The 70,940-nt window shown below is 44.0% G+C and overlaps 1 protein-coding gene across 5 annotated transcripts; it reads left to right on the forward strand.

Annotated features, from left to right (window-relative positions):
• Positions 1–6,379: 6,379 nt before the first annotated feature.
• Positions 6,380–59,537, forward strand: SMAD2 (SMAD family member 2). 5 transcript variants are annotated; one of them, XM_014960804.1, is made up of 12 exons: positions 6,380–6,432; positions 17,874–18,166; positions 42,447–42,536; positions 43,730–43,923; positions 44,440–44,574; positions 48,234–48,308; positions 49,578–49,631; positions 50,661–50,768; positions 50,920–51,132; positions 52,990–53,127; positions 53,274–53,418; positions 57,549–59,537. In XM_014960804.1, exons 2-12 carry the CDS (start codon positions 17,931–17,933, stop codon positions 57,670–57,672), a joined length of 1,512 nt encoding a protein of 503 aa, XP_014816290.1. In that variant the 5' UTR covers positions 6,380–6,432; positions 17,874–17,930; the 3' UTR covers positions 57,673–59,537. The 5 variants fall into 5 exon arrangements, with proteins under 5 accessions (XP_014816290.1, XP_014816293.1, XP_014816292.1 ...); XM_014960805.1 differs by lacking the exon at positions 6,380–6,432 and adding an exon at positions 6,609–6,627; XM_014960807.1 differs by lacking the exon at positions 50,661–50,768.
• The last annotated feature ends 11,403 nt before the right edge of the window (positions 59,538–70,940 follow it).

Here is a 70,940-nt window from a genome sequence, read left to right on the forward strand (position 1 = left end):
GGATGGTTCGGGTTGGAAGGGACCTTAAAGACCATCCAGCTCCATCCCCCTGCCCTGGGCAGGGACACCTCCCACCACACCAGGTTGCTCCAAGCCCCCTCCAACCTGGCCTTGAACCCCTCCAGGGATGGGGCAGCCACAGCTTCTCTGGGCAACCTGGGCCAGGCTCTCACCACCCTCACACCAAAGAAGTTCTTCCCCACATCTCATCTTAATCTTCCCTCTTTCAGTGTCAAACCCTTCCCTCTCCTCCTATGGCTCCCCTCCCTGATCCAGAGTCCCTCCCCAGCTTTCCTGGAGCCCCTTGAGGGACTGGAAGGGGCTCTAAGGTCTCCCCGGAGCCTTCTCTTCTCCAGGCTGAACCCCCCCAACTCTCTCAGCCTGTCCTCACAGCAGAGGGGCTCCAGCCCTCCCAGCATTTTCCTGGCCTCCTCTGGACCTGCTCCAGCAGGTCCATGTCCTTCCTGTGCTGGTCCTGCAAAACCATCTCGGAGGCTCTGCACTCTGCTGAACTGCAACCTCCCCCACCAGCCAAGCGTAATTAGAAGCTGTTTTGAGTTCCAGCAGCCTAAGCCGTTCCCGTTTCTTGGCAGAGGCTGGCCACACCTGCAGCTAGGCATAAAACCAAGGCTTTGAAGACAGGAGACTGGTACGAAATGGAGCTCACTGAGCTTACGTAGAACATCTGTGATTGCATCTGAGCTACCAAGCTCCCGAGATGGATCCAGGCCTTCTGGATTTTCCTGTAGCGAGATCTCACTGCCCAATGGCATGAAAGCTCCCCATTCCGTTTCAGGGCAAAGTCAAGCAAGTTAAGGCAGCAAAAGAATTCAAAATTCGAGTGTTTGACTGTGCCCAAAGTTGTCTCTCTCAACTCACTCTGCTTTCGGTTACTCAGGGCAACTGGGTTTATGTGCAAATCAGCACCAGGAATTGGGATAAGTTAGGGTAGTTAAACCACTTACTCTTCAGAATTATACGGCGTAAATGAGGAATGTGAGCTGATACATAGATCTTCTCGTTGCGCTGTGAGTTTCTTAACAGGAGATCTCACTTCTAGGGATTACTGTCTCACTCCATTCCACCTGATAAATGTAATGTACGTCAAACACCAACCAGTTTTTGCTACGATGCGCCAGAAAGGCACATCTTTGCTTTTAGCGTATTATTTTGAATATTAGTTATTTAAGTCCACTTGGACAAGGGTATAAGACAGACATAGCAGGCTTAACATCAAGGGCTCTCTCTTTTTTTTTTTTATCTTTTTTTGGCATTGTGGGACTGTTTCCTTATTACATTTTTTTTCGCTTTGCTTTGAAATCTTTTAACAGCCCCATCTGAAACGATAGTGATTTATGTAATACTGGAAACACACTTCTGCATTTTAGAAGAGGTAGTGAACAGGTTTGAGTTTCAACATTTCAGAGCAATTTCATTACCGAGAAGATAAATAGAAGCGCAGAAACATGAAATGACTTTTCACGTATTTTGCTGTTACTCCCAGCTTTAAGTCATAGGGTGTTTTTTTTTAAAGTTTGAGGAGTACTTGGCCCTTTGCACATATTTAATCTCCTACACAGTGGTGTGACTGAGTACAAGTTTCTCTTCATTCTGGAGATTTTCATGCCTTGTGCAATAGCTTCCTGTTAATTTATGATGTCAAAGCTCTGCTCTAGTCACCTTAATGTTAAGTTGTCTTAAAAATCAACTGACATGCCCCTCCTTATCTGATGGGAATGGCACGGTATGGCGTCCTCTTTAACCCTCTCCATGCAGCCACAGGAAGCGACAGAGTGTGAAGCTGCTGTTACAAACTTTGCGTGGTATCAGGAGAAGAGGTTTCAGCCCATATTTAACCCTCTGAGGCCGAGGGAGACGCGATCTCAACCCTAGAGGAGTTTTTGCTCGTGCTGCCATGGCCATTTTTGTCACATATTATCTTCTGCCTTAAATATGCTGGCTGAACTTTTTGTATCGCAACTCTCTTCAAAGCTCTGCCTTTTTTTTTTTTTTTTTTCTCCAGTTTAAGAGATCATTTTGACATACTGGTAATAATTACCTCAACACAAAAGCTCTGCCTCCAAGCCCCACCTTCCTAGCACCACACTTCACTGCTCCTCTCCACCTTCACACCCTGACATCTGACAGTGTCGGGTCATTTAGAAATCCTGGCTGCCTTTGAAGTTATCTGATACCGGTGTTATATTTCTTTTACCTCTGAGGGGATTGGGTGACAGCCTTTGGGAAGTCAACATGTATCCTCCGTGCAGCCGGCTACGGTCTCATCATGTTTTCTTTAGATCTTAGATTATTCCCCTTCTTAGCAGACAGGTGACTGTGAAGCACTGCTAGGCTGTTTCTGTCCCTCTGTATGAGACCGCTGTTAGTGAGGAATGTCAGTCCCTCTTGCCACGTGGTAATGTCCCTCACGAGAGAGGCTGATGCTCTTTCACTTCAGGTTCAACTCCAAATGGAACCAGGGACCATCTGCACCCCTAATGTCCAAAACGTGCTGAGCTACACGGTTTAGCTAATAGTACCCAGCTCTGGGATTGAGTTTTGCTGCTGCTTTGTTTTTACCAAAGCAGGTGCTATTTCTGCAGTTGCAGGAGTGTGGCTGGAAGCCCCTTCTGGAGTGGTGTTTAAGTTGCAGAAGCACATCTTGCCTGGCTTCTCCACGGCAACCACGCTTCCCAGGTAACTTCTGGGCTCTGCGATTCGCAGCCGCGATGCCACCTTCTTCCATTTGATTTGTTCCTCCTGCTGCTTGCCACTTCCTTTCCTAAAGAAAGGAGGTTTATGCAAACGTTGGGTAGTGGGGTTTGTTTGTCACAGTCCCCCAGTATAAGCTTGTCAACCCTCTTGACCTATTTCAACCAAACCTAACATAGACGCAGAGCTTTTGGAAATAACAATGCCTGTCAAGTTTCACGGCAAACAGTATTAGAACAGGAAAAAAAAACAAACAAAAAACAACCTTCTAAGTGATCTACTGGGCCGAAGGGCAGAGAAAACTCGGCCCTTATCAGTGCTGTTTGGCTTCTTTGGCAGCAGAGGAATGGTGGGCAGCCATCCAGGCAGTGCACATGTAGCCTTCAACCAGCCAGAGTGTGTGCTGCTCCGTGCCCGGCCAGCCAGCCAGTAAAAGTAGGTTTGGGACACAGAAGGCAGCTTTGGATATATCAGAAGTCAGCCTCGGGGAGAGAAGAGGAGAGGGGGCTGTGGATTTATTGCAGAGGAGAGGCGATGGGAATGCTTGACACAAATCCATAGAAAAACTGAGCTTAATTAACTCGCTGTTCATTGCGGGGGGGGGGGGGAAAAACAAAATAATCTCTCTGAATGCAGTGAAACCTTCATAAAGCAAGTGCTGTGCTGGCTGAATGGCCTGTTATCTGTTTCCAGATGCAACATGCCTGGAACACCTCCTTATCTTTCAAAAACATGATGGTAATCTGTCAGCAGTTCTGCATTGTCTGCAGCGGGTATCTTCTCCCTTTTACGTTAGCATTTATTTCACAACCGGCTTCAACCTCGAACTGATGGAACTGGGTAAAAAAACACCAAAACAAAAAAGAAGAAAAAAAAAAAAACCAAGGAAATCCAAGGAGAGACGAGGCAAGAGGGAGACTCCTGTGAGCCCGCATCTATCATTCTGTCAGTGGGGCGAAACGATAGGAGAGGAGGTGCCTCACCTGGCTCCTGAGAAATACCCAGCCTGCTGAGATGGGACAGGTGCCCAACAGGCTGAATCACAACTCAGGAACTGGTGCTTCAGCCTGGAAGAGGAGCACGTCTCCAGGCAGCCAGCTGTCACCTTGGTGGCAGATGGGACCTCAGGTCTGAGAGAAGCGGCCTGCAGCTGAGATAGGTGGGGTAGGAGTAAGGAAAAGTATCAAAAAGTGGAAGCAAAAAACCCCAGAGCACCTCCAACAGATTTACAGCACAGCAGGAACCAGCCTTTTCACTCCCCCCCCCCCCCCCCCCCCCAAAAAAAAAAAACCAACCCCACCATTAAAGTCCCATCTTGTGGCTTCCCACTCATGCTTCAGGGAACCCATGGAGCATCACCTCGAGGATCTCTGCAGACAAAGCAGCAATGGGTCTCGCAGGCTGATGCTTCCCCAGTCACCTGTTTGCAGGCAATGGGCTCTAATTGGCCTGTGGTGAGCTGGGGCGTTTGCTCAGGTGCAGGAATCGGGTTATATTACAGCATTACCACACCACAGGCCCTCATAGCCGTGAAGGATCTACCGAAGGCAGCCACTTAAAAAAAAAACACCAAACCCCAAAACCAAACCAAGAACAACATGAGGGGAAAAATGTTTTTAAGAGCCACTGACAATGAAGGGGGGCAGCCCTGGCACCGTGAGGGGACGCTGGCAGCCCCGTGTGGTGGTGTGCTCTCCCTGGTTTGCCCCCCCCCACTCCCTATCGGCTCCTGCCCGGCCTTGGCCATCATGGCCATCACAACAGCAGTGATAACTTGTACCCGGTTTCTGGGGCATGGCTGGCAACATAGTCAAAATACTGTCTGGAATGGCGACCTAGAAATTTTTTGTTGCCATGAAAATATGACTAGAGGTCAATTACCTTACAGTATAAATAGTGGACAGCCCAAGAGCCCCTTTGAGCATTCCTGTACTGCAGCGGGTTGCACTCCAGGATCTCCCCTTTGGTGAGGACGCTCGCTGAAGGCTCTACTCCTCGAAGTTGAGAGATTCCTTGCCGCAACAAATTCCCGGTTCTACTCCTCGAAGTTGAGGGAATCCTTGCCGCAACTGAGTTTCGGTAAGTGACTAATAGCGTGCTAAGCTTTGAAATTTTACCTAAGTAATGTAAAGGATTAATTGTGCATAATTAATCCTTTAGACATAAACCGTTGACCAAGTCTGGGACTAGGATTGGATCCAGCCGCACCTAGACTCCTCTCTGAGAAGGAGTTTAGAAAGCAAGGGGGTCCTTTCTGAACCTCATGACTCAACGGGAGGGTCTCCCTGACAGTTCTGTCTGACCCTGTCCTCTGTGCAGTAACTAATAGAGTGTACCCTGACATCGAATCTCGTAAAACACTATCGCATTTACCACTGGTTTTATTGCACTTACTAGTGGTTTTGTTAAATCACTGTTTCACCTTAATACATATTTCTCTGCTTCACTCTAACTAGTGAAGTTAATCACTCCGTCCACGACACCCCGAGGCTGGGCAGGATGCAGGGTGGCCTTGTCTCAGCGACGCACCTGAGGGGCCGTTGGGATGGCAGCCTGTCCCATAGCCTGAAGCCGTACCTGATGGCAGGAGATGAGGCCTCGAGAGGCTTAAATCTGTTCTGGGCTGAGGTGAGGGGACAGGGAGCAGGGCCCTGCCGCCCTCAGGCCGTGGCTGTGGGGATGGAGGGGCATCGTGTAGAGGGGATTGTAGGTTCAGGCTGGATATTAGGAAAATTTTTTTCACTGAAAGGGTTCTCAGCCATTGGAATGGGCTGCCCAGGGAGGGGGTTGAGGCACCATCCCTGGAGGTGTTCAAAAGATGGGTTGATGTAGTGCTGGGAGGTATGGTTTAGTGCTGATGCTCCTTTTTTGTTGTGCGGGTGTCTATTTTTGTCAGTTAGGTTGACAGTTGGACAAGATGATCTTTAAGGTCCCTTCCAACCTAGAAGATTCTGTGATTCTGTGGCCCTCAGGGGCTGCCACAGCTCCCACCCCACACCACCCCTCTGAGGGGAGAGGATTCACCTTCCCTCCTCCATGGAGCATTTTAACTTCCTTTTCACTGAATTTCACTGAATTTTTAGAGTTGGAAGGGACCATAGAGATCATCTAGTCCTTTTTATTCCTTATTTATTGGCCGCTCGAGGGCAGGCGGTCCCTGAGGGAATGAACGCCTGGCGGGAAGCAGCGCACTACTTTTTCTCAGCTCCCACCCGCGTCCCGCGCGGAAGGTTACGGGACGACTCTCACCCCCAGCACTCGCGCCGCCAGTGCGGCTGCGCCCCTGCGGCTCATCCAAACCCCCGCTCCGCATCGCGTCCCCGATCAACCGCCCATAGCGGGGAGCCTCCGGAGAGGAGTGACAGCCGGCACAGCCAATGAACGGTGCCGCCCCGCCCCCGCCGCGCGCGGCACGCAGCCCCGCCTACCCTCCGCCGCGCGTCTCGCCCCTTATTTTTTTATTTTTTTTTTTTCCGCTGCCGGCACCCGATTGGCGCCTCTATCCGCCAATCGGCGGCTGGGTCCGGGCGGCCGCGCCAGCTGCCCAATCCGCCCCCGCTTTTTCTCAACCGACGGGCGGCGCAGCCAACGCGCAGCCCTTCTCCTCCCACCGGCGGGGGCGGGGCGCGGCGTCAGCCAATGGGCGCGGGGAGGGCGGGCACGCAGGGGGGAAGGCAGCGCTGAGGGAGGAGGGCGGCAGCGCAGCTCGCCGAGGAAGAGGTTGGTCCCGGGGCGGTTTCGGCGGGCGGCCCGGCCGCGCCGCCGAGGGGAACGGGACGGGAGGGCAACCGGGCGGCCGCTCGGCGGGAAGAGAGGTGCCTCACCGGGCCGTGCGGTGGGGAACGGAGGGGGCCGGGCCTGGTGGCCTCCCCACGCCCTCCTTCCCCCCTTTGTTGTGGTGGGACGCGGCCGGCGGTGAGGGCCCCGGCGGCGGGACGGGGTTTGGGGAGGCCACTCTCCGGGCTCTGTGAGGGGAAGGGGGAAGGGAGGTGGGGGGGAAGGTCGCTGTCACCCTCCCCTTCCCCCCTCCCTTCCCCCCCAGCCGTGCCGCCCACACGCCGGAATAGCCCCCCCAGGCGGGGCGGTGGAGGGTGGGAAGGGCCGGCTTGTGCCTCCCTGTGTGTGTCTGAGGTGGGGGGGACGGGGGGGGAGTAAAGTTCTGCTTCTCCTTCCTCGCACTATCCCCCCGCCCCCCCCTCCTCTTCTCTGGCTGGTCTTTTTTTCTTGCAGAGATCAGGTGTGAAAAACTCCCTGCCGGGGTGGTGGAGAAAGTTAGGAGCAAGTTGCAAAGGAGTTTTCTATCCCTGGAGGGGTTTAAGGCCAGGTTGGAGGGGGCTTGGAGCAACCTGGGCTGGTGGGAGGTGTCCCTGCCCATGACAGGGGCTTGGAACTCGATGGTCTGTAAAGTTCCTTTCAACCCAAACCATTCTGTGAAGTGTTTAGGTTTGCAGACTTCACTTCTGCCACTGCCGATTCTTCTCTTCCTTTCCTCATTCAGAGCCATGGATGTGAGATGCACGCTGCCTCCATGAGACACGTACATGTGAGATTAGTGTCTTTCTTCACATCGTTTGTTTCAGTGCTGTAGCTATCTGTGCACTGGAAGATGTAAACAGATATAATCTGATAACTGTTTCATCTACCTAGATAAGCACATGGGAGAAGTTGTGTTGCGATAAATGCAAATAGCTGGTGTTACTGCAGAGTTGTAGAGTTCCTATTTGAATTTTTTTTTTTTTGTGGGGAGTGCAGGGGAAGAGAAAAAGTGTGACACAGTATGGTCTTTTAGTCTTCACTCTGGGGAAAAAAGGGAAAAAATGTGGGTGAGTGAAGAGCCCATGTGATAGTCTTGGAGAGCTGTTGAATCAAACAGCTGGGATTCAGGCTGCAGCCTAGCCTTATGTCTTTTTGGTTGTCCGTCATGGTTTTTGACTAAAAAAAAAAAAACAAACAACTCGCGTGTTGTGCTCTTTTCAAATACTTTACAAAGAAGTGGCTAGCATTAAGAAAAAGTTTTGCTTACAGGATCTAACAAACAAGTGTTTCTGAAAATGCTGGTAGCGAATGCTGCAACTTGTGTATATTGTGTGTAGAGCTCATGTTATCATAGTTCATGGTTACAAACGAGCCAGATTCCATCTGTAGCAAGAAGTTTATAATGACAGCTTATTAGGAGACCGCACATAACAGCAGGTTTGTCTGTTCTTAAGTGTTCCTCTCTTAGCCTGGAGAGCTGTACTTCCAAACTGATTCATGACATTATTTCTGTGGGGGCTGGACGCTGTAGTGAGAGACTGATTAGTCCTTGCTCTGTTCTCCAGCATGGAAAAAAAAAAAGCCTCTTGTTGTTAAGGGATTCTATTGGCAGAATAAGGTTGCTGTTTAGACTTTCCTGTGCTTTATCTCAGTGTTGGAGCTTGCATGATGCACGAATAGATTTATTTTTGTGTGTGTGTTCTGAGGCGTAGCTTTAAAACTTGAACATTTACAAACTCTAGTGAAGTAGAGAGGAATGACAACGTAAATAAAAGGGAGGTTTTTTTAAGTCCCTTCCCCCCATTTGTTTAGCACTATCATGATGAAAGATAGCATTAGTTACAAATGCCTTTAAAAAGAGGAAGGGGAGGATCTCATTTAAGATGGTTTAAACTTAACTCAAAGATGAGTCTAAGCACATATTTAACAGTACATTGGACCGTTTACTAGAGTAACCTGGTAGTTGATTGTTGTTCTGCAGTTGTTCTGCAGGCTACACCGACAGTCACTGAGATGAACAAAAGTATTTGAAGATCGAGTTCTCTTCATGGAAGAAGCTGATTGTGTGTAATACAGTCTTGGAGAAGAATTTGTCAACTTTCCTGAGGTTCTGTGTGGTGATAAAGAGGAGAGCACAATTGAGAAAATGAAGTTAAAAAGATGGGATTCTTAACTAATCTCCTCTTTTCCTCCACCCAGAAGCTAGTTTCACAAACCAAATCAGTTTGAATTACACACTGAATATCCAAATGAAAGGCCCTCCTGGATCCTCCTCCATCTTCCTGTTCCACCTGATCTTTCAGAAGTGTTCAGCACCAGTTGATATAATTGAGTTTATTGGAGCTCAAAAAAAAAAAAATCTCTGCTACTGAGAGCAACTTTAAAAAACAAAACTTGTTTTCATCTTTCTAATCCCTTTCCCACAAAAGTACTGGGAGAACAGGCTTTGTAGTAGGTTCTGGCTAACAATGAATCTGAGCTGTGCTTGAGACTGAAGAGAATTCTTAAGTTTTGTTTGTATAAAGAACTGTACGCAAAGTTTTAATTATTACAAAAAGTATTCTAGAGTTTTCAAATGTGTTCAAAGCTGCCTTAATGATTGTGCATGTAAATGCCCTGTAATTGAAAGCATCCATTTATGGGCCTGACTTGCTAAGTGAGCTGTAAATTCTGCTTTTCAGATTGGATTTAATGACTTTTATCATAAAGCCACAAACTGGTTGTGAACTGTGCCGAGAGGCAAACAATACCTAAGCTTACTTTGCCAAAATATTTGTAATTGTTGATTTGTTAAACTGAATTGCTGCAGGTCATGCGATGGGATTAGTTTTTTTTTTTCTCTAATGGAATGGAGAGCACAGGCAGCCCTGTGTTCCATACTCTCTGGGCTAGAAGAAATTGGCTACTGCAGAAAACCTCCCTAAGCATTGCTCTCCCCTTCCAGTAGAGAAACTGCGTTACAGACTGTAATACTTCATTCCAGATGACATTTGATTATGATTAAATGTGTTTGACAGCTATAGTGTGAAGTAAGACCAAGAAGAGACTGTGAGAGAGCAGCTCCTGGGTGTTTTATCAGTTCAGTCTGGAGCTTGAGCTTAATTTAATTATGCTGGAGCAACACCAGCTTAACATAAGACACTCTCTGATGCATAGTGAACTCTGCTTGAGAAGAGGGTGGCCTGCTTGAAGAACATTGGTGTTAGGCCTGTTTTGAAAGTGAACTTGCATTAACTAATTGTTAAATGCAACTATTTATGCTTTAACAAAGTGGAGAAACTGGTAAGCTATATAGAAAAAACAGTGAAACAGGTCCTAATAATCAGTTCTGTGAATATTCTGGTCAAATTCAGTCCAGGAGTATTTATTTTTTAAAATAATGAAACACTTGCCTGTCACACCTGGAAAACTAGTCAAAACAAATGAGGTGAGAAGAGCTTAAACTGCTGTGGTTTGGAGTGCTTATTCTGTGCTTTTGCGGGGCTATTAAGGTCTTCTGGTTTTAAGGAAAAGTACTCTTGAGGTTGTTAATAATACGAAGTATGCTGAAGAAGTTTGCTGCTTTTCAGAGACAGGTGGATTGGCCAACTGCAGTTGTGGTCATTTTCCTCTTTTGTAATTCTAGGAGAGTTGCTAAAATACATTGGTCCTATTAGTTTAATCAAAGGTCAGTAAAATTAACATTTCCTCTTTCTAATGTCTCCAGATGCTTGCTGTTTTAGTATACTATGAATGCATGTGTTAATACAGTGTGCTAATTATCTAATAGCATTATAGCTTTTCATTATTGCATTTGTCTGTAATTTGCAGTAGTCCTTAGTAACGGAAGAAACATTGAGCTTCTGAAGCTTTCATGGCATCATGATAGTGCTTATTTTAGTTCTGTGGATGAGAAACATGAGTTTTCTCATTTGATTCATAGTCAAACTTCATAAATGAGTGAGAGGAAAATAGTCTACTTTCAAAGTAGGTGGGTAATTCTGTTTTCAATGAGCCGTATAAAGATAATACAGTTACGCAGAGTTTCAAGATGCATTGCAATACTAGACCTTAATAAATATTAATGTGTAAACTGATTCTGTATATAGGCACGTTGCAAAATCCTCACTCTAAGGCTGACCCAGAGGAAGAATTTTCTTTGCTCCTGCCTTGAACTTCTTCAGCTGGTGTCAAAGCTGCACTGGGGCCTTGGCTTTACTTCTTGGAGCTTTTGGTCTGCACGCTGGCCAGATGGAGACCTGGGCCAGATGGAGCCCCTTGGGAGGGAGATCTTCAGAGCCACTCCCCACTGCTGGCCTAATTGGCTGGAAAGCTGAACTGGGGGCTGGATCTGAGGGCGTTGCTCAGCAGGGCTGGATTCCCCTTCCCCCAGCTTTCCACCCCCCACCTCCCCCAAAGCAAAAAACCCCCAGACACCCCAAAACCACTAAGGGAATACTCGACGCCGTCCTACTCTGACCTGAATATGAGGAGAGAAGGATGTGGGCACTGTTGCAGTTTCTCCTGTTCTTCAGAAAAGTATGTATGTGGCAAGTGGGTTTGAGCTTCACCAGTATGACAAAACTGTGTGTCATGAGTATGCATTTGTAGCGGAAAAAGAAAAAGAATTGGCCCTTCTGGAATCTCGACAGGCAGTTTTTGGAGGGATTGTGGGTGCAATAGAAGTGAAATACCTTGTCTTGTGTGTTCCACGGAGTGCTTTAACTAGAGTGTATTCTGCCTGAAAGGGAAAGGACTGGCTTTGATTTTAGTTTCAACTTCATACACAGTTCAGGTTTCCTGTGAGTTGAGCTCATTAACACTGGGGAGAACTTTCTCAGATTCCGCTTACAATAAACTGTCTGTCTCCTTGTTGTTTGGAATAACACAGCCTAAAGGATCCAGAAGCAGATCATAAATTAGTTTTGTTTTGCTTCTGCTCAATGCAAGATGAAATACTTGTTTTATCATTTCTCTAAGTCTTAATGACTTTGGATTAATATAGAAGACATATGCAGTACTGCATAAGCTATGCCTTTTTAAACTTCAGCTCTCAATATTGTTCAGCCCAACATAAGGTCTTGATAACTGTCTTAAATAGACTGTGCTTCAATTAATGTTACCTTATTCTGAAGCCACTAATGTATCCCAGGGATGCATGTGAAGGGAAAAGGTGAATATTCCCTCCTCCTCTAAAAGATCTGAAACGTTGTGTGCTTGGTGAAATTGATACAGAATCTTGCCCGAATTCCAGGATTAATGAAAAAAAAAATTGCCTTTTAAAAAAAAAATCACAAAAATGGAGCTAAAATAGGGAGGAAATGAACTTGTAGAGCATCTCTCAAATGCCACAAATTATTTTCCTCGATCTTCTTTCCTCAGGAGCTTAACTTCTGTCCTCTTTGTTCCAGATGAGCTCTTGCAAATTAAATTCCTCTAAACCAGAATACTTCTAGTAAAACCAGGAGAGATCAGATTTCTTTATTTCAAGTTTAAGATGAATAAGCAGACTGATATGAAATATGTTGCATAAGGCTTTAGAATAATTAGCCAGAAATCACTTGATATTTTTGGTAGCACGAGTGTGTTTATAGTATGTTCCAGACACTCAGGAAAGGAAAATTTCCCTTGAAGATTTTAGTCTGCCCTTAAGGTTTTCTTCATCTTTTATGCTTAGTTATTGCTGGGATCATAGGCTTAGTATTTAATACTTGTTCCAGAGAACCACAGTAGAATGGAATAATAGCAGACATGACTCAAACTGGGACTTTAAAAGTGCCAACTATGACACTGTTTGACCAACTATAGAAACATGTGTGCATCAGGAGGCAGAGATACAGTACGGGGGCAGAGATGAAACAAATACCACCAAAGTTAGGCAATTTGTAAATTTTCCAGTATTAATCTGTTGGGAATAATGGCACGTGCTCCCTGTGTTCCAGGAATCTAAAGAAATGCTCGTACCTCTCCTGGCAGAAGAGCGAGTACTCCTTGGGTATCCAAAGCTGCAGTTTTAAGGCGCATTCCAGGGAACATGGAAAGTGATAAGATAATTTTCTGCTCTGCCTGTCGCTGCTGCCTTGATGCCAGTAATTCAGCTCTAGTTGAGCTCAGAAAGGGGTATTGAAAATCTCCCTGCAGTTACTCACAGAGTCCCAGTATGTTGGTGTGTTGTAGCAGGAATAGGGTGTGGAAAGGTGAAGATCAGATTTGGACTGTGATTTTGGGCCTTGGTAGAAGAGAGTGAGCAAAGGAGAGGCAGTGCGAAAAAATAAGCAATGGCAAAGCACATTTAAGGTCTGTAAAAGCAAGGGTCATAAATGAATATTCAGTTTTTGGAGATGGTTGGCTATAGGCGACAAAGAAATCACAAAAACTGTATCACAAGGAAGAAGGGATGTTACATATTTAGCATGTATTTAATCTGCGGCCATTTTAGCAGTGTGGAAATGTTTCTTGCAGCATTGGCAAAGACAGTTTAATGGGTCCGTTTATAAAAAACGTATAAACATATATAAAATGCTTTTTTATATGTTTTTGCGGGTAAAGAAAGTGTACAAAGAAAAAGAAGAGAGGAATTCTTTTAGCAAGAGGCTACTGTCAACAGTGACAGTGTATGAGAAGATGACTTCTTTAGGAATAAAGATTATGTTACTGTGTCAGTTTGAAGGCAAAAGTTACAGGTGATGAGTTGAAATGGGATTTGCTGCTGAAAATCGAGCTGCAACAGTGACTCCTAAACCCATCAGTATAAACATGCTGTCTGAGGCTGTCTGGGTGGATACAGTTAGGACACAATGCAAATTAGGGCTCTTCATTTTTATTTGAGCTCTTGCTAGATGTTCAGCAATAGACACGTGCTGTCTGCCTCCTGTATACAAATTCCTCATGAGGTGTGGATTTCTGGTTTTGTACTTTTAATTACATTGTTGAGAGCTTTAGGGTAATATGACCAAAAAGATAACCATAGACTGATAAAACTTTTTCTGGGGTCTTTAGATCACTCCTTGTGCAATGTCTTCAAGTACTTGTAATTTAATTGTAGTAAAGCTCTTTTAAAGCTTGGCATCTGTCCAGAGGAGCTTCCCTAACTATATGAGCTGTGTTCAGATACTTTCTTTGTGACAAAAGGCTGATAGCCCTCTATTTGAGGGAAGGGATGTGATTGAAATGTATAGAATCATGAAGCTTTTGGGTGAGAGGAGTACAAACAGTTCTTCAGCAAAGCTTGCAGTGGTAGAACAAGGGCCACTTTCTGATGCTAAGAAGAGATCAGATTAAAACTGCTAAAAGTGCTTCTTGAGGCAGTGGGCTGTTAAACTCTGGTACTGTCTGCCACGAGAGGATGTGGAGGCATGTCAAAAAGTGATTAGATGAGTTAGTGGACATCAGGTCCATAAATGGCTGCTAAAAGGAATAGGTTGAGTTGTGGCCTTTAATTTCCTCTGTAGCAGTTTAAGATGCTGAAGTATTACAAGGAGAATAGCTGCATAAAAGAGCCATGCTCATGTGCTTTCCTTGAGTAGCATGTGTTATTAGGGATATTTCTTCTTGATTTATTTATTGCTCTTTCCTTGCATAATTTGCATTTATCAAAATTGCTCAGAATTCAACCAGTGCCTCCTCCAGGCTGGGAGCGGAGTGTCACTTTTGCATAATTAAAACTGGCTGAAATATTCTCTTCTGAGTACTCCTTGCAGTTGGCTAAAGTATTAAGCTGAATGAAGTCCTGTCCTACTTGTGTCACATTCTCTCTGCTCAGCCTTTGAAAGATCCGGGGCCACTACTGGAATAATTTAGTGAAATTCTTATTGATACTCCTGGCAAATCCCTGACATGGCAAAACAATGGCTAGAAGGAAGAAGTTAGTTTAAGCCTCCCAGAGTCTTAGTCTGCAGCTGGGGTGCATGTTGTGTGGGTTTTTTAAATAGCTGCTAAGCTGCAATAATCATTTTAATAAAGGGCTCTTTAAGCATGTCCCTTTGTATTTATTTTTTTTTCTTTTTAAAGCTAATTTTCTTAGGGGTAGAAAATCAACTTGTACTGCAGAACCTGGATGGGCAAACATCTGTAAGGGAACTGGTTAAAACTAAGTATTATATCTGGAAACTTCTAGTTAGTTAGGTCTGAGGTGACAGTTTTTTGGAAGTGGGAAAAGAACCATTTATTTATTTATTTGCCTCTTGAGTATGCCAGAATAGTATGAGAATTCAAATATAAAGAAAAGCTGTAGTGAATGGGGTTTCTAAAGTCTTTCCTGCTGTAAGACTTAAATCACTCAATGTGCATTTGAAGCAGAAAGGCAAATCTTAGTTTAAAACAAAAATAAAAATATCAGAATACAGAATATGACATATAGGTCACTGTTATCTTAAGGGAGAGAATAGTGCAAGATGGGACACCTCATCACAAGGGGTATTGTAAAGCTGAAAAATAAGATAAAAGCATTAAGAATGTTTAGAGGGCCTGGAAGAATAGAGAATTTACCTTGATGGTAAATGAGACCCTACTGAAGTGTGTGTTTTGTAAGGCTGACAATCAAAGGAGTATTCTGAGGCATAGAAAGGTGTCAAATTTGAAGTTAAAGAACAGGAAATGCTTATATTATGTGTTAGTGAGCTTCATAAATGGGAGAAGAATTGGTGTGTGGATCAGCAATGATGCTGGTACTTTGTTGCCTACATCTGTCAACATTGAATTTAAGGTTCAGATACTACACCAACAATTGCTAGTGTTTAAAATGGGATATTTGCAGCAAAATTGGCTATTCTCTTTACTTTGGTCTTTTTGAATTTTTTGCATAGGCCTCTGAAGGATCTAATGTTGGCCTTGCTCAAAACTTGAAGTCTTTTAGAAAGTTCTTGATTGACTCCTGTTCTCTGTCTCAGAAGGTAGTGCGAGCATTTCTTAAAACAGTGGAGGCCATGGAAGCCTCCTGTTTTATCTCTGGAGCTACTCTGTCTACTCCATAAGGGCTCTAATCTGTTTCACTCCCAAAATAAATTACCTAAATTAGAATATTTGCCCAGGTACATGCTTTTACATGATGTTGACATCAGCTCAAGCACTTAGAGTACCGTGTGTGAGCCACTGCAACTTGTTAACCTGAAAGAGAACTAACTCAGCAAAAAAAACCCCAAACTTGATAGGTTTTAACTTGGTTATCTAGCTGAGCCTTTGTGGAAAGGTATTAGTGGTAGTGGCACAGGAAAGAAAGGAAGGAGACCTGGGCTTCCTGTGACAGGAAGCTCTTGTGTTGGCTGGGGTCCCTATGAAGCTGTACCCTGACTGTCCTATTCAGTGTTTAATTTGAAAAATGTTGGATATTGAGTTTATTTTTCTTGTGTTTGCTGCAGTGCAATGTTTTTGCAGTCTGCAAAATCTGCAGTCTGAAATACTGGGGACAATTCTGTAATAATTTAACATTATTGAAAGAATGGAAGTTCTCTTCACGTTATAGTGTTGTGTGGAAACGGATGCTTTGACTTTTTACCAAGGCCTCCCCTGACAGGACAAGGGGCAGCGGTTTAAACTGAAAGACACTAGATTTAGATTGGATATAAGGAATAAATTCTTTCCTGTGAGGGCGGTGAGGCACTGGAACAGGTTGCCCAGAGAAGCTGTGGCTGCCCCATCCCTGGGGGGGTTCAAGGCCAGGTTGGAGGGGGCTTGGAGCAACCTGGTCTGGTGGGAGGTGTCCCTGCCCATGGCAGGAGGGTGGGACTGGATGGTCTTTAAGGTCCCTTCCAACCCGAACCATTCTGTGATTCTTTCATTTAGGAATATTTTGAATCACTTGCATAAAGTTACCAACGTCAGTCTTGAGTCCTTGTTAATTGGAGCCTCTGTCTCCTTCTCCCCAGAAAACTACAATTCTTGCTTCAGTCATATTTTTAGGTGCTCTCAGAAGCTGGTTTATGGAGGTATAATTTAGTTGAAACTGAAATGTCATTCCTACTGAATGTTCTGTTTTGTGGAAATTGAAAAGTTATGATTTAAAGTTACCTGTAGAATATAATTTAGTATTTGTTGACTTGTTGGTCCTCGCTGAAACCACAAAGACATGACAAGGCATAAATTAGCCATGAATAGTATAGCCTGAAGTATCCCAAATCAACTGTGCTGTTTTGCAGATGGGAAATTTCAGTAAGATGAAGTTGGTATATTTTGGATAGAAGTGAGGAGTGTACCTGTATGGGATGGAGAGGTGTGTAAGCTGCCTTTGAAAGCTCAGATTGAGTAGCCTGAAGGTAGCGTTAGCTCTTAGCTAAAACAAGGTATTTTCCAAGATTTACAAGTTAGTTCAGTCAGCTGAAATAAGGTAACTTTTTGCAGTTCAAATACCTATTTGCTGCCTGGAAATAAAGTTGTTTTTGACTTCAGTGCCATACTTCCAGCCACAAGACCATTATGTCCTCAAGCAATTTCTAACAGCTGTCTGTCTGGAAAAAACATCGTTGATTTGGGGCTTATTTTTTAATACCTAAAAGTAGAGTAATAGAACCTGTAAAAACAAGGTGTGTGTGTTGTTGGTTTTTTTTCCTAAATGGTTATCGTTTCTCTTTTAAATGATTTGAAGTGAAAATTGCAGTGAATGCTAAACTTAGCCCAAATTTCAGCATCCCTTTTAATCTTTCATTTTATCTAAAGATGCTGATCAGGTAGTTGATGCTGAAAGAAAGGTTATCAAAATCGAAACCAGACAGTTCTACTCGGCTGTCTGCAAACTAGGATTTTAAATATCCTTTAATGAATTTTGGAAGACTTCATGATTTTAAGTACTGCCAGTTGAGAAGATTCCTTATTTGTAGGCCATTGAACTAGAAAGATGGGAACAAGCTTATTACCAAACTTAGGAGCAAATTTCAAATCTGTATCCCCAGTGGAACAAAATTGGTAGTTATTTAAAACATGACAAACAAAATGAGAAAAGGCTTGTGAAATGGCTGAGTGTTGGAAGACTTCTGTCAAGCCGTAATGACTAAATGACATTCCAAACACAATTTTGCTTGCTAAATTAATTTGGAGATGGGCACAACATGCATATATGTGTGTGCAATTTGTCAATCACTTGTGGAAAATTTTAATAAACGACTAAAACCAGCCATGTTTTAGTGCAAAGCAAGACTTATGTTAAGTTCTATGTTTTCTAGAGTTGGCTTCAGCCAGGAAAGACTGGAGGAAAAATTAAATGTCTAATCCAATGGTAACTTTAATGTGTGTTATCTGTTAAAAACTATGAAGCAAACTTGCATTTTAATTTTATTGATGAAGGACCTAACGATAATGGAGACTACTGAACTAATATCTATCTTGTTTTGGGATGCAGTGTCCTGTGGCATTTGGTAATGAAAGGTCCTAAGCAAAGTGTTTGTGTCATGTGAAACCTCAGTGCTAATGTGTCTGTTTTGGTTTGTTTTTTTTAGGGCTCAGACCGGAATCTCTAATTTATTACTTGCTGAGTGTTCTGTCCGGTGAAAGTCATGTCGTCCATCTTGCCCTTCACTCCACCAGTTGTGAAGAGACTTCTGGGGTGGAAAAAATGTGCTGGTAGCTCTGGAGGGGCTGGTGGTGGTGAGCAGAACGGTCAGGAGGAAAAGTGGTGTGAAAAAGCAGTGAAAAGCTTGGTCAAGAAGCTAAAGAAAACAGGACAGCTGGATGAGCTTGAGAAGGCAATTACCACTCAAAATTGCAATACGAAATGTGTGACAATACCAAGGTAAGTGCTGTTGTGTTGGAAATTGTTGCTACCACGTAAGAAATGACTAAATGGATGTTTAAATTGCCCTGTGAACAAATGACTAAAAAAATCAGTTGCATGCTTTTGATTCCTTAAAAATTCTTTAAAACCTATTTTGGTTTTGTATGGTGCTTGCTTACAACTGAATCACATGCTTTGTTAAGTCATAATTGCTAATAATAACTTTACATTTCAATTTTCATTACTATGTAGATTCTGATTCGTATGTGTTCTGTTGGTGGCTAGCGCAGCTCTTAGTTTGTAGCACTGCCTTACGCTTTTATTTAATAACCCTGTCTATAATTGGAGGGGCATACTTGAACCTTTACTTCCGCTTTAAAAGAAAAAAAAAAAAAAAGACTAGTTTTTCCTTGGTCAACACTTCAGTCATCTAATTATTTTCAATTGTATTAGGTAGTTTCATTTAAGTTGTACAAGCTGGATCCAGTCTCCCTTTTGAAGGGAAATTTTATCTTTGGAGGCAGGTTGTCTGAAGACCTGTTTCTTTACTGTAATTATTATTTGTTAATGAAAGTGCTTTTTATTTGATAACTTGGAGTATTTCTAGAATTACTCTTGCACTTCTGATGCATATATAAATTTAGGTGAACGACTTGCATTCTACCCCTTTGACTTTCTCAATTTAATTCATAGCAACTGCTGTGCGAGAGGCAAGGGTTATGTTTGTAAGTATATGCATATATATATAAATTGCAGTGTGTTCTCAATTTGTGTTGTACAGAGCTCTCACTAAGGTGCCTGTGTAAGCTCATTATGTGAGACGCAAGTGTCAAATCACTTCACAGGTGTGTTTTTCTATGAAAACCTTAGAAGATCTCTGGTGGCACAGGAGTATTCTGGGCACTTAGCCCCTCAAAGCTTAAAATAACTTGTCAGGGAGAGGAACTGCATCTGGTTCATGACCTTAATTTTAATTAGTGCATTCATCCCAGCTACTTTTAAGCTTTGTATTAATCATAGCACAAAATAGATTTGACTGGTGTCAGTAATGATTTCCATATATTGAATGTGTTGTTATCTGATAATTGTTTTAGTATTCTCTTTAAGATTTGATGCAGCTTTCTGGGAAAAGCATGGGTACGCTCTCAATTAATGACTATTTTAATTGTGTTCTCTCTTTTCTGTTCACATTTTGTTTCTAATGCTGCCCTCTGCTTGTATTTTCTTCCCTAGAGCAATCCCCAAATTCTCTGGGTTTCCTTTCTGCTTTCTTCCTTTAGCCAGATGGAAAACAATCAGAAATAAAATATTGGAGCTTTCTTGTCTTTCTGTATTTCAGTAGACTAATACTGGAACCTGTAGGGATAAGTATTTCTTGACTTGACATGAGATGACTGCATGTGTTTAGCAAGTCTTCACCATGACAAAGACAAAAATGCTTAATTGGAGGCGTTTCATATGACAGAAGCTAAATATTGGACACAGATTCACTTCACATAAAATGCGTATCTAACTTTTTAGAGCTCTTAAACTTCCTAGAGCTCTCCTACAGAGATAAATAGTGCTACTTCAGAAGAATAGTTGTCTAAATTTAATTTTGAATATAAGGTTAGAAGATACGAACAATGTGCCAGTTTATCATTGTTGGCTGAGTCTACCAGTTGTCTGTATTTGAGTATCTCCTCCTGCTTGTGTGACCTTTTGTGTTAAAGTAGATATAGTAAATAATTCTTTAAAACAATATAGAAGCTCTGTGAGGCCCTGTACAGTGTCTCTGTTGTGAATGGTGGTTCTTGCTGGACTGTGATGTGCTGTTCTCATCCATCCTCTGGTCAGCTGTAAAAAGGACTGGACCAAGGTTTTACTTTTCTTGACTACCTTAGGAGTAAGCTGGTAGCAGGAGAGTTCTTCAGGTGGCGTTGGCTATTGTACAAGGTTTAAAATTAAACTAAGAAATGGCTTTGCTATTAAGGGGTGAGATGATGTCAGGGTTGCCGGCAGCACTATACAGAATTCTTGAGTTTCATAGTTGGCTTTTGTACTGTTGATATTATTTCACTTTGACAGCAGCAGTCTGGGTTCCCAAGAAAGAACAAATGTCAACTCTGTACTGTAATGACTTTTGGAGATTCTTGTTCTTGGATTTAGTAAGTTAATGAAACTGCTGCTTGAGACTCACTTTACTGAATGTCTTAGAGATCTGCAGATCAGCAGGGATAAATAATAAAGTGCTGAATTTGAAACTTTTTTTTTTTCTTCCTAGTCAGCAGGAAGTTTGAGGTGCTGAGCTGCTGAGCTGCAGTTCTGATGTGACAGCTGGGCTAACTTTCCAAAGGTTCTTCTGCGTGGGGAGGGGTTTTGTGTTTCATTTTGTGTGGTTGTTGGGGTTTTTTAAACTATCTTCAGGTTTAAATCAGTGTAGATACTGACAAGTGTTGTGGGATGCTTGTGTTTGCAACTGTTGCATTATTCCCTCAACAGAAGTTTCAGTTGTGGTTTCACAAGTTTCTGGTCCCCTTGGAGATTTCCAGAAAGTTTGCTACAGTACTTCACTCTAGTATAATTTTCCATCACTGAAGCCCAAAGCAACTGAACACCTACAAGCTTTTCTCAAAGCTGAGAGCAGCTTGGACAAAAATGGAATTAAATGCCTCTTCAGAAATCTGCATATACTTTGTTGTTGATAATCCTGCTGCGATTAGGATTGTCCTGTTTCAGTGCTGTTTGTTAAGGTGACTGTGTGCTGAATGAGGCTGATATCGTGTGTGCCACGCAAAAGCTGCTCGTGTGGTAATTAACACAACTTCTTACGCAGACTAATAGAAGTTCCGAGAAAGCAGAAGCAAACAGATGGAGTGGGTGTTGGCATTGCACAGCAGGGATGCTTAGCTCTTCATAAGTGGGTCAGTAATCTAGAGCAGAGGCTAAATAAGTACAGAGGTCCTTTTGACACTAGCCCTCTAAGTAATTTGCAGTTATCTTGCTGAGGCCTCTCAGCAAGCCAGTGGGATTCTAATCGCATAATCCCTGTGTATCCTGAAACTAAATGTTGGCATGTGAGTTTACTTTTCTAAAATACAGAATGAATTCCATAGAATTCAAGATCCTGTCTTTATGCTCTCCCTTGCAGTTCTGACGCAAATGGAGCACAAGAAGCAGTCAGTGAAGAATCAGAGCATGAGCATCCATTTGTATAAGTTGTCTTCTAATGGAGCACTTTTTTCCATATTAGTATGTATTGTTCTGTTGAAATAAGCCAATAGGGATGGCTGAAATCCCAGCCTTTAACAAACCAAACCATGCCATGTCATGAATAGTCAACTGGCATATTCATAGTCTGCCTTCATTATGCAAAAAGTCATTTCGGTGTTGACAGTACAGAGTATTGGAACCCAAAATAGGGAAACACAAATTACTAGTTTCCAGTTTTCCAGTATTTTGGTGTGCTCAGCCATGTGGTTTTTCTGTCTTTAAAAAAAATACAGATAGGCTTAATGCTTTCTTCTTGCTTTTAAATAAGACTTACCAAAATGCAGCTTCTTTTGTAAAATGCCTGATAATGTACAATTAGTAAGAGTTTAGTTGTGACAGTCTTGTGATAGTGTTGACCTGGGCTGTTTTAGCTCCTATATTTTTAAAAATAAAAAAAAAAAGAAAAGCTAGGGGAAGTAGAGCATTGAGTTTAGAGTTCTTTTCGATGTCTTATGTTCCACAAGTTGGAACATAGGAGTTGCCACTCAAATATGACAAAACTTCTTCATGGTGAGGGTGACAGAGCCCTGGAACAGGCTGCCCAGGGAGGGTGTGGAGTCCCCTTCTCTGGAGATTTTCAAGACCCACCTGGATGCAGTCCTGAGTCACATGCTCGGACAAGCTCTAGGCAATCCTGCTTCAGCAGGGAAATTGGACTAGATAATCTCTATGGTCCTTTCCAACTCTAAAAGTTCAGTGAAGTTTCTCTAGAGTATTCTTATCTGAAAATGCAGAACTGTGTTCTCCCTGCTGGCATTTTCCTCGTTCTACTGCTGACACGGTCTGCATGATGCAGTGCTGAACTGAGGCATATCACAGACTGGCAGGGGTTGGAAGGGGCCTTCAGAGATCTTCTAGTCCAACCCCCTCCCACAGCAGGGTCATCCAGAGCAGGTTGGAGGGGAACACATCCAGACAGGTTTCCAATATCTCCAGAGAAAAGGACTGCACTTAATTTCTCTGGGCAGCCTCTCCCAGGGCTCTGCCACCCTCAAAGGAAAGAAGTTGTTCCTCATTTTGAGATGGAATTTACGGTGTTCCAGTTTGTGCTTGTTGCCTGTCACTGGGCACCACTGAGAAGAGCCTGGCCCCATCCTCTTGCCACCCACCCTTTAGATATTGCTCAGCATTGATGAGGTCCCCTCTCAGTCTTCTCTTCTCCATGTTGAACAGACCCAGGCCTCAGCCTTTCCTTATCAGAGAGATGCTCCAGTCCCTTGATCATCTTTGTAGCCTCTGCTGGACTCTCTCCAGTAGTTCCCTGTCCTTCTTGAACTCGGGGGCCCAGAACTGGACCCAGTGCTCCCAAGTGTGGCCTCCCCAGGGCAGAGTAGAGGGGGAGGATGACCTCCCTTGATCTGCTGGCCATGCTCTTTTATCATGCACCTCAGGAGACCACTGACCTTCTTAGCCACAAGTGCACTTTGCTGGTTCCTGGGCAACTTGTTGTCCACCAGCACTCGCAGGCCACTCTCTGCAGAGCTGCTTTCCAGCAGGTCAGCCCCTAACTCAGTGTATAGGTGTATCTATTTTTTTCTTCCCATATATGCAGGAGGATAATAGAAGATGTCTCAGCATCTCTAGTTTGCATTTGTTTTAGCTTTGCATAGTGAATGGGTACCGTGCCCTGACAAAGGTTATTTGTAGTTGGGATGAAGAGGGCAACTAAAAGATGCATCTGTAACTGTATACCCCTGTTGTCTCTTTCCAGATGTTTGTCTACTCATCTCAGTTCTGTAGAAGGGTTTGATGCAGTGTCAGATAACTTCCTGACTGATAACTTAAACTTGCTTCTTGAACAGATAAAATTTTTGGTGACGCTAATAGTAGTGGTTGGATTACACCTATTACGTAAACTTGTGTTTGATACTATGTGTGAAACGGTACTTAATGCTTGAACCCATTGAAAAGTGGTGTTTTCTTGCTAAACAGTTCAATATGTATGTCGAAAATGTAGTCTTATCTGTGCCCTCTGCCCTTCTTGCTTAACACAAGCGTATCATCCCCGTGCTGTGTTTCCTGGTTTTCAGAAGTTTATTTCTGCTTTGTTTTCGACAGTGTCCCAATTCTGACTTAAGTGAGAGACGTAGTGAGAGGACCTCAAATCCTGCTTTTTTTTGAAGAATTTAGTTGACTTGTGCAATTTACAGTCAACAGTTAGACTTCTGAAGCACCTGGCTTGTGCTTCAAGTATGAGATGAATTCTGCATATATTTTTTTTTACCATCCAGAGTCAAAGCAGAAGCACTACAATGGGTTCCATGCTTTGAGGACTCTGGAAGGTTGTGGGAGTGTTAAGAATGCAAAGCAGACAACTGTAAGTGAAGTGGTTGATTGACATTGAAATTAGGAGTTTCTTACTGACCAACTGGCATTTCTTGGAGCTTTTTATGATGAAATAGTAATATTTTGAAGCCCTACCTGTTGCATACCTTTCACATCAGCCAAGACTGAAGGTTGGTAACTCTTTAAACTGCTGTCATGGAACCAATCACACCCTCGTTTTCCTGAGGAAATAGTGTAGTGGTGAACCTTAAGTATTGCATTCAAAATACCTTTTTAATTTTTTTTTTTTTTTTTCATAAGAGTGTAAAAATGTAGTAGTATTTATTGACTGCTTCTGAAGGCTGTAATGTTTTGGAGTTTTTTTGTGAAGCAAAATTCTACATATGCAGGAGTTTGACGTTAAGGCTGCCCTTGATCCTAAAGTGACTAATGCTATTGACACTTGCTTTCTCTTCTTTTATATGCTTACAACGTACAGGAAATAAATCCAGCACATCTTACTTTTGTTGTATTTCCCATGTATTCTGTAAGGATTCATATACTTTACACTACAGAATCAGTGAAAGTTCATCAAACGCATGAAGGCAAGACTGTTTGACATGACTAAAATTCTCTAAAGAAGCTATGAATTTCTAGATTATGCTAGTGTTATTACTTTGCTTGCCCTGCAATTTAACAGGAGGAGTAAACTAGGCAAAGACCTGTTTAAAGATGGGACAACTGGCTTGAAACTGCTGCTTGAGGGCAAACAAATCTTTAAAAGTGATGACATCTTGGTGCCTTTTTCTTGCCATAACTGAGTAAAAAGTAATTCCTACTTCAGGTGCAAAGGGCACAGTTTTTCTTGAATATAACCTATGCTGTGTAAGCATGTTTTTTTTTTTAATTCTTTGGGATTATTTGTCAGGAAAGTGATCGTGTAGCTGCATGCAGTAACCTAGTTTTAGGGATGCTTTTGATCAGCCCTAGAGCAGAGTTGTCAAGCTAATGTGGCTTCTGGAATAGATTGTTTTCAAGCTTTAAGATCTTTCCCCAAAATAGGTTACTTCAGAGGAAAGCAATAAAGAAATCCCTTTGTTCCTTCTCAGGTTAAAGCCATAGGAGGTGGGTGATTTCAACAACTATGCTGCAGGGGGAAGGTTCCTCTGGAAGCTGGTTTAGGAGAGTTCCCAACATCTGCTGCTAAGCCACAAACGAGGTAGCTCTGAGGACAAAAGCAGGCAGTTGGATTGGCACAGTAGATCCTAAGATAACATCCAGACAGAGGTGAAGTCTGTTTTCCCAGAAATGGAGCTTGGCACTGTCTGTTAGTTTGTAGCAGAGCTGGGGTAATTCACTATATAAGCTGGGGATGGACATGGATTCTTAACCATAGCTCAGGAGTTGAGAACTGCTGCATGTAAAGAATGTCCTTGGACCATACACCGTATTTCAGTCTGGATGCATTCAGTTAGATGTAAATTGGTCCTGTAAATGTTTGAAGGCTATAGCTGAACATCTTAAGCTTTTGAAAATAGGAACAGATATTCTGATATACTGTCTTAAATACTCCAAAGCACTGTTTTTATTGCTGAGATTAATGGAAAAGTGTGCTTGTAAATTGTTCGTTGGTAAAATGGCTCCTTTTCCTTATGACAGGATTATTGAGGATGAAGCAGAGCCCCCTCTGCTTCTCTCTTGTTGGAATGTCAATAAAAATAACACTCCAGAACACAGGCAAGGAGATCTTTCCTGGCAAGAGATGGCTGAGATTTTGCAGAGTGTTGGCAAAGATTAGTTTCAAAATCCACAGATCCTCCTTGTGATAGCTGGTGCTGTGAAGACTTTGGATGCTTTCACTGGAAGGGTGTAGCAGGAGGATCAAATTGCCCTTGCTCTTCTCAGTCCCATAATTGTGGTGGGATTTGAATGTTGTCTCTACATTCTCTGGAAAAGACTCAAGGAAGTTCTTGGTGCTTTCTGAACGTGTGGCACCAGGCTCTGGCCTCCGCGGGACAGTGAGGACAGGATGCTGGTGAGCTTTGTGGTGGCTTCCTGTTGTGTGTGACATCTCCACATCTCAGAGCTGTCCCCCCCGTGTACGTACTCCTCCAGCAGCTTGCTGTGTAGCTTCCTGGCTTCCTTGTAGTAAATGATGGTGTGCAGTCCCAGTGTTGGGCAGCTGCTTGCAGGTGAGTGGAGTCCACCTGAACATAAAATGTGAAAGGATGATCCTGCAAGAGAAACATTCTGTTGTGCAGAAAGGGGTGAGTTCGAAGCAGCTGACTTTGGGGGTGTTCTTCTATCATTTTTAGTGTCTTTTAATCCGTGTTGAGAGTTTTTTTATGATTTACCATGGCAGCTTTCAACTGGTCCATGTTCTGTAGTGCTATATTGTGCAGAGAGAGAACAAGAGTGCTCTGAGAGATTGCAGTAACTTCCTTGGGGGTCTTTCTCAGAGCTGGAGTGGCAGAAGCTGGCACCTGGTTTTCCAACATTATCTCCTGCCCCAAAATAAATGGTTCCAGACCTTAGTTTCCAGATGTTCAGGATGGTGGTCGTGTAGACAGAAGGATGCTGTCCCTAATTACGTATACGTAAAATGACATACTTCAATTCTAGGATGTAGAACAGCTGTAGATGCTGCATGGACATATAATGGGAAATGAAAATTCACATCAAGTTTGACTTCATATCTCTATAAAACTTAATTTCTAAACTTGAGGTAAGCAATCAGTAAGACAGAGTTGGTGACACCACCTTTATCTCTTTGAAATGTACTCTTACACATTTCTGATCTAGCTGAAGGTGTCCCTGCTCACTGGCAGGGAGTGTTGGACTCCTTTTAAAGGTGCCTTCCAACCCAAAGTATTTGATTTCCTTTAGTTACAAAATTGTCTTAAAAATTATAGCCTCAAGTTAAATTCTGCTTGCTTTCTCCTGTTTGATTCATAGCATTGCTGTATTTGCTATGTAGGGTAGCATGCAGGATTAATTTGAGCCTAAGAGAATGCTTTTTTTTTCTAATAACATATTTTCTCTCTACCAACACTCTTACTTGAATGGCCACTTAGCAGCAAGACCTTATTCCTGCCCTCTGTATGCAGCATAATGGTAGGGCTCTGTGTATTCCAGCAGTCAGGGCCTTGCTCTAGCAAAAACTTAATTTTTCAAGTCTTCTAATACAACGTTAATTGAAATCAGAGTATTGACTGTATTCAAATATAATTGAGTGAGGTTTTGTTAAAAATACTAAACCATAATTATTAACTTGGTTTGTTGCACAGCTGTGACAGATGCCAAGGACTGAATTGGCATAACTAAGGTTAAGCTTTAGTGTAGACATAACTCAGGTTGCAGCATCTTAGAATATTGATGTCATCCTGAAGAAGGAAGTATTTTACAGTATTAAATAAATAAACTTAGGGCTGCCAGTATTTAGCTCTGGCAATTCAGGAAGCCACATGACTTACCCACAGAATTTGTTACAGAGTTGGTGTGCCAAGCGGAAGGTAGTGGCGTGCCATTTGAGGTAGGTCAATGTGTGAAAATATAAATGTGCAAGGTAATTAGCCAATAGCAAAAAGCTGTGTAGTTCAAAGGAGCTTGTCTCTTGAGTCAGGAGAAAAAATTGTTTCATTTTGGGGACCATATTGTATACTAACTGGATCACTGGAAAAAGGCTTGGGGGTTGTGGATTCTCTGTTGCATTTACCGAGGGTAACCTTTACGTTTTTAATTTGCTGTCCTTTTTCAGTCTATAAATTGATTTGTAAGGTGTATGATTATGCCACCTCTTCACCTTGCTGATACAAGATGAATTATTTTGTTAGAGGATGCAAATTTAAGGCATAGTTCTCAATGGAGTATCAGTGAAATGGCAAGCAGATTTGGGGGTGAACAGTTGTTGGAATTTGTGGAAATTCTTTAGCTTCAATTTACTGTTGATTCTCATTAGGATTGCCTTAATGGTAAGAAGCAGGAAGAGTCAGAATCAAAAATAAATGTTAGAACTTCCTTGATTTTTATGTGCCATTAATTCTTTGGCAGGTTAACAACTGATGCTGGAGCTGTTGAATTTTAAGCAAATGAAAAATAGCTACTTGTGATTACTTTAGTGACTTACCTGCTCAGAGGACCCTGGTACAAAACTCTAACTAGGAAGAATAATCTCTCTATCATGCTACTGTTAAGAAGACATGTTGGTCACTCAAAAATATGTTGACTGTGCTTTATTGTCAATGTTGAGCCCCAAATTATCTCATAAACAGTACTTATTTTTCTCCAATAAAGGAATGGGGCCTTTAGTCAGCCCAAGTCAATGCTAAATTATTCTCTGGTTTCCTGTGGTAATTAGTGTCTTTATATCAGTGTGGTGAAGATTCCTCTCCTCATTATATCCCTTTTCTGTAGGAATTAACCAATTTAGTTTTCTTGGTACTGTAACAAATCAACCGAGTGCTGTTTTTACTAGTGTGAATGTTTTATGACAACAAGAGCAATTCTACAGGAAAAAAACATCCTAATTGTGGAGCTCTGGCTCTTAGTCTGGGAAGAATATATAGGGTAAACAACACACTGCAGCTCTTTTACTGCTGTACCTTTTGATGCAAATAGCTAGTTAACGAATTCCCTACTGATTTAATCCTGCCTGTAATCTACACCTGCTAATATCGAAAAAGGAATATCCTGTGTCTTGTTTACTACCTGCCTCTGTTCACTGTGACTTGGTTGCAGTGCTGGTTGGTGGAAAACTCCTAAATTTGCTGTATCCAGTGCCGTAGTCGCATCACGAGCGGCTTTTGCTGGCTTCTGTCGTGCTGCATTGTTTGAAGTAGGCCGGCAGGATACCAGAGAACAATCAGGAGCCAGAGTAAATGCACATCTCGCTGCATATGCTTCAAAATTGGCAGAAGAACAATGACATTGGGGAAATCCCCTTGGCCGAGCGCTGCAACCAGTAATCTGACTTCAGCGTTTGTTCAGAAAAGATCCCCCAAATTGTGGCTTTTTTAATTCAGAACTGTTCAAGCAAGTTTGAATTGAAAGTTTTAATTTAATTTTTACCTGCATTTGTAGATAACCCAAACATTTGAAGTAACGGTCAGTTTATCTTTTCCTAGGTATTGATAGAGAAAAAGCCTTACACAAATGAAGCAAATTCTGTGTTTTGCTTAAATGCAGAATTTCAAAGTTACTATTTAGTTGCATTGATGAGTTGCACCCCAGAACTGGTCTTCAATTCCTCTTAGTTTTGTGGGAGGCTTGAAGTCAGGTTTGTCTGTTGATACTTGAAATAATTTTAACTCAAGGTGTAGTTCTGGAATTTTGAGCAAAGAGTGTGGAATCTTTCAGCTTTGTGGAATGGAAAGTTGTGTTTGAAATGGAGTTTGACTATCAGGTGTTTGGTTGAAAAAGTCTTTCTTTTTTTTTTTTCTTTTTTCTTGGTAACTCAAATGTTAATTTCTTTAATTCTTTAATTTCCTGACTGCAATTTCCAGAAACAGCTTCTGAGTAAGCCCACAACAGCATAGCCTCTAATCACGAAAGCTTATTGATAGATCTCTACATCTTTTTGTAATCATTCTCACCTTATATTGTGGTGGAGGCAACTTGAATATAAACTTCAGGACTGTGTCTGGGAAAGAATTCAAGTGTGTCTGCCCTGATAAATTCCGCAAACCTAGGAAGAAAATACCTTTTTAGTTCCCTTATATCTAAATTTGGAGTGTCTAATGTTCTGCATATTATAGAATGGTTTGGGTTGGAAGGGACCTTAAAGATCCTCCAGTTCCAACCCCCTGCCCTGGGCAGGGACACCTCCCACCAGACCAGGTTGCTCCAAGCACCCTCCAACCTGCCCTTGAACCCCTCCAGGGATGGGGCAGCCACAGCTTCTCGGGGCAACCTGGGCCAGGCTCTCACCACCCTCACACCAAAGGATTTCTTCCTGAGATCTCATCTCAGTCTCCCCACTTATGTCCCATGTACCTGTCCTGCAGACCAGTGCTTTGTCTAAGCACTGTTAGTAACTGAAAATCAATGTTTTGCTGTCCTGTATGTGTCTCAATTAGATAATATAATTGGAAAACAGAAGTGCCTGTCTCAAGCTGCATTGGTGGAGCCGTTTTAAAAATGCTGTAAAAATCTGTTTGATGATAGGAAGACACCTTTACTGGAATTCCATATCAGTGTGTTTATTCATCATGTGGAAACCCTTCAGTGTTTTGGCCAATAACCACAGACATTCCAAGAAGGATTTAAGTAGTTCTCCTTGCAGCAAGAAGCCACATAACTGTTTACTTTAATGCTAAATTTTCTTAAACTGAAAGAGGGGAGGTTTAGGTGAGATCTGGGGAAGAACTTCTTTGGTGTGAGGGTGGTGAGACCATGGCCCAGGTTGCCCCGAGAAGCTGTGGCTGCCCCATCCCTGGAGGGGTTCAAGGCCAGGTTGGAGGGGGCTTGGAGCAACCTGGGAGGTGTTCCTGCCCATGGCAGGTGGTTGGAACTGGATGGTCTTTAAGGTCCCTTCCAATCCACACTGTCCTCTGATTCTGATGTTCTTCAAGCCTCTGAGACTCTCATCTTTTGGGCTGCAGTTAAGTGGAGAGAGAGAGCAGGGCAATGGCCACCTCAGCAGAGGGCAGATGGTGGTGGATCGGGGTTGACTCCTGTTAGGTGGAGTGAGGAAAAGAAACTGTTGGGTGTTCTGGGAAAGTGCTTTAGTTCTTAAGCAATTGCATATGAAGCAAGAGCACTTGTGGGCATCATTTCCAGATGTGTGTTCTGGGCGTGGGTTGTGAGCAAGGTCCTGAAGACTTCAGGACTTGTCTGTGATCTTAACACTTACTTTCTGTCTAGGTCTGGGCAGCTCGGAAAATAGATTGTGGTTCTTGTCCTAAGTGTGTCCCCTGCATACTCAGATTTTTATGTCAGTAGTATGTAATATGGGGTCCTGTATTCAGTTCTGGGACTGAGGAGGTCACAGGCTTGTAATTAGGCACCTCAGCTATTAAATTGCTTTCTTGATTTTGCCTTTGTTAAGGACATAGGGCAATATAATATCTCAGGAAACATGCTAAGTTCATTTTAAAAATAAAATACTGCCTTTTTTTTTTATATCTGAATGCTGAAATTCTTCAAGCTTTTCTACTAGCTAGCTTCCTTGCTAGTTGTGAATTTTCTTTAGAATTTCTCTTAAAATGTGGGCATTGCTGTGATGGCAATGTCATTTTCTGACTTAATTTTTGTATTTACATATTTACCAAAATGATGTCACAGTCACAGCACAAGTACCATTCAGCTCTCTTCCTTGGGGAAACCTCCTCTGTGGCTCAAACCTTAACTTTATTTGAAATACCTTATAGGAAACATTGTATGCCTTAGGTATTTAGTACTTGATATTTCTTTGAATTTTCATATCCCTCATCTTTAGAGGTAGTCTCTTGTTTGCACACAGATTAATTGTATTCTCTTTCACCAATTTTCTGCTGGGTATACATTGCTTGGGCTGCAACGGGGGTCATTCTGGGTGTAGTGGCTTCCCTCCATTGAGCTCTTCACATTATATATTCTGCTTTCTTTTGTCTTCCTGAGTTTCTCGAGATAAGTGTGTAATTCATAGGGGAAGCTGCCCAGAGGCAGCTTCAGTTTGAAATGAGGTATTAAAAGATCCTGTAACTGTTGTTCTAAGAGTAATCTTTTTGATAAGATATTTTTCAGGGAATGCGGACAAGATAAATGTCTTGCAGAGCTAATCCCTCCCCCTCACTACCCCAAATACCCACTAGTTTGAGAAGGTTAATCAAAATGTCACATCTTTTTTTCAGCTGTCCATCAGCTGCAAACCAGCCCACTCGTGGTAGCATCAGCCGCTCACCCACTTGGAGGATGACAGACTACTTGAGAAAAATAATTTGACTTAGCCCTTGGTAGCTGTACCTGTTAGATTGTGGGGAAGAGCTTTCACCGCACCTACTGTGACTAATAGAGGTTACAGAACTTGAGATAAAGGTCATTTTTTTTTTTTAATGTCTGGTGCTGGGCCTGAAATGTTGATGTCTTTTTTAAACTATGATCTTCTAGGACATTGCTATCTTCTGTTAACAAACCAATTTGTTGTGGATAGATCAGCCAGTGTTGTGATGGGTATGCCTTTCTATAAAGATACTTTATCCTTTGATATTTCTGATTCTGTTCAGGTCTTTTAAGGATGATACAGAATGTGAATCTGTGAAACTGCATCGGATGTCATCTTAACCCACGGTGTCATATTGCTTACTAATACAAACCAGAAAAAAGAAAAAGTAACCACATGTGGTGTGAAGCGAAATCGAGATGAAGCTATTAGTTTGTTCCTTCCTTGTACTTACAAGTTACATAAGGAATGTATTTAACAGCTTGACGTTGGTCCTGGTCTGGAAGACCGTCTTAGTCATGTTTTTAGTTGGAACACTTCAGTGGTAATTTAAATATTAGAAAGGAATTGCTTGATCAACTCTTTCTGATGGGCATGGTATAATAAGAGTGGAGGACAGAGGGTGATTTCTAAGCTAGATTGAGTTGCTGAACATACTTCCTTCATAGCTGCCTACTATGTGATGTGGTGCAACATCTCACTAACTGCCCAGAGTTCTGATTGTTTCCCTAAATTGATGTTTTTTGGAGTGTGTGTTCCTGGTTATGCTTCCTTTACTCCAATAATAGAGCTTTGATTCTTTATTTAATTCAGGAGGTGGTGTTCTTGTGTTCTCTGGAAAGCTTTTGTCAAAGTCCAAAGACGTTTTCATGTGTGATGTTCCCAGATGAAATGCAGATAACTTTAATATCACTCAGCTGAAAGTAGCTGTTCATTGCATGTCTATGGGAATTTCAAATTTGCAGATTTCTATCCCCGTTGAAGCATTGTATTTATGTTTCTGAAGGTTCTGTGAGAGAACTTCCAAGATAATACAGCTATCAGAAAACCTTTATTGGATAGTGTAACAAATGAAAGCAGTGTAGGAATTCCAAGTTATCGTTTCAAGAATGCTGCGTTCAAGTACAAACGCCCACAGCCTCTGAGCTTGTAGGTCCACAATGCTCTTCCTTTTTTTTTTCTTTTTTTTTTTTTCCATTTGTTGGGGTTTTTTGTGGTTTTCCCCTTTGCCTGGTTAGTGTCTGAAGAGCTGCCATTCTGAATGCTATTGAACACTAGTCACCCCCACTAGATGCAGGGCACCTAGAAGTCACTCATTTTGATGGCTTTTTTCTGAATGTGTGATTGAGGGGAATAAATCTGTGTTGTGGTTCATCTTGAAGTCCCTGTAATCTGAAGGGAAGCAGTGAGGAACCTGCTCTAGCACCTAGACACAAACAAGTCTATGGGCCCAGATGGGATTCACCTGAGGGCACTGAGGGAGCTGGCCATCTCTGTGCTGCTTGACCTTGCCATTTAGAAGCTTACAAGTTTGCAGGCTGCTCTCCACCTGACTTTAAACAGAGAGTAAAGGCTCCTTGATAGGATCTGCAGCTGAACGGACCATATGGACAACAGGAAGAGAAATAAATATTTTACTTCTGCTTGGTTTCCATGGCATCCTGGAAAAATTGCTCTTGAACTTTGAGGTGCTATCCTTCTGGCATCTCCTTGCATCGAGAGAAAAATAAAGGTAACACTGATTGTTGTTGGCTGCTTGATTTTTGTCTGACAGAGCTGGGCTGGCATGTCAGGATTTGGGAGAAGGGAGGAAGATGAAGTGCTTTGAAGAGACCTGCCTTATATCTGTATTTTTGCCTCTGTAGACAGGTTTGTTGCGCACATGACCAGGAAGAAGTGTGCCTTTAGAAAAGGCAACAGAAGCATATTCTGTTCATCAAGATGACTTTTTGGCCTGGCACGCTGTAAAACTGGAAGAAACCAGCTACCGTCCCCGAGATGAGCAATGGGCAGCTCAGATGTTATGCTATAACATAGTATTTTTTGTACCTCATGATCCACATTTGCGTCCCCTGTGGACGTCCTTAAAGTTTAGGTTGAAGTAGATGGGAGTTGTTCAATGACTTTTTTTTTTTTTCTTTTCTTTTCCCACAGTGTTAGAGAGGTTAATTGTATCCTGTGCCTCCTGCTTTTCTGGCTATTTTGATGTGTAAATCTTTTAGCATACATCCATTTATAAGGAAGGTTACTTAAGTAACTTTCTTCAGCTCAGATCCTGCATTTAGTATTTGATGTAATGATTCTGACAGTACTGTATAAAATTCTATGTAAACTTTATTCGTAAAAGGGTTTTGATCATGAGAAGTTGTGTAATGGTTCCTGGTTTATATTCCACAAAATATGCATGTACATAAACATTTCTTTCTTGGATGTAGTGTGGCCTGAATGGTGTGTGTGGGGATAAGGGAGGCAGGGAAAGAAAGTACAGTTACTGTTTTGAGCAAGTAATTTTTCTGTGTTGCATATGCCTGAAGAAGAAAAAAAAAAAGTCTGCTTTTGGATTCTGGGGGAGGTGGAAAACCAAGCTTTTTTAATGTAGCTTAAAAGTGAATCTAAGGGGTTGGCGACGCTTGGGGAAGCACTCATAATTGTGGGAGCTTAGTGTCCCAGTTGCCACTTTTACTAGTTTTTTGTTGAGTCTGTACCGAAAGAGAAACCTGTGCTTTCAGTTCTCTAAGAGCTTTCTTTTCTGGAGTCCAGGGCTCTCTTAGACATGACTTAATATTCTTTTCCTAGACTGTTCTTTTCTCCTTTGAAGAATGGGAGAATCTGTTAGCAAACTAACCGCCTGTCTGTACTTAATATCGTGTAAATATCCATTTACTCTGGTTCCTAATACTGCCCTTTAACAGGACTTTCCTAGGGGTCTCTTTTCTACCCCAGTGTCTATCACAGAATGGTCTCCATGGAAGAATCTCATCCAGCTTCTCTGAAGGATTAGTGCCACTCTGATCTGTGTAAATCGTTTTTTAAGAATTCACGCTTGTGCATTTGGCACTGGCCAAGATATTAGCTCATCCCTCTAGCCACGTGCCTAGAAGAAAAAAAAATAAATCAGTATTTCATACTGAATTACTGAATCTTTACATTTTCTGTTGCAAGAAAATGAGATCAGGATCACTCACAAGCAGGAATGAACTGCTGCAGCTTTGAGTCCTGCCAGTTGTTGAATGTATATGCCTGCTTATGTACGTTGAAGTGAGTCGATGACATTTTGTTGCTGTAATATGGGATGATGGAGATGCAAGTACAGAGATTGGTCAGTTCTGCAGGGATGCAAAATGATCTAAGATTCAAAGAGGAATAGGGGAAGCCATCTCATGGGAGTAACTTAACATTTGCATTGTTATTTTAGATTTCTTTAATGTTTTCTAGGTAAGCAGAGGGCAGATAACCTTTTCCCTGCCACCTCTAGCATGGGGAAAGGAAACAATGAGCAACATGCATTTCAGCAGTTGAGATATTTAGGCTGGTGAAACTACATTTTACACTATCAAGTAGTAAGTCCTGGAAACATTAGGTTGGTCCAAAGGTGTTTGTCTGCCTGTGCTAAGTAGCTTTTCTGTTTCAAGTGAAAGCCTGATCTTTTCTGTTGTTGCATTTTTCTTGTTTAGGTTTTGAGTGGAAACGTGCTTGAACGAAAGGCTTTTGATTATAAGATGCAGGAGAAAGACAAATGGAGAAGACTGCTTTGAACACAGGCTTGCAAACTTGTTAGTGGCTATGGATTTTGAAAGATACAAACGATTCAGGAGAAATGTTAAGGGTTCAGTGTAACAATTCACAAATAAGCAAGTTCAGTGTCCAAGACAATTCTGTAATGATTCCTGTATAATATGGGCTTTGACTAGTGTGATGGGATTTGCATTTCAGGTTTTATTTGTCGTCTTTCTAGTGCTACCACTTCAGGTAAAGAGGAGGCTGTCAACTGAACTCTGTGCCTTTTAGCTCCTTCAGAGCTGTTCCACTTCTTTGCAAGACTTTGAAGAAGAAAGTGGAATTGTAGTTATGTATTAATTATGACAGTATTTAACAACTTCTGCATAGAGTTTCTGGTACTTTGTATCTAAATATCTTTGAAGTGGTTCTGCCTACTTTGATCTGATGTTGTACTTGTTGTTAGCACTTAACTTAGTATAAAAAGTACCTGGAGTATGCAGCATTGCCAATATTGTAAATAGTTTTAGTGGGTAAGATAGCTGCTTTGTTCATTCTTTCTCTCTAAAAACTGGTAATAAATAGAGTAGCAACAGCCTGTAATACACAGACACAGCATGTGTGGAATAGTTCTGGTGCACACTGAGTACTGTTTAAAACTCTGCTCAGTTCGTGTTCTTTCAGGTATAGCCTCAAATAAAACAGCATCTCTATAAAACAGAGTATTATTGATGAGACCTACCACCTTTATAGAGTCATAGAATTGCCTAAGCTGGAAGGGACCTTCCAGATAATAGAATCCAACCATCAACCTAAACACTGACAAAAACCATCACTAAATCGTATCTCTGAGCACTACATCTAACTCTTTTAAATACCTCCAGGGGTGGTGATTCCATTGCTTCCCTGGGCAGCCTATTCCAGTGCTTAATATCACGGAACCACGGAATTGTCAGAGTTGGAAGGGACCTCTAGAGGTCGTCTGGTCCAACTCCCCTGCTAAAGCAGGAATGCCCAGAGCACATCACTCAGGACTGCATCCAGGTGGGTCTTGAAGATCTCCAGAGAAGGGGACTCCACACCTTCCCTGGGCAGCCTGTTCCAGGGCTCCATCACCCTCACCTGAAAGAAGTTTTTTCTCATATTTTAATGGAACTTTCTATGTTCCAGCTTGAGCCCGTTGCCCCTTGTCCTATTGCTGGAAACCACTGAAAAGAGTCCGGCTCCAACATCCTTCAACCCACCCTTTAGATACTTATACCCATAAATAAGGTCTCCCCTCAGTCTTCACTTGTCCAGGCTAAAGAGTCCCAGCTCCTTGAGCCTTTCCTCGCAAGGGAGGTGCTCCAATCCCCTTATCAGTGTAAAAACTTTTCCTAAATCTCCCATTGCACAACTTCAGGCCGTTTCTCTTGTCCTATAGCTTCTTACTTAGAAGAAGAGACCAACCCCCCCACCATCACCACCACCTCTACACCCTCCTTTCAGGGAGTTGTAGAGAGCGAGAAGGTCTCCTCTCAGTCTCCTTTTCTCCAGGTTCTTGTTCAGTTGCTTCAGCTACCAGGCAGGCCAAACATTGAATGTGAACGCTTCATCAGATGGCCTCAGAGCTGAAAAAGGCCAGGTCCCTCAGCTGCTCCTTACCAGACTTGTGCTCCAGACCCCTCACCACCTCTGTTGCCCTTCTCTGGACACACTCCAGCACCTCAGTGTCTTTCTTGGTCTTGACTATTTGGGCAGTACTTGCGCACACTTTTTTGGATCTGTAGATCAGTACATCTGGCTTATAGCTGTGCTGAGAGAACCTAATTAAGTGGCCTAGATTGAGTACCAGCCTCAGGTGGCTTGATTAATTGGCATTTGGACATCAGTGAGGGGACTCTGGGTTGTTTTGCAGGGCTGCATCTCCAACTAATGAAGTTTTTAATGTAGAAATGTGTGGGTTTTGGTTGGTTGGTTTGTTGGGTTTTTTTTTGGGTTGGACTCAATGATCTCAAAGGTCCCTTCCAACCATGAATATTCTGTGAATTACTGCCACTGTAAGCCAGGACGCAAACAGCTTTCTATATTCACTAAGATGAGGTCCTGCTATAACAGACTAACACTAATATGCTGGTTGTCAATGGTCATGTCCACTCTTCATGGTAGATCAATAATTTATCTGTATTTGAACCGGGACTTGATAGTCCATTTCTGTAGTAAACTCATAGATACTATTATTCCACTTAAATAGTTTGCACTGTTGATGTTGATTGGGAACATGGTCAGTGATATGCAGACTAGGTGATACAAATGCTTTTTGATTATCTTTGATACTTAGGTTTTCCTGGCATCCACATTTTTCTTGCGTGTGTCAGTATTTTCTGTCTTAGTGAAGAAAGGCACTTTTGGCACTTTGTCTCAAAACTGTGAAGCATTGCTACAGCTCTTTGCTGTTTAGGTAATTTCTTGCCCAGAGTGGGGTTTTTTTGGAACTCAGATTTTCCTGTTAAAGGAAATGATGAAATGGAAGAAGTAAAGGCATACTGTGTGCTCTTGCATGCTGATAGCCACATTAAAGATTCTGCTTGCCAGAATTGTACAATATCATCTGAGATTGCTGCTCCTTATAAGCATATGAAAAGACAAGTTGAAACGCCAACTCTTGCAACCCTTGGCGTCGACGGAGTTAGCTTCAGTTCCACCCAGTAACATCTTGACTCACCCTTTCTTCACCGCATCTCTGCTCTGGTCCATCCTGAGATAGGATTTGCAAGACTGAGTTGTCCCAGGCTTAACCAGATGTCTGCAAGACTTTGACTTTTCCCTGAAGAATCCCTGGGTCTCAAAAGACTGGTTGTTATTCCTTGAAAATACCCTTTGAGCATTTCTCCTTCCTCTAGGAAAAAATTTGCCTTTGTTAGAACTTCAGAACACCTGGGAAGTTGAGCCCATGTGATGCTTTATATCCCTGAGGTCTGTTATAATAAATTCTCTTATTTTGTGGGGTCTGCTAAAGCAGCAATCCCAATATGCAAGCAAGCTTGCTCTGGGAGTGCTAGAGGCCACAGAACATGGTGATTCGCTACTCTAAACTAGTGTTGAAAAGATAAAAATATTAGCTTTTGTGTAGTTGACCTCGTTTCTGTCAAGTTACAAATTGTTTTGAGAACAGCAGTGAAAATGCTCCTTGGAATGCAAGTGTCTGTGCTGGTGGGAGGAAGTGTATTAGCTTTAAGCTTGTGTTTTGGAGTATATTTAAGTGCTGTCTACACAGGAAAGATTTAAGTACAGCTTAGATGCAGGAGCCAAACTGTATTTTGGAAACAATGATGGTTTACCGGGACTGTGATGTGCAACGGGTTCAAAACCAAAAACCCCTGTCTGGTAAAACATGAAGCCTGAGTTGTGCTTCTAGGCTTCGATTTGAGGGCAGTCTGCTTTCTAAAGGTGAAATGCTGATATGTCTTGGCTATTTCCCTCCTAATAAATTAAACGTGCCTGGGAATGTTCCCTGGCACTGTGGCCAACTGTCTCGGGACTGCCTTGTCTATACTTTTAGTTACCAGGGCAGGGTGGCTGCATCCAAACTGCCCAACGAGAGTGGTTCCCTGTGGTTTGCTGACTCCTGAACCTGGGAATTGTGTGGGAGAAGGCTAATTGGCACGGCCCAGTGCTGGGGAATGTCCTAGCTGCTTTCTAGCATACATGATCATGTTCCAGGGCCTGGGAATGTTTCCAGACAAGACTTATGAGTACAGATGTTAGTCCTTGATTCTTCCAAATTCTTCATGGACTAAGGCATAGAAGGACTATTTACATGTCAAGGGGTTTAGGATGCTTCAGAAAGGTAGGTTTAGGAGAGAATCCTATTTATTTTGGGGCAGTAATTCTGCACTACTAAGAATTCTCTGCCTTCTGTCTCCCTTTCAGATGGTTTTAGTATCTTCCAAAATGCAGTCACCTTCTTTCCAGCCACTACCACCGATAGAGTAGACGTGTCTGCCCTCTGTCAGGCTATTCCTTGTGTATGAATGAACATACTGTGGCCTTTCAGGGAAGTGCTGTGTATGAATTATGCTTTTTATGGTTGTGAGGAATTTCATTCTGATGTGGTGTGCGTGTGTGTGAATATTAAGAGCCCCAGTTTGCTGTCTGGGTGAAGTGGGTGGTGGGGGGCAGGGGGCTGGCCTTGCATCTTTTAGGCAGTGGGTCTTTATGAGCAGGAGAGCAAGGAGACCACTTTATTTCCTTAGATGTTTCTTCTAGTGAACAGTTAAAGCTGTGTTGGGCTGACTTCATTGATCGTACAGGATGATTTCCTGCAGGCTCTCTGGTGTTTGATGGTGGATTATTGGCATGGGAGTGTAGTCCTTGTGTAGATGAGCCAGTAAAACAATGATAATAATCCTAACTCTAAGCAGACATCCCTCCTGGAAGACAGCGTATCATGTAAGCTGCTGAATATTGAAGCAGTTTTTCCTGCCTTTTCTGTACTTCCTGCCCTGCCCTTCTTCCATCGCATCCTGAGTTTCATTGCGAGCTGTGGCTCGGTCATACTGACACTTCAGGGTACTCTTTGTCTTTCTATAGGTTATGGAACATGCTGTCAGCTTTGCTAGTTTGAATATTTATGGAGAGAAGCGGTTAGCGATATAAAATGCTGTTCCTGTTCATTGAGCTTTGTCAGGGGCTATGAAATTTTACTTTTACATGTGTCATCTAAAGTCTTGTGAAGTGAACGCGTGGTCTGTTGTGCTTACACCTGTGACACACCCCACAATTTTGGGAACATGTAATCGGTGTGACAGCATCAGCTTTGGAGCACTGCTTTGTATAAAAGATCCGTTGCTCAAAGGTACTGAGCTGTCAGAGCTGACTCTGTCAATTAATATGCAGCAGGCTTTGTGTCTGCTGATTGTTCTTCTACTTTAATGTGCGTAATGATCTGTCTTACAGTAGTGGTGTATATTTAAGGACACGGTACAGGGAAGCTCCCTGGTGTCCCACAAGGCTGCCTGTGTGTCTTCAGGGCAACACAGCTTCTGGCAAGCCACCGTCCTGGAGGCATTTTAGGAATATGAAAAAGAGAGGTTGCAGGCTCTACTGATCCATCGATGGTCAGTATTCCTCCTCTGCTCCACTCTGTTCCTGGAGATCTGCAGTGCTGCATGTGTCCCAGATGGATGTAACTGGATGAATGAATGGAAAGGTCAGGCTGGATGGGGCTTTGAGCAACCTGGTCTGGTGGGAGGTGTCCCTGCCCAGGGCAGGGGGGTTGGAACTGGATGATCTTTAAGGTCCCTTCTGACCCCAACCATTCCATGATTCTGTGGATGTTCAGGATAGTTGGCTCTTTTGAAGAGCTGGGTATGTCAGAGAAGGGGCCTTCACGTGTGGTGCTGCTGCTCTCTCCTAGACAAAAAGTCATCTAATAGAAAATTTTACTTGTGTCCGTAATCAGCAAATTGTCAAAGGCCATATTTTATTTACCATTTCTATTGGTGATAAATGCAGGCTGCTGCCAAAAATTGCACTCTTAATCCTCCTTTGTGGTGCTCAGGTAGCTCCATGGTGAGTCGAACAACTGATCTGGCTCAAAAGCAACTCTAAAAACATTAATTTTCAGCCAGTTGCTCTGTCGATCAGGTAACTAATTCATTGATTTGTGTTGGTGCTCAATTGCATGGACATTTCAGCCTCCCAGGATGGCATTAGAAATGAGGTGCGTGGGATAGGCAAGAAGTGGACAAGGACCCTTCCCTTTGCCAGTAGCCCACACTTATATTTTATTAAAGTCACGTGAAATGTAGATGGTTGTCAGGCCTGAAAGTGATTTTAAGTATAGCACTGTGCTGTCTGCTCTTTTGTTTCGTAACACAAATGTCTTTTATGTGTGTAGGGGTGAGAAATAAAAATACCTGCTTTGCTTTCCTTTCCTTGAACACTCAGTCCAAACTTACAAGTGTATCAGCTAAGCTTGGGAGCTTAAATTTAAATAGCAAAGCCTATATTTAAACCAGGAGTTTGGTGAACTTGGATTTCTTTTCTTTTTGTTGCAACTTTTCAGAAGTGTAAAGGCAATTTTTCAGACTTTTCAGAAGTCTGAAAATTCAGAAACTTTTCAGCACTTTAAAGGTAATGGAGCAGCCAAGCTTCAGGGTTTGTAATTAGGGAGTGGAGCTGTAAGTTGCTCATCAGCTGTATTATCTTCATTTCTGAGTTGTGAAGTCTAGTTGTGTGTTACTGTTGGTTTTCGGTGGTGACAGGACAAGTCTGTGATGGAGCTTGATTTATGCTTCTGAAACTGTGCTGCCCATTCACAAGCCCATGTTCTTTTCTTGCCTTATTTAAATCTGCCACTGCTTTTAGTTTGTGTCTGCCACCGGAGGTTCTTTTTTTCTGAAATATAGTGATCTTGTCATTGACCCAGTTTGGTAAAGAATTAGTTGCCTCTCCTTTCCTCCGGCTTGATTTAGCAATTAAAGTTTTGTTATTCTATAGCTAAGTCTTAAAATACTGTACTGTCAAACTGTGTTTAACATTCCGTGTTTTGTATACAGCGGAAAAGAATAATTAGCTCTTTAATTAACAAGAGTACAGAAAACAGTGAGAAGCATCAGCTGCAATGTGCTTTTCTTTGGAGTCTGAATCTTACTTCTTTTAGGAAAAGCAGCAAATTATTATGTACAATGAGATTAATGCTGAAGTGGTTGTACCTGAAAGGTAGATTGTGATGTTGAGTTTCAGATACACATGGCCTTTATTTGAAGTCTTAGGGAAGTTTATGGTTAGAAACAAACAAAAACAAAAAACCCAACTGAGAAACTACCCTTTTAAAACTGAATTTTGTTAAGAGCTAGGCTGAGGAAGTTTTGCCTGTTTTAAGGAACATTACAGCTGTATTGACTAGTTAAAACCAGATAACTTGTTCACCTTTTAAAAACATTATCATTTACCTTGAATCACGTGTTCCATTTTGATAGCCTCCTTCATATAGAAAATATAGCATGAGATGTCAGTTTAAATGCAAGTCTAACAATGCTCTATCTTCTATGTGAAAGGAAGTATTCTGTACATTTTTCCATGTTTGACATCATGGTGTTTTGAATAACCATGTTCCATATTCATATCAATTTTTTGTTTTTGTTTTCAATTTATGCACAGCACTTGCTCTGAAATTTGGGGACTGAGTACACCAAACACGATAGATCAGTGGGATACAGCAGGCCTTTACAGCTTCTCTGAACAAACCAGGTGAATATTCTGCCCTCTCTCGCATCGTAGAAGTCTTGTGGGAGGGATTGGCTTTGGAGGGTCTGTAATGGGATGCTTTAGCTGTAAAAATAGACTAAAATGCTTCCTAGGCCTCTCATGGTACAGCACTTTAAAATATTTGCTTGCCAGTGTAGAAATCCAAGTGTTCTCAGCTGATGTTTTGACCAATGAAACTCTAATTCTGGAATATTCCTTTTTTTTCACGCCAGTGCCACTGAAAGAATGGGAAGACTTGTTAAATGCAAGCTCTAATGTGATTTGGTATTTATATTAACAAAGTTGGGATACTTAATTCTTTAGACCTAATCTTACAAAGTGATTAAACTGCTTTGTATGCCACAAGCTTTCCGTTAAATCTTGCTAATTGGCTCATATACGAGCTACTAAAGAATTGTTTGTAAATTCTTCAGTAGTTAACGGTGGGCGAATTCTAAACAGGTTCTCTATTTTTTCTCATGTCACATTACTTGATTTGTGTATTGAGGTTTGTCTCCCATCCCATAACAATCATAAACATCTGCATTTGTGTAAGCATATGCAGTCTTGTCTTAAAACTAGCAAAACGGTTTCAGCTGGTAGCGGGGCAGATGAAGGTGAGAAGATAAACGGTACAGCCCTTAAAAGAAGTGAATTCATGCTTTTTTTGCATTACCGTTACACTGCCACGTGGATCACTCGGGCAGCTGACTGCTTATAGGCTTATTTGCAGTCCTGTGGGAATTCTTATGCTTTAAAGCCATAAAGCATCCATGCCACAGCAAAGCCTTGAGGTTTAGCAGTGGAAGGGACTGTTAAGTGTGTGATTATTTTTATTTATTCTCTTTTGTGTTTGTTTTTTTTTTTTAACAACTGTCTTCTGCATTTAAAAAAAAAATGTATGTGAAGCAATCATCCTAAATACTTGGTTGGAGGTAAAGTGGCTTTTAACCAACTCTAAATTCACTGGCAATAATTTGAGCAGCTCAAAACTAAGTTAAGACACTGCTTGATACCCTCGTTTTTTATGACATTTGAAACCTTTTTTTAACAAGAGTATAAACGTCACTAACAGTGTCAGTCCACTGAACTGTGAGAATAAATAAACCATCCATCCCGTGTGTGTACGCTGTTGCTTGAGTGATTATGAGGCAGAATGAAGTCTGTAAATCCTTCTCCACATCTTTCCCATATAGATCTCTCGATGGCCGCCTGCAGGTGTCTCACCGTAAAGGATTACCACACGTTATTTACTGTCGCTTGTGGCGCTGGCCAGATCTTCACAGTCACCATGAACTTAAAGCAATTGAAAACTGTGAATATGCTTTTAATCTTAAAAAGGATGAAGTATGTGTAAACCCTTACCACTACCAGAGAGTGGAGACACCAGGTAGGAAGACTCCTTCTGTCTTCATATAGCAGCATCTGTACGTACTTGTTCAGCGTAATGTTTTAAATGAAAAATAGAGAAAGATGATGCTTTCTCTTGCCAAAAATACAAGATTCTTACATACTTAGTTTCTGAGAATACCATGCCCTGGAAGTTTTTAATAGTAAAGATACTGAAAAGTCTTTACAAATGTATTGACTACCCCTGATAAACACGTCCAGTACTGCTAGCAGTTTCCAGGTGGCTGGAAACTAACCAGTCCAGACTGAAAAAGAGAATAGAGATGACTTAGCTTTGCTAATGCAAAATAGTTTTAATCGAGAGATACCTCAGGAATCTGACTCCTCTGGTAAATAGCAGTTCAGTTGCAGTATTAGCAGTACTGAAGAGGCAGAAAATTTCAAATCATGTTAAGAAATTGTTAGATGGTTTAGATTTATTTATTTATTTTCCTTTTAGATTGCAGAACTGAGTCTTTTGAGGATTTTACTAATGCTTTGTGTTTTGTTTTTCCAGTCTTGCCTCCTGTACTAGTGCCGCGGCACACTGAGATTCTAACGGAGCTTCCGCCTCTTGATGACTATACCCATTCCATTCCTGAAAACACTAACTTTCCAGCTGGAATTGAACCACAGAGCAATTACATACCAGGTATTTTCCTAACTCCCACTGTAAACACTACACTTAGCATTATGCCACAGGAACAAAGATGGTAATTTCATCCTGCTAAGTCACCAAATTAATTGAAAGACGGACCAATAAATAAAATGTAGTTGATGTCATGTATTAATTCCAGTGGAAATACCTGAAATTAATTAATTAATTCCAGTGGAAATACCTTGTTTGCAGAATGCTATTCTGTGTGAAACCACACTGCTGTGGTTTCACAATAGCTTACTTGATTTTAATAGCTTATTTAAGATTCAAAATGCTAATGCATGCAGAGTAGACCTTCACCTTATGCTTTAAACCTGTTTTACCAACATATAGGTGTTGCCAAATGCTGTTTATTTGTGATTGGGGAGTAAACTGTTTCTCAATGTTATTGTGTACAGTATGTGAAGAAAACTCAAAAGTTGCAAAACAGTGACTTAAAAAATATTCTGATTTGTAGTTCACAGTCAATCAAGGTCTGCTTAATGTATTGTTACTCTTGTGTGGATACAGATTTGTCTTATTAGTATGAAAGAACAACCAAACAATATTGAACTCTTAAAGAATTCCTCCTCGTCGTCTTTGCCTCTTCCCCACCATAAAGAAAAAAAATACCAAGACTAATCTGCTACAGTGCACCCAAAAGCCTCTACCCTTATTGAAGCATAAAATGAGTGACCTTCATTTCCTGCCCCAGCTTCCTGTTTCCTATCTCTTCAGGAAGTTGCCTGGAGTGTAAAACCAAGCAAAGCTGAAGTTTTTTTTCATAAATGTTTAATGCAACTTTGTTACGAACAAGCTGAAAATTCAGATCTGGTCTCTCTTGCAGAATAAAATGACTGCTGTGAAATTCAAATACAAGGGATGTACGAATTGTATCTACACAAGGATATTACTTGTGTTTTCTTTAAATATATCCAGAAACTGAAATGGCACCCAAAAAGCTTCAATGAATTTCATCTTACCTGTTTAATTTGTGCCACATCTGTTGCCGCCTTGGGACAGCAGATCTTTAAAGAGCAATTTAAAGTGCTAGTAGCTGGTGTAGCTTTCTTCTCTATACTTTTTTGACTCAATCTGACGTCTTGTGATAGCATTTGCAAACAACTTGCTGGAAAAGCCAGCATTTCAAAATCCAGTGCTATGGAAATGAGCTAAAGTGCCTCTTAAGTAATTATTTGCAGGAAGTTTTTTCAAGGTGATTATGGGTGTTCACGTGATACTTAAATGTTTATACAGCTAAACCACACCTTGCCGCCTTCTCTTTGTCACTGACACCCTCCTGTTGTCTTCATATCTGGCATCTCACTTTACTTGACCTTGCTAACTTAATCTTGAATAGTTAGCGAGGTTCTGATAAGTCTTGAGAGCCTGCTTCAGAGAGCAGTTCTCCTTAGTGGTAAACCAGACTAACCACCGTGGTAGTTTTGCACCGCAGTGATGTCTTGGTCTACAGAGAGGTTGGTTTCACCTACAGCTAGGAACCATAGAATTGTCCAGGTTGGAAGGGACCTTTAAGATCATCGAGTCCAACCATCAAACCAACACTGACAAAAACCACCACTAACCCGTGTCCCTCAGCACCACGTCTGCCTGGCTTTTGAATACCTCCAGGGATGGTGACTCCACCACTGCCCTGGGCAGCCTCTTCCAAGGCTTGAGAACCCTTTCCATGAAGCAATTTTTCCTCAGATCCATCCTAGACCTCCCCTGGTTCAACTTGAGGCTGTTTCCTCTTGTCCCATCACCTGTTCCTTGAGAGAAGAGACCGACCCCCCCTGGCTACACCCTCTTTTCAGGGAGTTGGAGAGAGTGAGAAGGTCTCCCCTCAGCCTCCTTTTCTCCAGGCTGAACACCCCCAGCTCCCTCAGCCTCTCCTCACAAGACTTGTGCTCCAGACCCCTCACCAGCTCCATTGCCCTTCTCTGGACCCACTCCAGCCCCTCAATGTCTTTGCTGTCATGAGTGGCCCAAAGCTGGACACAGCATTTGAGGGAAGAAGGTGACTGTGAAGGTGCAGGATGGCCTTTGGGGCTGTACATTTGCTTTCAGGTTACAGATGCTCTGAGCTGCATTGCCCAAACTTCTGGCAGTGTTCAAGCTCTGCTAAAAATTTTGAGCATTTATTTCCAGCTGTGGTGGTGCTCAGCCTCTGACCCTAAATCAGTATTAATAGTACTAGGTAGAGGAAATCTCTGTTCAGACAGAGACTAGATATGGAAAATAATCTGTGCCAAATAGCCCAGATTAGCAACTGGAAACGGGAGGTGTGGGTTGGATTGGAAATGGTTATTGACCTTTTACCATGGTTTAGCTGTAACAAATGATTTGGAAATGGGTGGGGTCCATTTAATGACAATGAATTCTATAAAAATGTTCAAAACAAATACGATTTTTGTCATCTTTACTTTGCTAGTAAATATTTCCCTAATGTCCCTGGTAAATTCTCACTTGAATTTTGTCATGTCTACGTTTAGCATAGTAGTTTTACAGAAGGAACACAGATACAATTCGTTTTGATTCATTTTTATTTAATCAACTGACTCCAGTTTCCTCTTGCAGACTTCCTTCTGATCTTACTATATCGCTGTAAATCTCAGACATAGTATTTGATATAATTTGATTTTAATTCTTAAGCAAAACACTTTATCTTTAAATAAAATGCTTTATCTTTAAATTTCTGCTGTTTGGTAATAATGTAATTAAATATGTCTAATCTCTCAGATGTCTTGGAGAAAATTCTAAAGTGGTTGTAGAGATAGTTAGCTTCAAACACTTTCACTAAAGAAATCCAGGTTTTGCCTTTATAGGAAAAGACATTTGCCCGGTTCAAAGAAAATTATTTCCTGAAAGGCAGTTGGTTAACTCATTATCGGGGTTACAAAGCACATTTTGAATGGAGAAAAGGAACAACCATATTCTCCTGGGTTTTGAAGATATTTTTGTGGAATTAGACACAGTTATTAGTATCAGAATGCTTGAAACTTGTTACTGAGTTTACTGTGGTCTGTGAAACTCCTGTCTTTAAACTAGTTAAAAGAATAGATCATTGTTTTAATAGAGCATGGAGGTAATAATGATAATAGAGCTTGTGCAGTGTAACTAGTTAAATAATACAGTTATCATTAATGAGTGAAATCAACTGTTGGGTATTGATCTGGGGACTGAACTGAAAAATAACCTTTAAATCCAGCAACTTCTGTAAGGCGTGGGAGGGTATCTGGTCTGATGGTTACACTCCATAAAGACAACTCACTTTTTTTTTTTTTTGAAGTCACCAGATGGTTTTTTTCATTTGTAATTCTACTAAATGTGAAAGCTGTTGATCACAATTGCAAAATTGTAGTGAAAGGATCTTGTGTTAAACGGAGCAAACAAGGATTAGCTGTTAATTATATAACATATTTGAGTGGTCGACTGGTGTCTGCAAGAGATGATACATTTTATGAAGACAATAAGACAGGTAGTGCCTTTGAATTCCTACTGGAAGGAAAAAGGTACAACAAAATGAAATTCCAGTTCAATATTCAGGTATCATATGGAGCTCTTGAAGACTTGAGGACAAAAGCCCCAAATGTTAAATCTTGCAGATTCACCAGTCGTTGAACCAATAGGTGGATTTTATATATATATATATTTATTTTTTTTTTTTTCAGAAACACCACCTCCAGGCTATATTAGTGAAGATGGAGAAACGAGTGACCAGCAGTTGAACCAAAGCATGGATACAGGTAACATTTATTTTTTTTCCGCTGCTTCCAAGACTTGGGATGACGAGGCTTGATCCCTCTGCACCGTGGCATCAGTTCAGCCTGAACGATGATGGCAGGGAGCCCTCTGTACAGCCTGGTGTTTCTGTTCAAAACATCCCTTTCAGTGTTTTGTGAACAAAACAATTCTTTGCTAGAGCAATGCTTTTAAAATATTCTAATAAATACATTTCATTTGTGTTGTATCAAAAGCAAGCAGATCTAATTAAGCCTTTATCAAAAAGCCTATAGATGTTAATCATTGACTGGTTTCAGCTTACCCTAACTTTACAAACTGGAAACAGATTCATTGAAGCAAAATATGTGTAGCCCTAAACAAGTTGCAGAAATGCTACATTTTGAGGACCTGTCTCTTAACTCTGACATCGTTATCACTTTTGCCATGTTTCAAATTAATTTTGTAGGGAAGGCTCTATTGAAAGAGTAGTAGAAGCATCAAGCATTTGTGCCTTTGTATGAAGGAGTTTCTAGATAATCTGTTTGGTCTCAGACTTGGACAAAGCACAATTAATGTGCTGGATAAGAACCCCCTGCTATGTGCTGGCAGGCTTTCGACTGTGTTTGGTTAGCTAATCTTAGCAACCTTTTTCAGTTAATTGGAATAAACTGCACTGGTTTCTGTAAGAACTTCAATATTTTCCCCTCTATGTGACAATTGGTGCCTTAACTAACAAAGCCTAACATCAGCAGTCACTGTAGGAATGTTTCTGTGCAAAACCTCTCCCTTTTGCCCCAGTAGCGCAAATTATGCTGGAGAGTTCATGTTTTTGGAGTTTTTTGGTTCCTCTTTCCAGGAAAGAATAATTTCCTCAGATGAGGAAATTTCCTGTCCTTTGAGAATGGAGAGGTAATATCTGGATTGTCTCATCTACTTTTTCTTAGCTTTTTTTGCCAGTGAATTTGGGAAGAAGTCACTTCTTTCTCACTGGAGAAGTGTGTAAATAAAGTTACGTTCACAGAGTGTGCATGAAGTGCGAGCTCTGCCAAACGCAACACTAAGATGTTAATGGAGTCTTTATGAGGAGGGATAGGCTCCCAGGAGTCTGGAAAACTAAGTCCAATCTTAATTCAGAATAAGCATGTAACATGCAGGAAAACTGGTTGTAGGATTTCTGAGGTTTCTTATTCCAAAGGATTTTAATGTAAAACCGTATCTAGATAATGCCTATACCTACCCATCTCAAATAACAAGAATTGTTTGCTATAAAACAATCTGTATTGCTTCCACAGGATCCCCAGCAGAGCTGTCTCCTAGTACTCTCTCCCCAGTTAATCATAGCCTGGGTAAGCTGGAAATACTTTTAATTGTTTTGGTGTGTATGATGACTCTTCTTTATATATATATATGATTACATTAAAAATGAAAATGCATTTTAAGAAAATAAGAGCTCTATTAGGAGGAGACTATTGGGTTGGCTTCATGATGATAAACGTAATAGGGCTGAGTTAATAATGTCATAGAATGGCTTGGGTTGGAAGGGACCTTCAAGACCATCCGGTTCCAACCCCCTGCCCTGGGCAGGGACACCTCCCACCAGCCCAGGTTGCTCCAAGCCACCTCCAACCTGGTCTTGAACCCCTCCAGGGATGGGGCAGCCACAGCTTCTCTGGGCAACCTGTTCCAGTGTCTCACCACCCTCACAGCCAAGAAGTTCTTCCCCACATCTCATCTCAATCTCCCCTCTTTCAGTGTCAAACCCTTCCCCCTCGTCCTATGGCTCCCCTCCCACTTAATAATAACTACTCTATTTGTGTAACTGTTGAGCTTCTAGCAAAGAGAAAGAACAATAATGGTTGTGTGTGCGGGAATGGCATTTTAAAAATAAATGGTTTAAAGGACTTTAGCCTATCCATAGTGCTGCCCAGACTTGCTGTCTCCCTTGTATGTGTGTTCTGTCCCTCATCTACTCTGTCACCTGTGGCCACAACACAATTGCTGCTCCCACACGAGTTGCCCACCTGCTTTGATCAGTGTGTCTGTATAAATGCCTCAGGAAGATCAGATTCCCTGGGGTTTGTTTGAGGAACGGTGACAGGATGTGACAGGAAAATGCTCTTCAGAACGCTGAGTAAGTATTTAAGGTAGGTAGAAAGGGGAAGCAGTACAGGAAAAGCTGAAGATGCACAGAGAAGATACTGAGCTGTAATAGCAGAGTGTAAAAGGAGCTTAGAACTACTTTTAGATAAAGAGACAATAAAAGATACAGTGTAATACAAGGGAACATTGTTTTCATATCATTATTTTATTCCTTTCTGTGGTTCAGTGTTTGGTAGTTTTGGTCTTTTCTTTAACCTTGCCAAAATGTTTCTAAGTTATAGAAAGGCAACAGGATCGTCTCAGCGTCTGGCACTCACAGCAACATCAGCTTAATCATTTTACTGAGCAAAATGCAAGCCCTGAACTGCATGGTCTGTGGTCAGGTTAGATCACCCTTTCTTCTTCCAGTCCTTCCCTTGGGTGGGATATCAAATTCCATTCTAGTTACTGGGGTAGTTTGAGGAGACTTGTCAGGGCAGATAGATTTCAGCCTCAAATTCTGTATTAAGATTATTTTTTTACTTTTTTTTTTAGACTTGCAGCCAGTTACTTACTCGGAACCTGCGTTTTGGTGTTCGATAGCATATTATGAATTGAATCAAAGAGTGGGAGAAACCTTCCATGCATCACAGCCTTCGCTGACCGTAGATGGCTTCACAGATCCATCAAATTCAGAACGATTTTGTTTAGGTCTGCTTTCCAATGTAAACAGAAATGCTACAGTGGAAATGACAAGGCGACACATAGGTAAAAAAAAAACAACACACACCTATGTTTTTTTAACTATTTCATTTTATTTTAGCTGTTAGATTCTGTGGAATGATCCGGGTAGGCTGGGCAGATCTGTGTGCTGGGATCCTTTCACCCTTGTGCATCCAGCCATTGAACTTCTCCCTTTCCTCTTGCCAAGGAGAGCTTGGTCTGTCTAGTTAAAGACAGAAGTGGAAAGACATGGAGGTCACCGCTTCTGAATTCAGGGAGAAATCACAGAATGATATGGGGTTGGGAGGGACCTCTGAAGATCATCTAGTCCCACCCCCCTGCCAAAGCAGGTCCACCTAGAGCACCTTCTAGTGCTCTAGAAGGCAGCATCTTCTGGTACTGTGGCCAGTTGCTACTTGGAAGAGACATAGTGATGGCTGGAGCTGAAAGGAGCTGCCTTTCCTCAATCAGTAGTCACTCAGTTGGTGACAGCACCAGTCACACAGCTGCCAGGCTGAGAGCCACCCAGGAGGAAGCCACTCAACTGTCTGGGATTCCTCTTCCTCACATTGCTGTTCTCTGCCTTCTGGAAAAAAAATGATGCCCCACAGCATCCCAAGGGGGCATGTTTTTGGCTTTTGGGCTCCTCCTTGGACCACTGGTTAGCGTTTATATTCAGAGCTGCTTATAATGGAAATTTAAGCTTTCATTATGAAATACTAATGTGTTGCATAGTTTATTGTAACTCATAAAATGAAGAATGGACGTTGGCAGTACTTTTTGAATTCTTTCCTGAAATGGGAGAAGCTGCCATTGAGATAACATGCTGTTTCAACATTTCTTTGTAATGGTCAGTAAAGAATATTGTTTTCCACAATGCAGCATCTTGGCTTTCATCTTAATGAAACTACTTTTTTTTCCCCTCCTTTTTTTTTTTTTTGATTCTTTTATTTAGTAACATCACAAGATTTTTTGGTTTTTACTTTTAATAAGAACGTTCAGCCTCTTTAGTAGAACCTTCTAACTCCCTGTATGCCAGATCAAAATGTTTCTCTAATAAAATTTTAGATGTGCTAATGCCTGTGCTGACTGATCAAAATGGTCAATGATGAGGAAAAGCAAAAGTGTGAGGAGCTTTCACTTTTTGCTCACATTTTGTTTGAAAAAGAGCTTTGAAGATTAAGGGGAAGAGAAACTATGGCCTTTAAAGGACATGTTAATTATAAATGGTTTTCTTTGGGGGATCAGTTGTACATTATTTCTCTTACTTGTGCTAGAATTTTTTTTTTTCTACTCAGGGAACAAGTTCACAATTTAAAAGTGAACAATAGGATTTCTCACGGGTATTTTTTTTTTTTAATAGGGCTAAATGAAATCTTGATGGTTTTGTCCAAGTAGTACAGAGAAGGGGAATGCAGTGGGTTGTGAAATAGTGTGGGTGCATGTAAGCGGAGAGTGTTGAAGTTGTGTCCTTGTGTTCTCTTTATTTTGCCATAGTGGCCCGTGCCACTTCACATGCAACAATTTAATATTAGCACAGGTTTTAATTCTGTTGCATCTAATCTTTTTACTTCAATGTTGGCATTTCTTTTAAGTGAAAGCACTATTTGGTGATTAACGCAGCTCCTGTATTTGGATTTGGTTAGAAGCCATTGTGTGGCTAGAAAATCCTCTCACTTTTGGGCAAAAGTTACTCTGCTTCTCCATCAAATACTGTACGTTCATGGGAGATAAATGCAAGTTAATTGTGTTCTGCTCCTGCCGTAGCTCTGTGGTCCGGTAGATAATTGATTTCTTTTTGTTGTAAAGATAAACCTCAGCCTTTTCTGAATCAAATACCTTTTTGTTTGTTAATCTGCTTGCATCATATGGTAACTAGAGTTCCTTTGCATTTTGCTGCAGGACGGGGAGTACGTCTCTACTACATCGGTGGGGAAGTTTTTGCTGAGTGCCTAAGCGATAGCGCGATTTTTGTGCAGAGCCCCAACTGTAATCAAAGATACGGCTGGCATCCTGCAACCGTCTGCAAAATCCCACCAGGTCAGTGGCCAACCAAAGGTTTCCTGCAAAAATACCTAGATATTTGCTTTCCTTTTGATAATTTTCTTCATAGTTTTGGGCTTCTGTGTGGCAAACGCAAGTATTCATTGACTGTACCCTTTTAACTTTTTTTTTTTCCTTTATAGGTTGCAATCTAAAAATCTTTAATAACCAAGAATTTGCTGCTCTTCTGGCTCAATCTGTGAATCAGGGTTTTGAAGCAGTTTATCAGCTTACTAGAATGTGTACCATAAGAATGAGCTTTGTTAAAGGATGGGGAGCTGAATACAGGTAATAAAAATAAAAAAACAAAACACTTTTCTTTACATTTAGAGTTAAACATTTTTCTGTTTTCACTAATACACTACTTCTGTCTGGCTTGAAGGCCATATATGCAGGCTTCTCACTGCTATTGTAGATAATGCTGTCTGCAAGTTAAATCCATATTTTCCTTTTTCTCTCCCCTCAGCTGTGGAGCTCCTGTAATAAAGACCAATAAAGTGAAATTTAGTATTGCATTGAAGTCAGCTGTTGAGCAAGGAATGTCATCAAAGTTCTGTTTCTTCCCTCAGTCCTGTGGTGAAATCACTGACAACCTCTAGAAGTTTTGCAGTTTGTGCTATGGGATTATTTGCTGTTTATCAGATTTACAGTAATTTTGGTCTCCTTCCTGTTCTATATAGAATATAAAGAGTTTGTTAGTTTGTGGTGCAGGATTCAGTTGGTAGAACCCGATGGAAAGGACTGGAATCACTCGGAGTGCATTCCGCAGAATAAAGCAGCTGGGGAACACACATTTAAGAGATGGCAAATATTTTGGAACTTGTAGTGGAAAAAACTTTGCAGGAGTAGGATGACTGTGTTTGTGTAGTAAAACTGCTAAAAACCCATTTTTTTCAGTGGAAAAAATAGTCTTTTATCTGCTTTTGAATAGATTCCAATTGTATTCTCTATTAGCACAAACTAAGAGCTATAGTTGAGGACAGTGCCTGGTTTTAATGTAGTATGGGAATTTTGGAAGAAAAGGAATTGACTTCTAACTGAGCAGTATTAAAGATTTCATTATTTTGGAGAGCTAGAGATGTGGTTTTAAACAAATCCCTTAAATCTCCCTAGAAGTTGTCCACTGAAAGAATGAAGTCTGACGTATCCATACCCTGTCGCAATATATAATGATTTTTTTAAATCCATATATTCTCTGAAGTTGAGTAATTACATGTAGGTTCTGCTCTGAATCCTGGGGGTTTGATTCTTTTATCTGCTCTTGAAATACATACATGTAAATAGCAGCTCCAGTATGTGGGGGAGGCATCTCGGCTAAATGAAGCCAATTTTGTAAAAGCCTAATTAGGCGAAATGAGAAATTTGAGTAATGGAATAAATTGTTACCTCTTTGTTAGCAAGAGGTACACAAGAAGGAATCTGGCTCAAGTTTAAAGAACTGCTGGATTTGGCTCAAAAGGAATATGTATACACTTACGCATAATTAAATACAAAATTCAAATCACAACAGAAGAAAGGCTTAATCAGTCAGATTATCTGGAGACAACTTGAAGTGGATGGAGCGTAAGTGCTGGGTTAAAAGAGCAGGGGGACTTTTTGGTAAAGTTATTTTTAAGGAGGGAGAATGTTGGTTTTTGGCTATAAACCCTTCAGAGAACATAAAACTGAAAGAGCTCCAGTGGAAACGCAGCCAGAAGAGCACAGGAACTGATTACTGACGTAACGCTGAACTAGTTACTTTGCATCTCTCTTTAAGATGGTGCTAATAAATTATTGATGCAGGAAACTTGTAAGTTATGCTGCAGTTGTGATTAGATCAAGACGAGGTTCCTCCTGCAAACGCAACTTTGAATTTAAAAGAGCGCAGTCTGAATTGTCAAAATAGACCAGGAAGCACTGGAAAATACATTCTTGTTAAAACTTCCGTGCTTCGTTATTATGTCAAAATCGTTTCCCATAGAACAGGCTTTGGCAAAGCCAAAGCGCTACTTAATTTTAGGCATATGTGTGTAAACGTGCAAAGTATAAGCTTGGTAGACAAAATAGCATGTACCTTTTTGCTCCTTACGTGTTGGCTTGAGTTGAAGATGGTGGTGGAAGTTCAGATCAACAGTCAAGTGTTCATGTTAGCTCAGGCACTATCCAGGTCTAGGATCATCTTCGGAAGAAAGTTAAGTAGAGGTAATCACAGAAAAAAAAAAAAAAATAGTCTTACATGAACTGGAAATTCATGGGTAGAATCACAAACTGGCAGGAGTTGGAAGGGACGTCTGGAGATATCTAGTCCAGCCCCCTACTAGAGCAGGGTCACCCAGAGCAGGTTGGACAGGAATGTGTCCAGATGGGGTTTGAATGTCTCCAGAGAAGGAGACTCCACACCCTCTCTGGGCAGCCTCTGCCAGGGCTCTGTCACCCTCGAAGGAAAGAAGCTTTTCTTCATGTTGAGATGGAATTTCCCATGTTCCAGTTTGTGCCCGTTGCCCCTTGTCCTGTCACTGGGCACCACTGAGAAGAGTCTGGCCCCATCCTCTTGACACCTACCTTTTATATATTGATTAGGTCCCCTCTCAGCCTTCTCTTCTCCAGGCGGGACAGCCCCAGGTCTCTCAGCCTTTCCTCAGCAGAGAGGTGCTCCAGTCCCTTGATCATCTTTGTAGCCTCTGCTGTACCTTCTCCAGTAGTTCCCTGTGTCCTTCTGAAACTGAGGGGCCCAGAACTGGACCCAGTGCTCCAAGTGAGAAAAGGCTGAGTTTTTGCTTTGAGACAGCTGTGAAGTGATTGTCACTATTTCATCAACTTTTGCCTATGTAGTGCGTAGCCAGGGCTGTTGAACAGAATCAGTTATAAATTTTTGAGGAAGTGTGTTGTGGAACACATTGTAGGGGAGTTGACAGCGGTGCAATCATGATCTTCCTTCTTTGGGAGAGGATTCGAGACTAAATGGAGTTATTCTTCCTGTGGTTTAGATTGTTCTTTTATTGGATCAACTTTGTTTTGGCATAGATATTTGGGGCTAAGATAACAATGTTCTTTAGAGTGCTGAGAGAGCACAGACCCCGCTGCTTTCCTCTCCTAGAAAATGTGAAACCACAGACAACTTTCTGAAATCCATCCTCCGACTGGCTTCATCTTCCTGCCTTTTCAGTTCCTCTGTTTAGGTAAACAGATTTCCTTGAAGCCAAGGGTTGCAGCGCCAACACTGAAAACGAAGGGGCTGGGCTTGTGTTTGACTAATCTGCTGCCTTTTGAATCTTAATACCTCCTTGCTTTGGCTTTGGGATAGCAGGAATTACTAGGAAAAACTGGCTCAGCAACAGTAGTCTTGCTGGTCTGGCTTGGGAAAGCTCCCATGCCTGGCGTGGGTACAGTGAAATAACAGGATTTCTCAGGTAGAGTGTGTCCAATACTGATTTCTGTACTTTGGAGATGAGAAGGAAGATTTTTTTTTTTTTTTTTTGAATAACAGGTCTCTGAAACAAGGGTATATGAGAGAATGAATGAAGCTTTTATGGTTGTCAGCCCTTCAGCTTTACTGAGGCTTTCTATATGGTGTTTAATTGAGGGCTTCTATTGTGTAAAATTACAAGGCAAGTTTATATTGAAGACAAGGGAAACAGATTTTATTGCTCAAATTGTTAGCGTGAGGATGTTGCAGTGCAAAACACGTGTAGAAGTACAAAGTTACAGGAAATCAGAGATAAAGTTTGGTATTCCTTTGAGATAGCATCACTTAGCATGGTATAACCACGCACTGTGTTTTGATGTAGCATTTCTGACAACATCTAGCAATTTCCTTATATGTTTGTCTTCTCAGTTGCTCCAAAAAGCCAGATTTTATGATCTCCGTAGTACTGTGCTGTTTGGCCATGCTGATGGTGTGGAGACAAGTGTTTCTATTCTGTATTTCTCTGCAAAATTCAAACCTAATTACACAGGTGGACCCTTTGAAGGTTGAGATACAGTTGCACACAACCGTGTGTGATGTGAACACCACATTGGGTGGACAATCTTCAATTTTTAATTTCTTTTTCATAGAATCATAGAATGGTTTGGGTTGGAAGGGACCTTATAAAGGGCCAGGCTCTCACCACCCTCACAGGAAAGAATTTCTTTCTGGAATTTCTTTTCAGAAGTAAGGCTTTTCGTGTGGCCCTTGAAGCTAGTATTGCAGTTCTTATCTTATTCTCCAGAGCAGAATGTTCTCAGTGTATTATGGGCAGGTGTGTAATTAGTGATGCATCGTACAGATGTGCAGTGTTATGGGTGGTTTTTCTTCAAAGACTGACTGAAAAACATTAGTAACAGTTGCGGTAATGGTTACAGATTATTATTTTGTATGATATTTGATCACATGACGGAGAATCTTATGGCAGCCAAATCTGCTTTCTGACTTTCTTTGTTATTCTTGTATTTTCTAGGCGGCAAACGGTAACAAGCACTCCTTGCTGGATTGAACTTCATCTGAATGGACCTCTACAATGGTTGGACAAAGTATTGACTCAGATGGGCTCCCCTTCAGTACGCTGCTCCAGCATGTCGTAAAACTCCTTCCTCCGTTACCAGTGGGCTAAATATCGACTCCAATCAACAGACTTAATATAACAGCTCTTCTGTCGTAGTATTTGTGTGTGGTCCCCATGAACTGTTTACTATCCAAAAAGGTTTTTAAAAAACAAAAAAAAAAAAAGAAAAACAGCACTTGAGGTCTCATCAATTAAAGCACCTTGTGGATTCTGTTTCCTATACTCTGATACTAGATGAAAATTTAGTTTATAGAAATACCTTCTTCAGAAAGAAGGGACAGTTCTAAAGACTCTTAATGGTGTTTTTATTGGATATATAATTGAGTGTCCTAATGGTTTATCAATAACATGAATAGCAAAGTATATGTCCAGATAATATATCATGATCTCAAATATCACAGTATTGTGCTGTTCTACATTTTAGTTCCCATAAATAGTCATTTGGTTTTTTTGATTGGGGCAAATCTCACATAAATTCCAAGACTCTACTCCTTTATTCTTTTATATTTTTTTATATAAGCAGGTTTTCGACTTGTCCTAAACATAAAAAGCAGACTTTCCTTGTAGAAAAGCTTAACTTTTTGCTGCCTTCTTAAAGAAAAAGAAAATCCCTCCATTGGAAGGGAAAGAAATGTCTTGAGATTCATCTGTGAAACCTTAAGACACTTTATATGCTTAATGGGGCCTAAAATGAATTCATATTATAAATTCCAAGTCTTCATCACACTAGGAGTCTACTTTTCCCTACTCATCTGAGTTGACACATCTGTTACCAGCAGTATTACTGGCACTGATATAATTTGGGACTTTTTTAGTACCTTGAATCATTGAAATCAGTATTTTTTTCTCATGGAATGAGAATTTACTGTAGCATTGGATACAGAATTAAGTACGCAAGGTTCTGGGCGTACCCCTTACATCTGTTTGGGGTTTTTTGTTTGGTTTATTTTTTTTAATTAAACAGATGCTACTAAAAATAATGGTTTTTAGGTTTTGGAGCCAGATACCTTGAAAAATCCTTTCCCAGGGTAAACTAGACTCTTTCGTAGTTTTTTAAATAGATGCAGCTTCTTAACATATTTCAGTAACAGAATTTAAATTTCTGATCAGAGTGGCTTTGTATAGCTTACTTACATACCAGATCATACGCATTCATTATGTCATAATGGGCCTTGTTATTAAAAGTAGTTGCTTCTGCAAAACCTCTAGGATAGTGGTTGCTGAGGTATGACCAGCGAAGGAGGACTTCTAGGTTCTTCATGACAGTGCATGTTATTGTGAACCCTTGGACACTACAGCTGCACCATATTAAAAAAAAAAAAAAATATTCTGAAATATATTCTACAAATAAGTCTGGGTTGGGGAAGGGTTGGGAAACTGTATAGAAGGGTTATTCTGACTTGAAAAAATATACATCTTACTAACAATCTTGTGATCTAGCTGTCTGTCATTCTTTTGTTATTGTGGCAGTAGCAGGATTGCTTTTTGTCTGGTTTTTTCTTTCCTCTCCCACATTTTCACCCATTACACTAGTACCGTACTTTGTAAGTACGTCTAGTGATAACTTTAGCTTTGAGAACAAAAAAATGTGGCCAGTGTTACAGCTTTTAATCAGTTGACTGAACCGATGGTAGTAACGGATATTCTTATGCCGTAATGACTAGGGCATAGAAGCAATACCAAAAATCAAGCCTTGAAAAAACGGGCCAGACACCTTTTAAATACATAAATAAATAAAAGAATTGGCAAAGCAGTTACCAGTTTGTGCTAGTTTTACCAGTAGACCAATGTATTGGTAGAACTTGTGAACCTAAGAAATAAGCTTCATGCGTGTTGCATTTGCCTAATACGTGAATACACTAATAAAAGTTTTAATTCTCATGATGGTGGTTTCATTTTTTTTTATTATTATTTATTATTAAATTGCTGTATGTGTTTTCTGTTGAAGGTTAGGAATCACTCTAACCCACCCTTTAGAGTTTTTCAAGACCCGCCTGGATGCAGTCCTGAGTCACATGCTCTAGCTCTAGGTAGTACTGCTTCAGCAGGGGAGGGTGACTAGATGATCTCTATGGTCCCTTCCAACTCTCAAAATTCAGTGAAATAAACGGCACAAGTGTCCTGTGTGTTGTGACTGGAAAGGTATCGTTTAGGGGTTGAAATCACTTCTTCTACAGCTATCGTGGAGGTTCTGGGTCTGCGTGCGTTTAATGGCACAAACTTCTACTCCAAGGTTATTAAAGGAGTCCCTTTTTATTTTTTTCCCCTGTCACAACCAGGTCACATCCCACCAGCTCAGGTGTTTACTTTCACCTGTGAAGCAGTTAGATAAGAGCCACTTGTCTGGGGGAGAGACTCCGTTGCATTTACGAGCAGGTTGGGGCTTGAATGGGGTTGGGCCACCTAATTCCTTGGCTCCTCACTTTTGGATTTCTGTGCTTTGGGTGAGGGCAGTATTCCTTGCTTTGACTCGAAATACTTAAAATACTCTCTCCTGCCACCGCTATTTCAGCCACAGCTTAGTGGAACTTACCCCCATTTGAAATGCTTGCTTGCCTGTAGGTCATTTAAATCCCTTTTCAGCAGCTCTCGAGTAACTTTTAGCCTACTCCTGTTTCTTAATCCAGCGCCTTTCTGGCTTATCCCACTGCTCTTCCTCAGAGGCTGGCCAGTGCCTGCTCCAGCATCTCAGTGGGGAATGCCTGTGGTACATAAAGAGGGTGACTTCATCCCTCCTCCGCCTATCAAAGTACTGATGTCCAAAGTACCACTGAAAATTGAATTTATTTTTTTTTCGATGAGGCCGTTTTGGTAAATAAAACACTTACCAAGCAGGGAGATGCTTTAAGTCTGGGTAGGCAGCTGCTTATATGTATGGTGAAGCTGGAAAAACTCTGTGTTTAATTGCTGCCTTTAATTTGGGCTGGGATTCCCTGTGCCTGAGTTAGTGCAAGTCCTAGTGAAGCTTCTTATGGACCCGATTCAAGTTGTGCTGTGCATCTGTGCTGTGCTTCCTCACGTGCTTGGTTCCAAAGCTACCAAAGGCTGATGAGGCTTGGGCTTGTCTCCGCTGCCAGCGTAGATGGATAAAAGCTCAAGAGAATCACAGACTGGCAGGGGTTGGAAGAGACCTTCAGAGATCATCTAGTCCAACCCCCTGCCAGAGGACATTTAGAGATCATCTAGTCCAATCATATCTCCAGAGAAAGAGACTCCACAGCCTCTCTGGGCAGCTTCTTCCAGGGCTCTGCCACCCTCAAAGGAAAGAAGCTTTTCTTCATGTTGAGACAGAATTTCCCATGTTCCAGTTTGTGCCCATTGCCCCTTGTCCTGTCACCGGGCACCACTGAGAAGAGTCTGGCCCCATCCTCTTGCCACCCACCCTTTAGATATTGCTCAGCATTGATGAGGTCCCCTGTCAGTCTTCTCTTCTCCAGGCTGTACAGCCCCAGGTCTCTCAGCCATTCCTCATCAGAGAGATGTTCCAGGCCCCTCCTCATCTTTGTAGCCCTCTGCTGTCCCCTCTCCAGCAGTTCCCTCTCCTTCTGGAACTGGGGAGCCCAGAACTGGTCCCAGTGCTCCAGATGGGGCCTCCCCAGGGCAGAACAGAGCAGAGGGGCAGGATGACCTCCCTCCACCTGCTGGCCACACTTTTTACTGCCCCCCAGGAGACCATTGCCCCTTGGACCAAGGGGCAACAAGTAGTTGTCAAGGTCACAACAGGGTCCACTCGAGGACGGAATGACTGTTCACTCCCCAGGCTGCATCTGAGGAGCTAAGTAGTCTCAGGAGTATGGGAGGACTGTGGTTGCTCTGGAGAGCATCCGGCCTCCATGCTGGACATACCTAACAGGATCCTAGATTGCAGAAGGAGGTGCACATTCATTCGTCAACATAAACCTTCTCTCCTTTCCTTTGTAGTTAAAGCTTTGGAAGTGATAACATTAATTTAGGAACAATAATCCCCTTCTAGACAAGTGCATAATACACTGTTTACTCATTGTCATTTTACTGTCCACCAGGAGCCCTAGATCTTTCTCTTCAGTAGTTGCCTCTAGCAGGTCCACCCCTAACCTGTACTGGTACCTGACATTTTTCTTCCCCAGGTGCAGGACCCTACACTTTTCCCTGTTGAACCTCATGAGGTCTCAATGTCTTGTAGGGAGAGGCCCAAAACAGAACACAGGACTCAAGGTTCATGTAGAACAGTATGGTCAGTGGTCTAGTCCTGCTGGTGACACCGTTCCTGGTACAGGCCAGCATGCTGTTGGCCTTCTTCAACACCTGAGTGTCTGTGGGATCCTTATCATCCCTCACTGGTTGGGAAATCCCTTTGGGGAACTGAGCTCCTGACACCAGGCACCACTGAGAGGATTCTGGATCTGCTGCCTTTGCTCTCTCCATCAGATATTTGTCCACATTGAGAAGATCCCCCTGAGCCTTCACTGGTCCAGACTAAAGAGTCCCAGCTCCCTCAGCCTCTTCCCTTACCACAGGTGCTCCAATCCTTTGATCATCTTTGTGTCCCTTTCCTGGTGTCTCTTGGTGTGGCCTTGTTTATCCTCTACTGGGGAGCCCCAAACTGGACATGGTATGCCAGATGTTACCCAACAGTGCATAGTAAAGGGGAAGAAATTTAAGGATCACTCCCTCGACCTGCTGGCAATGTTCTTCCTAATGCAGTCCAGGAGGCTGTTGGCCGCCTTTGCTGCAAGGGCTGGATGATGGTCAAGTTGGTGTCCACCAGGGCCTTTCCTGGCAGCTGGGTGGCCCTCAGCATTTCCTGAGGGTATGGTGAACCAGCATAACTGGGGGTATGGAATAACCCAGCAAGGTTATTCCTCCCCAGGTGCAGAACTTGGCACTTCTCCCTGTCAGACTTGAAGAGGCCCTGGTCAGCCCATTTTCCAGCCTGTTGAGGACCCTGTGGATGGCAGATCAAGTGTTGTATCTTCTCCATATCTGCTGTGGGTGAACTCTACCCCATCACCTAGGTCATTCAAGAAGGTCTTAAACAGTTTTGGCCCCAAGATCTATTCCCCCCGGGTTGTACCACTAGTGACTGGCCTCTGGCTGGACTTCGTGCCACTGATTACAACCCTCTGACCCCTTCCATTGAACCCGTTCTCAGTCCACTGCACAGTCCATGTAGCTAGCCCATCCTTCATGAACGTGTCTATGAGGGTGTTATGGGAGAGAATGTCAAAACCAAAGGGTGCTCCAACACTGCTCCAGTAGCTTAGGAGTGTAGGCTAAGGGACGTCTGTCCCCTGGTCTAGGCTCCTGCTGACTCTGACTGAATCCACCATTTCACTCCCAGTCGAGTTCCCAGTCTGTGTTTTCCCTCGGGCAGTGTGGAAAGGCAGCAATGGAAAGGGAGGTATGGCTGGAGGGGGGAGCTAAGCACATGGTGTTCTCCATGACCTCCCTGGCTTGCTGGAGGCATCTGGAATATCAGAAGGGTGGCATTTTTGAGAGGTTTCTAAGGCTGTGAAATGGCTGTGAGAGGCAGAGAAGAGGCTGGAGAGGGAAGTCTGAAGAGAATGAATTCTGGGGGAAAGGGCACAGGAAAAGCTGGCAAACTTCAGGAACCTGTTAGACTAATGAGAGCATGGTTTAATTCCCTCTGGGACCTTTTGAGAGGGATGGTGTAGAGAAGCAATCCTGCACTTGAGCCGAGTGCTGGAGCAAGCGGTTGGCTGTTGAAGCAGAACCCATCCAGCTTCATGCCTTTGCTTCCTCCTGCCCTGTGGGAACAGGCTCAGCATCTCCGTGAGCTGGAGCGATGCCCTTCTCACTGTGTGCCTTCCCAGGGGACCTCTCTCTTGATGGAGACTTTTTCAACACGTGAGGGAGCCACCAGCTGCCATCCACTGACTTTGCACCCAGCAGTGCACGTTACTTCAGAGGAAGCAGCTTCACTCCTCTGCAGTAAGGATTTTTCCCGTTCCTGTTAATTTCTGCTGGGGCTGCCTTTGCTTTCTCCCTGGTCAAATGAATCCTTGCACCTCAAGAGAAGCGAAGTGCCCTGGGTCATTTGGATTGGTGACCATCAGATGGAATCTGACTGAAAGGAATTTGAGGCTTCGTATCCTTCCTCTGACAGGGATGCTCAGGCCTGGCCTCAAGGAATTTCAAACACCATCTTTTCTGCTCTCTGTGGAAGGGACGCAGCACAGGGGGGGCAGCCAGGATTTGCTGCTGTGCTGAGCTGCCTCCATCTGTGGAGCAGTGGAGGTGGCTCTTTCCTCCCGGGAACCAGAGTCAGGACCGCCCTGTCCAGTTTGGGTGCTTTGAAGAGGCTGTTGACACGTTGGAAGGGATTCCCAAAAAAGCCAGTGGACTGCAGGTCTGTGATGGATGCTTTGGAACGAGACTTTGTTTAGCTTATGAAAAAGCTGGTGAATAAGTCACAGAGTCCCAGTCTGCTGGTACCCATGTGGCAATGAGGGCCCTGGCAGCAGCCTCCTCTGTGACCCAGAGGCAGAGGCGTGATGTTCTCCACCGCCGTGTGATGGGTTCTTTGGATCGTAGGCGCACACAACCACAGGGAGGGTTTAATTACTGCAGCAATTGCCTTAGGGAATCCCTCAATTCCCAACAATCACCTTCTGAAAAGAAGTGGGGACAGATCCCAGTTGGGGTGCTGGGGTCAGTGGCAGGAGTGCCTGCCCGTGTCTGTGTGCCTGAACCGGCCAAAGCATTCCTGGTTGCCTAAGGATTGAGATTCCCTATGGGATTGGTGCAGAAAGGTGGGAACGGCCCAAAACCTCCCAGGTGTAACTCAAGCCATGCCAATTGTTATAGTTAAAATAAAAAAACTAAGTCCGAAATAGATTCACTACATATTTATTAAGGTAGGAAAGCAAAAGCAGCGCTGGGCGGCCGGGGAGTCGCAGCTCCACCAAGGCTCCCAAATTCAAGCAAGCTGAATAGCTCTTTTTCTCCTCACAGAGGTCGGGTTGGACACCTTCAGTCCACCCCTCTGCTTCTTCCCTTCTCTTTACTCCATCTGCTCTGTCTTGCTTCAAGGCGGTTTCAAGACAATGTCGGCTGTAAATTAGTTCATACCCTTCCCCTTCTACCCGATTAATTAGTACAGAGTTAAAACACGGATAACATTGGGGTTAAGCTTATCTTGTCAAAACAGGACATTCTCCTGTGGTTTAGCAATAGAACATTGTGGCCGTCTCTTCTTGTTAGGGAGTTCTCAGGACTGCCACAATGGGCTCCTTCTTCTTGCTTCAATTGTTTGGTCAGTAAATGACAATCCGACTTGAGGCGAGTTTTACAAGTGGTGGTGGCATCATCAGCTTGTGCCATCTCTTCCATGCATTTGGTTAGTCCAAGGATAAACATTCACTTCCATAGACACATTTTGAGAGCATTGCAGTTTGTGTAAGTCAGGACTTTCTTACACTATGTCTAACAGAAAAGGATAATACTCAGATTTGATCAGCAACAAATCTTCAGTTATTCATTACACCAAGTGAGGTGCCCACTGCTCACCACCCCAGTGCTGAACACTCAAGGGCATAGGTGTCTACCCCTGAGCTCTGGGGAACCACCTCATGCTGTGCAAAGCCAACATGCAGGGAACACTTCGAGGTGACTAGCAAGTTGTGTCTGGATTTTGAGGGATGTGTGAAGGCCCCTTCATGCTGAGGACACCAGTGGCAGCTGGTGTTAGTGTCTGGCGCCTGAGTGGCACATCCTTGAGGAGAGCTGAATCCATGGCTTAACTCCTCAGCCGGTGAAGCTGGTTGATGCATTTCTTCTGCCTGCTGTGCCCTGTGGGCAGGTGGCTCTGAGAAGGTCCCCTGGCCTGAGCCCCGTGGTTGACATGGTCAGCAGAGGGGTTGGTGGCTGGATGCCCAGCAGACTTAGCAGCTGAGCTGCCCCAGAGAGATGCCAGGGTGATCCCTGACTCCGTTTGCCAAGTAGGAGCTGTCTGAGCTGCGTGAACTGGGTCCGGCGCTTGAAGGGATCAGCTCGACCAGGAGTGACTCTGATGGCCCGAATCCAGCTTCACACACTCCATCTCCATGCCTCTCCCAAGGCTCAGGAGCCTTCCAGAGGTGCCTTGAGAATCACTTGGTAGACTTGGTGGACATGGTGCTGCTGGTTTGGGCTGTGGTCCTCAGCCAGATTGCAGTGCGGGAAGTCTACAGCCCGATGGTGGTGCCCAAGTGAAATCTGCAGGGGAGAGCAGAAGGGCAGCTGTGCCTCTCTCCTCTCCTCTGCCCAGGTGGTGCTGGGGCTGCACGATGGTCCAAGTGCAGGTGTCAGAGCTCCAGGGAATCCAAGCAGCACAATTAAATGGGCACCTAGGAGGACAGAGAGAGGCAGAAAGCGCTGATGAAAGCGTGGAGGCGGGAGAGGTGTGACTTTGTCCCCTGTGCTTTGGGAAGTCCAAGAACAAAGGGGTAGTTCCTGGCAGAGGAGAGAGGCCCCATGCGAGCATGGGCTGTGGTGTTGGTCTGTCCCCTTCCCAAGAGGTGCGATCCCCTCAGGGCAGGGCAAGTGGAGAGGGACGAGCACTGCCCCTTTGGCAAGCAGTCGGGCTGTGCAGGGAACCCGTGAGGAGCTGTGAGATGCTCCTTTCCAAAACCTGAGGAGCAGCATCCCTCCCTGTCCCTTGCTAGAAATGCAGCTGAGAAGGACAAAGGAGAGCTGCCGAGGCTGGAGTGGGATGTTTCTCCTGCTGTCCACAATGTGCCAAGGGCAGGTGGTGCATGCCTCTTCTCGGGGGCCATCTCTGTCTCCCTGGGAAACACTGCCACTCCTCAGAGCAGTGTGGAGAGCTTGGCAAGAGGGACAGCAGAGTCTGCTACACACCTGCTCTCCTTCTTCTCCTTGCCCGCTTGGATTCCCTCTGTTGCCCACGCCAGAGAGCTCTCCCTCCAACCTCCTCTTCTTACTCTCTGGCTGCCCATCCCTCTCCTCTTCACAGGTGGTTTTGCGCTTCCTGCTTGCGCGTGAAGAGCCTGGCAACCTTTCCATGCAAGAGTATTGTTAGACAGGGAAAGCCATGGGAAGCTTGACTCAAGAGTGCTCTAAAAAGCCAAGCTGGCTCATTTTACCTCCTCTCCTTGGACAACTTGTGCAGGTGCTCGCTTTCTGGAGCCACTGGAGGCCTCTGTAATGGAAATGTTGATGTGAAGAAGGGGTCAAGACCTACCTGCCCAATGCTGTTGTCATCATCCAGTTTGTGGAGCTTGCACAGTTCTGCTGCTTCTGCTTTTACCTCTCGTGTGGCTGACTCCTCGCCTGATGTCCTGGCAACCGCAACGTCCTCCTCCTCAAAGAGTTCCCCACGGTGTTGGATGAGGAACTCGGCCAGTTGTGTCACCTGCACAAAGCAAAGCCTTGGTTTCCAGGGAGGTGGCAGAGAAGTGGCCCAAGAGCCTCTCCCCCTGCTGAGCCTTGCTTCTGAGCAGCAAGGGGCGGCAGTGCCTGGCACTGCTCTTCCCATCAGCTCTTGCCGTCCCCGAGTGTTTGCTGAAGAGAGGAGGCCCCAGGGAGCTCTGAGCAGCAAAGCTGGGCTGGGCCCGGCAGGTTGTGGCCAGGTGGTAAGCAGAGCATACCTTCTGTGTGACCTCCACCAGGCCATCGAGGGGGAGGGTGTGCTCGTCAGGTGGGCTGAGCAGGTTGGGCCCCACACAGATGGCCAGGTTGTGGGCACTCATCCTGCTGCTGGCCCCCTTGCTGCTGATCCTTTGCAGCAGAGACAGCAGCTCCTTGAGGAGCACCAGGTTGCCTTTGGGCAACTTGCTGGCCACCCTGAGGGAAGAGGAACACAAGGTGAAGAAAGGAGATGCTGCCAAGAAAGGTCCCCCAGACTGCTCTCCCTCCAGCTGAGCCAAGGCAAGGCTCCCTGGCCATGCCTGCTCTCCAGCAGAAGGGTTGCCTTGGCTGAGGTACGGCCACCTCGTTCCCTGCCTGCTCTTCTGGCCAGAGTCCCTTCCTGCAGCAACCCTCCCTACACGATGCCTGCCCCAAGTGCTCCAAGGAGCTCAGTGCTTTTTGGTGCCACTTTCCCCCCAGGCCCCACCCCCCAGCAGCCAGCGGTGCCTGCCCCAGAAGACAGCTTTGTCCAGGAGGCCATCCGTGGTTTTGCAGGCAAGTCCCCGTGGAGCAGGCAGGCTGTTGGGCACACTTACTCCTTGAGTGCTGCCACCTTCTCCAGCGTGCTGTCCTTCTGCAGGGCACTCATCCACTCCTGGTAGAGCGGTGCCTGCAGGAGCTTGGAGGGGATCTTTCGGAGGAAGTCCTGCAATGGCAAAGGCTGTGGGTGAGAGCTGGAGGGCTCCTGCCAGGAGCAGCGGCAGCTTCCCCGGCGCTCTGGCTCAGGAGCAGGCGGCTGGCTTTGGGCTGCTGCCCATCCTGTTGGCATGGCCCGAGGCGGGAGCTGCCAGGCCCCAGGTGAGCAGGCTTCACCTTCAAGATGACGGCCAGCAGGTGGGCTGGCTGGCTTTCCAGGTGGACCTCTGCTCCCGTGTCGAGTGCCTCCCGGAGCTGCCGGGATGCTTGCTCGCCGGCCGCCAGCCTGAAGATCCCCTCCGTGGATGGCCCGTGCCGGTGCAGGAGAGACAGCAGGTCCTGCAGGACAGAGAGGAGGAGAGTTGCTGGAGAGCAGAGCCAGGCTTGGCGGGAGGTGAGGCCAACTGAGGGGCAGGAGCCCTGGTGGGCAGCTCTGCAGCTCTCAGTGGGGCAGGATGGAGGGGTGGGGGAGAGCGGGAGGAGCTGGCCTTGTCCCCGAGCCCCAGGTGGGGCCCCCAGTTTCTGCTTGGGCCACAGCCTGTGCAGAGGAGGCCGAGGGGTGGGCAGCAGCTCCACAGGCATGCTTACTTGGATGGTGTGTGGCAGGGTGCCATCCTGGCTGCAGAGCTCTGCCAGGGGCCGGCCAAAGAGAAGCCCGCTGCGGCCAGAGCCCGAGGAGGAGCTGGGCGCCGCCGCAGCGGTGGAGGTCCCTCGCCGGGCAAATGGCCAGGGCAGGTATCTCCTCCAGCTGCTGCTGCTGCTTCTGCTGGTCCCGCCTGCTGCCAAGGGCAAGAGAGCCAAGAGGTGTGGAGCCCAGAGGTGTGTGGCCGGGGAGCGCTCCCCCAGTCTCTGGGCACTGCCCCCCTGCCACCCAAAGGCAGGGAGCTGGGTTCTTTTGGGAAGAAGGGTCCCTTCTGAGGGGGCTCAGCTCTCTCCTGCTGCAGAGCCATGGGGAGGGCCGTGCCCTGCAGGAAAGGGGGTGGCAGCAGGCGCGGGGCAGCAGGAGCGCCCGCCCGCCCGCCCGCCGGCGAGAGGGGGAGAGCCGTGCTGTGCCCTGTCTTCTGCAAACTCACCAGCTGTGTGGGCAAGTGCAGCATGGCCGGCCGAGGGGACGGGAGGTGGGTTCTGCTGGGCAGCAGCCTGCAAGAAATGCCCTGTGCTCAGGGAGCAGCCGCGCAGCGGGAAGGGCCCGCGGGGAGCTGCGGCGGGCTCTGGGCTGGGGAGATGGCCTCCCGAGGCAGCCTCACCTCTGCCTGGCGCTCGACCAGCCTCTGCAGGCTGCTGGCGTGGAGTGTGGTGGCCTGGGCAAGGGGAGAAGAGCAGAAGGTGAGAAGCCCTGCAGGCGGTGGCGGGCTGGAGCAGGCTCTGCGGGGCAGAGCGGAGACAGGAGGGAGACTCACGGCCTGGCGGCGTCTCAGCTCCTTCCTGAGGAGCTTGATGGAGGGCAGGCGGGTGAGGCGGGCTCCCTGCGCTCCTCCTGGTGGCCTGCGCATGGGGATGGGGCCGGGGCAGAGAAAGAGCAAGTGTGAGATGGCAGCTGCCTTGGGCGTCTCCTGGCAGCCCGGGGAGCAGTGCCCAGGTGCCCCCAGGCAGGCCATGGAGCGGAGAGCAGGGGCAGTGGTGGGGCTGGGGCTGGGGCTGGGCAGGTGTTGGCTGGAGATGGGCGGGTGAAGCAGCTGCGCCATGTGTGCCCTGGAGCTGGAGAGCTGCCCGCAGCCCGGGGGGCACCTCTCCCCAGCTGGGGAGCGGTGTTTGCAGAGCAGAGGGCTGCCCCTGGAGCATCCCCCCGGTGCTGTGAGCGGTGCTGTGAGCAGGGCTGCCCCAGGCTGCCCGGCCAGGCAGGGCTTACCCAAGGAGGGCGCTGAGCCAGAGCTCCTTCACTACCCGAGAGCTGCAGAGAGAGAGGGGAAAGAGCCTGAGTGCGGGCTGGGCACAGCCCTGCCCCGTGGGGAGGGCCACAGAGGCAGGAGAGAGCCCCCTGGGGCAGGGCAGGGCAGGGCAGGGCAGGGCAGAGGCGGCGGGATGTGGCCCCCAGACTCACCAGAAGGTGACCACGCAGGAGCCAGAGGGCCAGAGGAGGATGAGGGACCTGGCGTCCTTGCCTTCCTCCTGCGGGGGGCCATCGCCGCCCGCCCCCTTCCCGCTGCTGAGCACCTGCAGCGCGGCCAGGGCCAGGCAGAGCTGCGGGCGTGGGTGGCTGGCACGTCTGCAGAGAGGAGTGGCAGGGAGTGAGAGGGAGGTGGCCGCGGCTGGTGGGCTGCTCTCCAGCATCAGCCTGCCCCTGTCCCCGGGGGCGGCCATGGGGCCATCCAGCAGCAGGGTGCCGGGCTCTGGGGCTCGGGAGGAAAGGGGCTCTGCCAGTCCTACTTGGCCTTGGCGATGACCAAGGTGTCGCTGAAGAGGAGGAGGTCCCTCTTCCTGGTGCGCCGGCCCTGGGTCACCTTCACCCGCTGGCGGTGCAGCGGCTCGGGTGGTGCCGTCCCTGGCAGGCTCTGCTGCTGGGGCTCAGGGTGGTCCCTGCGGAGCAGATGGCGTCGGGCATGAGCAAGGGGGTTGCTGTGGGGCCCGGCTGTGCCGCCGTGTCCCCCAGCTTCGGGGGGAGCTCACCTGGAGCCGTGGCGGCAGTTGGCCTGTCCCATCTCCAGGAGATGTGGAGAAGCCTCAGGTGGGACACAGGTGTGGGGCTGAGGACAGTGCCCAGCTGGCCCACGGGAGGCTCTCCAGGGGTGTGGCGGTGCCAAAAAGCGCTCTCAGAAGCAAGCTGGCCAAGAGCTGGGCTCTGCCAGTGCTGCTGGCTCTGTGCTGGCACAGCACTGTCCCTGCAGTGGGGGACGTTGCCGGGCCAGCGCTGGCTCCAACCTTGTGATGTCAGCAAGGGGAGTGGGGGGAAGGTGGTGGGGGAGGGGCAGCAGGGGGCTCTCCCCACTCTGCCCATGTCTCTCTTGGACTGGGGAGCCCAGGGCTGGGCACGGCACGGCCTTGCCAGCGCTGAGCAGATGGGCAGGCTCACCTCCCTCCAGCTGC

Source organism: Calidris pugnax, unplaced genomic scaffold, assembly GCF_001431845.1.
Source record: "Calidris pugnax isolate Ruff unplaced genomic scaffold, ASM143184v1 scaffold150, whole genome shotgun sequence".
Taxonomy (NCBI): Eukaryota; Metazoa; Chordata; class Aves; order Charadriiformes; family Scolopacidae; genus Calidris; species Calidris pugnax.

Bases quoted from the DNA above. Each gene is read 5' to 3' on its own strand.
- SMAD2 (XM_014960804.1), top strand. From the start codon at position 17,931: ATGTCGTCCATCTTGCCCTTCACTCCACCAGTTGTGAAGAGACTTCTG. The intron at 49,632-50,660 runs GTAAGCTGGAAA...AATGTTTCTAAG, and splicing joins CCCAGTTAATCATAGCCTGG to TTATAGAAAGGCAACAGGAT. The intron at 51,133-52,989 runs GTAAAAAAAAAA...ATTTTGCTGCAG, and splicing joins AATGACAAGGCGACACATAG to GACGGGGAGTACGTCTCTAC.